At 48.5% G+C, this 68,997-nt stretch overlaps 3 protein-coding genes and 1 long non-coding RNA gene across 4 annotated transcripts; all 4 read right to left on the reverse strand.

The window, feature by feature from the left end:
* Nucleotides 1–3,087: 3,087 nt before the first annotated feature.
* On the reverse strand, nt 3,088–23,515 carry LOC133226216 (zinc finger protein 883-like). The gene is made up of 4 exons (XM_061379465.1): nt 23,213–23,515; nt 20,217–20,755; nt 19,364–20,132; nt 3,088–4,048 (listed from the first exon to the last, which is right to left on the reverse strand). The coding sequence occupies exons 1-4, from the start codon at nt 23,298–23,300 to the stop codon at nt 3,363–3,365; spliced, it is 2,082 nt and encodes a 693-aa protein (XP_061235449.1). The 5' UTR covers nt 23,301–23,515; the 3' UTR covers nt 3,088–3,362.
* Nucleotides 23,516–32,517: 9,002 nt separating this feature from the next.
* LOC133226219 (uncharacterized) lies at nt 32,518–60,414 on the reverse strand. Its single transcript, XR_009729445.1, has 3 exons — nt 59,682–60,414; nt 58,537–58,644; nt 32,518–32,619 (listed from the first exon to the last, which is right to left on the reverse strand). It is a non-coding gene; the product is annotated as an uncharacterized LOC133226219 (long non-coding RNA).
* LOC133226215 (zinc finger protein 3-like) lies at nt 39,449–44,035 on the reverse strand. The gene is made up of 3 exons (XM_061379464.1): nt 43,550–44,035; nt 40,826–40,879; nt 39,449–40,492 (listed from the first exon to the last, which is right to left on the reverse strand). Exons 1-3 carry the CDS (start codon nt 43,635–43,637, stop codon nt 39,765–39,767), a joined length of 870 nt encoding a protein of 289 aa, XP_061235448.1. The 5' UTR covers nt 43,638–44,035; the 3' UTR covers nt 39,449–39,764.
* A 2,857-nt stretch (nt 60,415–63,271) lies between the features above and the next one.
* LOC133226202 (zinc finger protein OZF-like) lies at nt 63,272–68,107 on the reverse strand (the record flags this gene model as incomplete). The annotated part of the gene is given in 3 exon segments (XM_061379426.1): nt 63,272–64,104; nt 64,189–65,231; nt 68,026–68,107. Coding segments are annotated over 3 exon segments (1,488 nt in total), but the record flags the coding sequence as incomplete, so codon positions are not given.
* Nucleotides 68,108–68,997: the final 890 nt, after the last annotated feature.

Here is a 68,997-nt window from a genome sequence, read left to right on the forward strand (position 1 = left end):
TAGAAGCACATCTAAGAGCTGTGAATTACTTTTCCAGCAGCAGTGTCTGCTGGTGAATGAAGGGGTTAGCACACAGACAGTCATTTAAGGACTTTGGTGCAGTCAGACTTGTATCTCCCACAGCTGTTTTTGCAGATCCTCCATCTGACATGATCACCTCTACAGCGCTAGCCAGGACAGTGACACCGCCAGTCCCTTGAGCCCAAAGTGAGGACACTACATACACAGGACAATATGGAAGCTGGGATTCTTCCCAGTATCATCCAGCATAGACATGATGAGCCGTGAATTCAGGAGACAAGTCAGGACAAATGAAACCCCTGTCCTTTTCAGTACTAGGGTATCACATGAGAACTCAGAGGAAGGGAAGTAAAAATCACTGTATCCTTTACCATTACACATCCCTTTTATTCAGAAAGTGGTAACTGAAAGCCCACAACATGGTCAATGCTCAGGGCCCTCATTTCTCGCAGTTTTGCTCCCCTGCCAGAGGCAGTTTCCTACTCACCAAGCAGGCGGCTCAAGCAGCTGCCCCCTTCCTCTGCAGAGGCTGGAATGTCATTTCATTTGCTTCATCAGCTCTGTTCATCAAGACCTGGCTGATGTTCAGGGTAAACACATACCTTCTCGGTGCCCTACCAGTAGCCTCCTGTGAGGAATCCAACAGCTACAAGAGGCAGGACAGTGGGGCTGGAGATTGGAGACAAGGCTTGGTACAAAACACCTCAGCACTCCAAACTTTTCTTTCCCAATAATAGTATTCAAGCCCTCTGAGAAAACATCCCTATCTCATCTAGCCAGCACTTAGTTTGCCCCTGACACATTTCCACAGTAAGTTTCACACTCAAGATGCACAGCCATTCTTCTCAGGGTAGGAAGACACTTAATCCCAACAATCCAGTGCCTTCTGAACAAAGTAGACACTGCTGTGGCAGGGAAGCAGGACTGAAGCCCTGGCTTCGCTCTGGCACCCTTGGGAGAAGCTCAGTAATTTGTAAACACCCAGGTGGTACAGAGTTCAAGTTTGCTCTTCAACCAGTTTACAACTTCAGGCTATTTCCACACATGCAGAACTTGCATCCTTGCTTAACAAGCAGCAGCAGAGCGTGGCTGCACCTACCCAAGAATCACAGCTGTGGAGACAAACCCCAGAACCCCAGGCCTAGCAGCTTGAAGAGCAATCACAAAGGTAACCTGGCACTCACATCAGAAGAGCTTCACACCTTCTCCTCCTCCCCTGGGGAGGTTTTGGGGGCTGTAAATGGCACCTCACAGAATAATTTTTACACTGCCTTACCCCAGGTAGGTTCAAAACTTCAACTGGACATAGCCTACATCTAGGAAATAATTCAAGTCTAAGGCACTTTAAGAGGTGCCCACGTAAACGCTACCTCTGTCCCCCACAGCCACAGTCCAGCACCTCAACAACGTGACCAAGGAAGGAAATTCCTGGTAAATTCACAGATCTTGTCCAGTTCTGCACTTGGGTAATCAGCCCTTGTGACAGGGACTGCATCCGGAATCTGTTTTCTCATACTGCCTGGGAGAACAGCACAAGGGGCACATCACTCGACCAGCTTTGCACCTGGGGAGACTAGCAATGGAGTGTGACAGGCACACATGAACTTACCAACAGCCTTTGCTGTGCGGAGAGCCAGTACCTGCCCTGCTCATCCCAGCATGCAGTCAGCTGTGCCTGGGATACTCCAAGCAGGGTCAGTGACAGGCACTTATAGCTGATGTATGTAAAGCAGTGCTGTGCTAGGCACTAAGAGGCTTGAAAAACATATCTGTTTCACCCAGCAAAGGAAAAGCTGGGGCAGCAATACACTTCATAGTCCTTTGTCCATCAAGCTCTTCATTGAGCTCAGCAGAATCAAGAATTATAGAACCACAGAATGGCTGGGGTTGGAAAGGACCGTAAAGCTCATCCAGATGCTAGCCCTGTTTCGAGCAGGGACACCTTCTACTAGCACAGGTTGCTCCAGGCCCCATCCAACCTGGCCTTGAGCACTGCCAGGGACGCAGAAGAGCCAAGTGCCCCCAGGACACCAGCAGAACCCGGCGCAGCTCCTGTCCTGAAACACTCAAACATCCTCCTAGAGGAGCTGTGTGCAGGAACCACTGCAGGGTATGAGGCAGCCGTTCTGGAACACTCTCCTCAGCTACTGTGTGGACGTTCGCCCGCAAGAGCCGAGGGAAGAGATGCGGGAGGCCTGACAAGCACTGGCCCGGCACAGCCGCACACAGCCCCGCTGCTCCCGAGCACACGGCTGGCAGACGCAGCACAGGACCCAGCACAGCTTGAGGCCCAGGCCACAGCCACGGGCCAGGAGCTGCTCCCGGGAGCGGCCGTCCAGGGCTCGCGGGGTAAAGGCACACGGACAACACCCTCACAAGTCCCGCACGGGTTTCCCCGCCAAGAATCCCCGGTACCGGGCCCACATGTCGCGGGAACCGGAAGGGGGGGGGCGAGCCCAGCGCAGCAGAGCCCTGCTGGAGGTGGGGGAGACCCGCGGGTAATCCCGAGGGCCTCAGCCCGGGGCCGCCCCGCAGCGTTGCCATGGACACGGGCGGCGCGCACTCACCCTCTGCCTCTGACGCAGCCCTCGCCACCCGCCCTCCGGCCCACGGCGTGAAATCAACGCCCGGCCCGGCCGCCCCGAATTTATCACCTACTGGGGGGAGGGGGCAGCGCAGCCAATCAGGAGCCACCTCCGGCACGCAACCGCGCCGCCGATTGGTGGAGGCGGCCGAGACACCGCACAGCGGCCCTAAGTCCCCGGCCCCGCCTCCTTTCACCTCCCCTCGGCCAATGGCGACTTCCGAGCGAAGCGTAAGCACCCGCGCAGGCGCAGTCGGGAAGGCAACGTGGCGGCGCTCAATGAACGTTTATTGCGCGGGGCCATTGCGAGCGGTACCAGCCATGGGAGCCGACCCTGGGGTTACCCGGTCCCAGCCCTGCTGGGGCAGGGGCACCCGAACGTCTCCAGGCAGGGCTTGGACGTGCCCAGAGATGGAGCCTCCACATCCCCCTGCACACCTTGTTCAGTGCTCTGCCACTGCAACGGAACAAGTTCTTCGTCGTGTCGAGGTTAAACCTCTTGTGTTTCAGTTCATGGCTACTGCTCCTCATCCTGGGGCTGCCCACCACTGAAGAGTCAGGCACCTTCCTCCTGACACCTGCCCCAAACCTCTAACTCGCTCCCTCCACCGGCTCTCCCCTTCTTTATCTCTGAGGGCTCACTCTCCTAGGAAGAAACTGCTTTCACCCTCCACAAGCAGGGTGGTCAATGGGAGTGGGAGACACCAGGCTTTGCTCACAGGGTATCAGACCTCACTGCTCCCTACACTCACCCCACCTAGGGCTCCCCACCCTTGTGGGTCTGCTGGTGCCGGGCGAGTGCCGAGCTCACTCTGAAGGCCTTCCCGCACTCGGCACAGACGTAGGGACGCTCCCCGGTGTGGATGCGTTGGTGCTGGATGAGGCGGGCACGCTGCCGAAAGCTGCCCCCGCAGTACACGCAGGAGTAGGGCTTCTCCCCGGTGTGGATCAGCCGGTGTTGCATGAGAGCAGAGCTGTGGCCGAAGCTCTTCCCACAGTCCGTACACTTGTAGGGTTTCTCCCCACTGTGGACCTGCTGGTGTCGTGCCAGGGTTGTGCTAATCCTGAAGGACGTCCCGCATGTCCTGCACTCGTAGGGTTTCTCCCCAGTGTGCACCCGCTGGTGCTGGACGAGCTTCTTGTTATCAGAGAAGCTCTTCCCACACTCTGAGCACTTGTAGGGCTTCTCCCCCGTGTGGACCCGCTGGTGTTGTGTCAGGGCTGCGCTGACGCTGAAGCTCTTCCCGCAGGTCCTGCACTCGTAGGGTTTCTCCCCAGTGTGCACCCGCCGGTGCCGGATGAGCTGTGTGTTGTCGGAGAAGCTCTTCCCACACTCGGAACACTTGTAGGGCTTCTCCCCAGTGTGGGTTACCTGGTGCCGCATCAGCTTCGAGCTCACAGTGAAGCTCTTCCCACACTCGAAACACTTGTAGGGCCGCTCTCCTGTGTGGATCCTCCGGTGAGGAGTAAGTTGTGACTGGTGCTTGAAACTCTTCCCACATTCAATGCAGGTGAAGCGTTTTTCTCCGGTGTGGATTCTCTGATGCTGGATGAGGTTGGAGCTCACCTGGAAGCTCTTGGATCTCTGAATCCTTTCTGAACTGTGTGGGAGAACAGGGTCCTGTGCAACACCCTGGGAACTGTTCTCCTTGGAGAGTCCTGAGCATAAACCCTTGGACTCCATTGGTCTGGAGCTGCCTTGATGGGCATTGTCTTCATTCATGCTCACAATCCCATCTTCAGCTGCAATAAAATGAAAATCCAGACAAGTCACAGGCAGGACTGGAAGCTTTGGACAGGGCAAATCCCAAGGGGCAACAGAACCACAGGATGTTTTACCTGGAATGGACCTTACAGATCACATCCAGTTCCAGCCTCCTGCCATGTGCAGGGAAACCTTGCACAAGACCAGGATGCTGCAAGCCCCATCCAACCTGGCCTTGAACACTACCAGGGATGGAGCAGCCACAGGACCTCTGGGCAACCTGTGCCAGAGCCTCAGCACCCTCACAAGGAACAACTTCTTTCACCTTTTCTACATCTCCCCTCTGTCAGTTTAAAGCCATTCCGCCTTCTCCTGTCCCTGCCTGCTCTTGTCAAAAGCCCCTCTCCACATTTCTTGTTGGGCCCTTTAGGTGCTGGAAGCTGCTCTAAGATCTCCCCAGAGCCTTCTCTTCTCCAGGCTGAACAAGCCCAGATCTCTCTGCTTGTCTGCATAGGATGTTACTAAAAGTTGTACTGGGAGTTAGAGGAAGGCCATAAACAACTGCCTTGTTCAGAACATTATTTGGGTTACAACAGTAATCTCCATGCTCTTGTGCTGCTGGTACTGCAGAGAAAGAGAAGATGTATAAGGCATGAGACACGGACACTGCCTGGAGCCTGGCTTATACCAGTCTTAGTGCTGAATCAAATTAACTGTATGCCACAGACAGGATGGAAAAAGGATGTTTCTGGCAGGACAGCATGAAGCTCTTGACCCATTCGTCAGACTTACGGAGTAGAGAGTGGAGCTAGCCAAGCTGTTCTGTTGCCACTGTGTCCAAAGAGATACTGACTTTGGCACTTACATAGAAGTTTGCTTCTTTAAATAGACCTTGAAAAAGCCTTCAGAACCATGTGACAATTAAGTTTTCTATGGTGTTCTATACTTTTGGGGGAAGATCAGGAGTGTCAAGATTCTTTTTACAATTATTGTCACGGCTCTAGCGCTTCTACAGTCATTTCTGCTACTTCTGAGCTACTAGGTACCTTCACTGGCACCTAGGACACGCTGTCTGTAAAGGCTTTGATAAAACCAAGACAGGAACTCACTGGAAGTATTTCAAGTGGAAGGAGAGCAAGGTCAATGATGAGGATTTAATACTAGAAGCATAAGGCTGAACTGGCAAAAGTGAATATGCAAGAGAGACACGAAGAATGTGGCTCTTCCTCAGCCCATGCCAATTTAGGTTGATGGCAAGACCTCTGATATGCCCAAGACTGCCAGTGATATAGCTACAAGGCAAGCTCCAGGTAAGCAGAGAAAAGGGACATGTGGGGTCCAGAGGCATTCTTGAAAGACATTCATCCTTCACCAAAACTGGTAAAGAAGCTAAGCTGCTGAGGCATGAATGAACCTGACAGCGTGGTAAGGAAGGGAAAAGAGAGGTGGAAACATCTGCTGACGATTTTGTGTTCCTCAGGGCTAAAAACACAAAGGCTGACTACAAACTGTGGCAGAGCCTTGAGATACTGACCAACCAGGTGACAGGGGACGTTCACTGCAGGTAAACAAAGACCTTCACAGGAGAACAGCCTCTACAGCTTGCACTTACACCAGGCTGGGCCTAGGATGTTCTTGATATCATTCAGGAATAGCACCTTGGAGTCTGAGCAGCTGGATGAAAACTGCAGCTCCTAGGCACACAACACAGCCAGTCAAGCATCAATGAGTGCTGGGGGGAAAACAACAGGGAAGAAAAGAGAAGGAAATTCTGCCTTGCAGCTCAAACCCCACATTCTGACTGTGTGCAAGGGGAAGGACGGATCCCCCATGTCAGAGACACTCTGACAGAGCTGAGGAAGACAGAGGCATGACAGGAACCATCAGAGGCACAGAACAGATCCTGTATAGGAGAGGAGTCAACTGCCCATTCTGCTGGGAAAAGGTACAGCTGATAGGGGTATCACAGAGGACTGTAAAAACACAAGTGGCCTGTGGGGGGGGTTGGCATCTATCCTGCACCATCTGTTCTAAATTAAGAACTCCTGCCAGCAGTAAAAGGCACTTTCAAAGCAAACTAAAGGAGGCAACAATTCATAAATCACCTAAATAAGCTGGGGAACTCCTTGCTGCAAGCTGCCATGGATGCTACAATGTGCGCAGCTTGAGAAGGCAAGAAGAGAGATCTTGAGACGTTATGTGCCTAGTTCAGGAGCTTCTGAAGCCACAGATGCCTCAGGCCTCTGAAAGGATACAGGGACACATCACTTTTCCCAGTGAGAACACCCAGCCATTGCAATAATCTCCCCAGGGAAAAGGTGCACTCCCCACTGTTGGATGCTTTAAAGACTCAGCTGGACAGGCCACTGGGACATCCAGTCCAGGTCATGCTTTGACTGGAAAAGTTGTACTGGATGATCCTTGAGATCCCTCCCAGCCTGGTGGCCTGTGGTGCTATGAATACCGTTGTCACAGGCAGCAGGTGAAGCTGGACAGGCCCTGCTCCAACCCAGCACCGCCGCCCTTGTACATTCTGGGGGCGCTGGTGCTCCCGCAGCACTCTTTCTCATGACGGGTTCACACTCATGGCCCTTACCTGAGGTGCCGCTCAGAGCACTCTTCCCTTCGCAGGAGCGGGGCCGGGACAACCGCAGTTCCTCCTTCTGATCCATGTGCATGAGCATCTCCGGCTCCGCTCCGGGGGCCTGCTCCGGGGAAAGAAACGAAGAGGGTCAGGCGAGCTGGCCTTTCACCGACCGCTACCAGCGGCGCGGCTCGGGAGCTAGCGGCTCCGCGCCGAGCAGGCACCCCGGCTCCAGGAGGCGTGCAGAGGAGAGCAAAGGGCCCCGCAGCACCCCCTGCCAGGGAAGCTCACGCGGCCGCGGTGGGCGGGCTTCCGGGCCAAGCCCTACCGGGTCAGGCCCCGCTCCCTGCGGCCCGGCCAGGCCCGCCCTCAGCGGCTGGACCGGCGCACCAGGGGGCGCTGCCCCGTGACGGCAGCGACCAACGGCGGGCGCTGCCTTCGCCTCCAAGGCCGGAGGAAGGTGGCGGCGCTGGGCTGCCGGTGGCGATGGTGCCGTCCTACGGCGAGGCTCCCCCCGCGGGCCTGTCGGTACCGAGGGATATAAGGAAAGCGAGTGCCTGGAAAACATAGGGTTAAAATACTTTTAGCTTAACTTAGGCCTAAGATGGAGAACAATGTTTGCGGTGTAAGTCTGTGGTGTCATAACAGAATTTAGTAGTCTTACTAACATGAGTGAACTATTTCTTACCATCCTTGTAGTTACCAGTTAGTTTGGGGACAGTGACTCCCGAACATCTGCTAGCTTAGGATACTCCTTGTCTGCCCATCCTGTTCTGCTTGCAATATTTCCTGCCCTTGCCTTCTTCAGGTATGAGAGGATACTGGACTGCCTGGAGGGGTGTCTGATTGGCAATCCCCACTTTCCTCCTGTGGTGGTTCCTGTCTCACAGGTGGTTTATTGTGATAAACACATAAATGTATTGGCTTTCGCAAATCATAGGTGTCGTTATGTGTGACCTTTGTGCAAAATCGATTGCCTCTCAAGCTAGCAGATGTTCCGGAGTCACTGTATCCAAACTGATACTTAGAAGGATGGTAAGAAATAATTCACTCATTACAGGGATGAAAGGAAACAATTCACTCTTGTTATTAAGACTACAAAATTCTATTATCACACCACAGACTGACAACACAAACGTTGTTTTCTTAGACCTAAACTGAAATTATTTTAACTCTTTTTTTTTTTTTTTTTTTTGTTTTCCTGCCTTTTCAGATCTTCAAGCAACTTTTTATCCTCTTTTGAATATCTAGGTTCAGATTTCTCAATTGTTAGTTTGCCGTCAGGGGTTAAGGAGATGATTTTAGATTTTTCAGCTGCTCGTTTGGCTTTAAAATCGGCCAAATTATTTCCAATTTTCTGATTAGGGTCACCTTGTTGATGTCCTCTACAATACATAATAGCTACTTCCTCAGGTAGCTGAACAGCAGTTTCTGTAGCATGTTTAGTCTGTTTCCCTTGTATGTTCAAAAGTCCTCGTTCTTTCCAGATAGCACCATGTGCATGGACCACACCAAATGCATATTTAGAACCAGTCCAAATATTTATCCTTTTATCTTTAGCCAGTTCCAGGGCTCTCATTAATGCTATTATTTGAAAAAAGAGGCTTATAAAAAGTGGAAGCAAGGACAGGCGGCCTGGGAAGTTTACAGGGATGCTGTCCGGGAAGCTAGGGAGCAGGTTAGGAAAGCTAAGCCCCAGTTAGAATTAAACTTGGCTAGGGATATTAAGGATAACAGGAAGGGATTCTACGGGTACGTAGCAAATAAAAAACAGACTAGGGACAACGTAGGCCCCCTCAGACTTGGCTAGGGATATTAAGGATAACAGGAAGGGATTCTACAGGTACGTAGCAAATAAAAAACAGACTAGGGAGAACGTAGGCCCCCTCAGGACGCTCTCAGGTGAACTAGCTACACAGGATTTTGAGCAGGCTGAGGTTCTGAATGACTTCTTTGCCTCGCTCTTCACTGGCAAAGGCTCTGACCGCACCACCCAAGTCTTGGAAGGCAGACGCGGGGACTGTGAGAATGAAGACCTTGGGCCCACTGTAGGCGAAGAACTGGTTCAAGACCATCTTAAAAATCTGAACGTGCACAAGTCCATGGGTCCTGATGAAATCCATCTGCAGGTCCTGAAGGAGCTGGTGAATGAAGTTGCTAAGCCGCTTGCCATCATATTTGAAAAATCATGGCAGTCAGGTGAAGATCCCGACGACTGGAAAAAGGGAAATATAACCCCCATTTTAAAGAAGGGAAAATGGATGACCCGAGGAACTACAGACCAGTCAGTCTCACCTCTGTTTCTGGCAAAATCCTGGAGCAGATTCTCCTGGAAGGCATGCTAAGGCACATGAAAAACAACAAGGTGCTTGGTGACAGCCAGCATGGCTTCACCAAAGGGAAATCCTGCCTGACGAATTTGGTGGCCTTCTATGATGGGGCTATGGAACTGATGGACAGGGGTAGAGCAGTTGATGTCATCTACCTGGACTTGTGTAAAGCATTCGACATTGTCCCACAAGACATCCTTGTCTCTAAATTGGAAAGACATCACTTTGGTAGGTGGACCACTCAGTGGATAAAGAACTGGCTGGATGGCCACACAAAGAGTTGTGGTCAATGGCTCAATGTCCAGCTGGAGACGAGTAACAAGTAGTGTCCCTTTTCTGTGTTGGACCGGTCTTGTTACACATCTTCATCGCTGATATGGACAGTGGGATTGAGTGCGCCCTCAGCAAGTTTGCTGATGACACCAAGCTGTGTGGTTCAGTTGATACGCTGGAGGGAAGGAATGCCATCCAGAATGACCTTGACATGCTTGTGAGGTGGGCTGATGCCAGCCTCATGAAGTTTAACCATGCCGAGTGCAAGGTCCTACAGCTGGGGCAGAGCAATTCCAGGCACAGCTAAAGGTTGGGCAGAGAAGAGATTCAGAGCAGCCCTGCGGAGAAGGACTTGGGGGTGCTGGTTGATGAGAAAATGAACATGAGCTGGCTTCAGTGTGTGCTTGCAGCCCAGAAAGAAACCGTATCCTGGGCTGCATCAAAAGGAGCATGACCAGCAGGTCAAAGGAGGTGATCCTGCCCCTCTACTCTGCTCTTGTAAGACCTCACCTGGAGTATTGTGTGCAGTTCTGCTGTTCTCAACATAAAAAGGACATGGAACTGTTGGACCAGGTCCAGAGAAGGGCCACGAGAATGATCAGGGGACTGGAGCACCTCCCATGTGAAGACAGGCTGAGAAAGTTGGGGCTGTTCAGCCTGGAGAAGAGAAGGCTGCGTGGAGACCTCATAGCAGCCTTCCAGTATCTGAAGGGGGGCCTATAGGTTGCTGGGGAGGGGCTCTTCATTAGGGACTGTAGTCATAGGACAAGGGGTAACAGGTTAAAACTTAAACAGGGGAAGTTTAGATTGGATATAAGGAGGAAATTCTTTCCTGTAAGGGTGGTGAGGCACTGGAATAGGTTGCCCAGGGACATTGTGAATGCTCCATCCTGGCAGTATTCAAGACCAGGTTGGACAAAGCCTTGGGTGATATGCTTTAGTGTGAGGTGTCCCTGCCTGTGGCAGGGGGGTTGGAACTTGATGATCTTAAGGTCCTTTCCAACCCTAACTATTCTATGATTCTATTTCTGCCTTTTGGGCAGAGGTGTTTGCAGGTAAAGGGTTAGCTTCTTTTACTTGTGAAGTGGTGGTAATGCCATATGCTGCTTTTCGTTCACCAGTTTTCATTTATCTACTATCATCAGTATACCAAGAATCAAATCTGGTCCTCTCGAATATACAGTCTCTACAGTGGCCAAGCAGTCATGTGTTAGTGGTTCTGTTGGTTGTTCCTGCAAAAAGGATGCTGGATTGATGATCTTAAGGTCCTTTCCAACCCTAACTATTCTATGATTCTATGATTCACAGCATTAGTGACCACAATTTCTGTATCTTCGTGTTCCATAAGGATGGCCTGGTATTTTAAAAAACGTGAAGGAGATAACCAGTGGGCTCCTTTCTGTTCCAGGAACTGCTGATACAACATGGGACACTAGTACAATAATCTTCTGTCCCAAGCTGAATATGCGAGCCTCTTCAGTATTCATGAGAACTGCCGCCACAGCTCTTAGGCATCCGGGCCATCCTTTGCTCGCTTCATCCAGCTGTTTTGAAAAAATATGCCACTGCCTTTTTGTAGGGTCCTAGTTTCTGAGCAAGGACCCCCAATGCTACTATTTGTTTTTCATGAGAATACAGCCAAACGGGTTCATTTACATCTGCAAGTCCCAGAGCTGGAGATCTCATTAGCTCTGGTTTTGAATTTCTAAAAGCCCCCTCTGCTGAATCAGTCCACTCCAAAGAGGGAGGGTTTCCTTTCAACAGTTCATAGAGTGGTCTTACCAGAACACCATAATAATTGGCCAATGGTAAGCAAAAGAAAGCGTCCTTTAAATCCAAGACAGCCCACCATTTCTGATCATTATTCAATTTAGTCAATCAGTCATACGAATTAGCTACTACTGGACAAATATCCTCTGCAATTTTGTTGATTGCTCCGAGATCTTGAGCCAATCTGAACTTTTCTCACCACATTCCTTTACTGTCCAGATAGGAGTATTATATTCCAATTCACATTCAATTAGTAATCTATATTTTAAGTTTTATCAATGATTTTTTTATTCCCTTTGATCTTCTAATTTTAAGGGATATTGTTTTATTCTAATTGGGCAACCCCTGCCCCCCCTTTTTATTTCCACTTTAACAGGCAAAGCATTTTTCGCCTTACCTGGAACTTCAGATGCCCATACTCCCAAATATACCTGATTCAGGTTTTCTTCTATTTCAGGGGGGCCCTCCTGCTTGCTTTTTGCTGAATTAAAGATAAACTTGAAACTGCAATTAATTGTTTTTAACTCTAAATTCCATCTTACCTTCTTTAAATGTTGCTTCTTGCTCTAATAAAGATTTTGAATAATTTGGCATGCATAAAAATTTCTGCATTCCTATTTGTTTTCCCAATTTGTACTTTAAAGGTTTCAGAAAGAAAGCCTCTTTTTTTTTTTTTCTTTCTCTTTTCCTTCATGGCCAGTAGCTCTCACATCTGTAACAAATTCTTTTCCTCTGATTTAACATCGAAAAAGTAATTCACTCTTGTTAGCAAGACTACTAACTTGTGTTATCACACCACAGGCTTACAATACAAACGTTCCCTATCTTAGACCTAAGTTAACTTAAAAGTATTTTAACCCTATGTTTTCCAGGCACTTGCTTTCCTTATATCACCAAGGTCAGCTCCCCCCGTGCTCGGACAACGGCGCGGCCTCCACCACCTGCTGCCGGAGCTCCTGAAGCTCTGTCTGCTCTCCTGGGCAGGGTGTCCAGTGTGGGATGTGGTGCCGGTGCTGCCAGAGGCTGTCCCTGCAGGCAAAGTTTCTCTCTCGGGGTACCTGTGGAAGGCTTCAGCTCTGCATGTGTGCTGGGAAGGCTCATCCGTGCCAGACCAACAGCAAATGCCCACCACAGGGGCAATGTAGACCCTTCATGGCAGGAGCTCGATGAACAAGACACGGCGGCAGCAGCCAGTGCTTTCTCAGGACAAGGCATTCAGAGGACACAAAGCAGAGCTCTGGAGCTTTGTAGGTGGACTGCCTGCCCTTCCAAGAGATGGGGACCCCGACAGGGCACTGCCAGGCTGCTGGAGTCTCCCAGGTCCCAAGAGTGGATGAAGGTTGAGCATAGGCACGAACTTAAACCTTCAGCAATCACTTAAATCCATAGGGAGAGAGCATTCCTGAGCCATTTAAGCTTACAAGACTGCATCGAGGCAGCTGGAGAGGCAGGGAACCTGAGCAGAGAAACACTGCTGGTATCTCTGAAGCCCCGTTCAGGTGGATGGCGGCGCAAACGTGGTTTTGTTCAAGGCTGCATCACCTCTCCCATGTGCTTTGTATTCCATTCCACAATGAGCAGCATATATGCAATGCCTCTGAAAGGAATTTTATGTGGGAATGATACTAAAACCATACAGGCACATTGGAAAGGCACTTCCAGAGCAGCTCCAGTCCCCTTGAAGAAGCACAGAAAGGATTGCTCTTGGATTTACCCCTTTGATACCTAAAAGCTGCCACTCCAAGTGTAATCTGGTAGAAAGGGAAGGCGCATAAGTCACAACTCTGCTTTACAGCATACCTCTATGGTGTAGATACACCAGCCCCTCCATGTGAGAAGGTACGTAAACATCTGCAGCACAGCTTTTCAGAATAAACCTACAGAGGCTATGTTTTCAGGCAGCACACAAATCAATGCGGTGGTAGCTGCAAAGGATGACCCATAGTGCCGCTGATCATTTCACTGTCACAGTGAATTTATAAGCAGTGTGTTCCAAAGTTCACTCAGGGCTCACATGGTGTATATTGGCAAGACAAGATTTGTACAATGCCAGTAACATACCTGCTCCTTTCTTTACCTTAAAAAGCAAATCAGTACCTTAGTTGAAAAGTTGGGTTTGGTTTGCTTCTTCTGCAGCCTTGGAAGTGTTAAACAGAAGTATCAAAATATTTCTGATAGCTGTTACTTCCCACTGGAAATAAAAATGAAAGCAATGCATTTTCCAAGACAAATGAGCCTGCATTAGGAAGGCAAGAAAACACATGAATGTATACAAACAGAACTGGCTGGCAACACGACATCACTGGCACATGGCAACCCCAGTGCAAGCTTGGGAAGGCTGCCTTTGATTACGGAGTAATGAAGCAGGGGATTGAATGACTTCTGTCAGGGAATTTGCAGTGCATGTCAGAAACGTCCTTGTGGTCTTAAGGCCGTAAAGGATTTTTAATCCTTTTCTCATCATCTGAGGAAAGTTTCAGAATTACAAGAGACATCTCATTTTGTCAATGGCAGCAACAAGGAAGCACCGAGCCAAGCCCCCACAAAGCAGTTACCTCCTAACCGTGACAGCACAGATGCAGTATTTAAGTCATCTTTCTGCATTAGGCAGAGACTGCCCTGGTGCAAATTTTAAGGATGACAAAGACAGCAGGATGAAGACACTTTCAGTGCCAAAAATTCACCGTTTTTTCATAACATACTAAACATTTTTTATGACACAGTGTTATTTGAATGACTGCAATTTACATCCACTGAACTGTGACACCGCATTAACTGAAGATGTAATAATTGATTACAAAAGCTTTAATTGTAAATGCAAGTCGTACCTAAAAGAGAGTTAAAAAGCTGGGAAGGGATCTTACTTATTTTCCCGTATTAAGACTGGTGAGTAGGACTGAAGTTTTTTTAGGGATAAAGTGTGTATTTGAGAGACAACTTCAGGCTATTTCCACACACGCAGAACTTGCATCCTTGCTTAACAAGCAGCAGCAGAACGTGGCTGCACCTACCCAAGCATCACTGCAGTGGAGACAAACCCCAGAACCCCAGGCCTAGCAGCTTGAAGAGCAATCGCAAAGGTAACCTGGTACTCACATCAGAAGAGCTTCACACCTTCTCCTCCTCCCCTGGGGAGGTTTTTGGGGCCTCACAGAATAATTTTTACACTGCCTTACCCCAGGTAGGTTCAAAACTTCAACTGGACATAGCATGCATCTAGGAATTAATTCAAGTCTAAGGCACTTTAAGAGGTGCCCACATAAACGCTACCTCTGTCCCCCACAGCCACAGTCCAGCACCTCAACAAAGTGCCCAAGGAGGGAAATTCCTGGTAAGTTCACAGATCTTGTCCAGTTCTGCACTTGGGTAATCAGCCCTTGTGACAGGGACTGCATCCGGAATCTGTTTTCTCATACTGCCTGGGAGAACAGCACAAGGGGCACATCACTCGACCAGCTTTGCACCTGGGGAGACTAGCAATGGAGTGTGACAGGCACACATGAACTTACCAACAGCCTTTGCTGTGCGGAGAGCCAGTACCTGCCCTGCCTATCCCAGCATGCAGTCAGCTGTGCCTGGGACACCCCAAGTGGGGCCAGTGACAGGCACTTATAGCTGATGTACGTAAAGCAGTGCTGTGCTAGGCACTAAGAGGCTTGAAAAACATACCTTTTTCACTCAACAAAGGAAAAGCTGGGGCAGCAGTAGGCTTCATAGGCCTTCATTCATCAAGCTCTTTATTGAGCTCAGCAGGATCAAGAATTATAGAACCACAGAATGGCTGGGGTTGGAAGGGACCGTAAAGCTCATCCAGTTTCCGGCCCTGCTACGGGCAGGGACAGCTTCCACTAGCACAGGTTGCTCCAAGCCCCGTCCAACCTAGCCTTGAACACTGCCAGGGACGCAGAAGAGCCAAGTGCCCCCAGGACACCAGCAGAACCCGGCGCAGCTCCTGTCCTGAAACACTCAGACATCCTCCTGGAGGAGCTGTGTCAGGAACCATTGCAGGGTATGAGGCAGCTGCTCTGACACTCCCTCAGCTGCTGTGCGGACGCTTGCCTGCAATACCCGAGGGAAGAGATGTGAGAGGCCTGACAAGCGTTGGCCTGGCACAGCCAGACAGAGCCCCGCTGCTTCCGAGCACACGGCTGGCAGACGACAGCACCTGATATGAAGGGTTAACTGATGTACAGGGGGGTTACGGTTAAGCCGCTTGCTGAACAATGTTACTGCTTAGTTATGCTTACTAAACATAAGCATGCTCAACACATTGTGCTAGCCAGAACAGAGTGGTAGGACCAAGGCTATTGATAAGAGGAAGTAACAGTAACTCCTGTTCTCTGGACCCCCACACTGGCTGAAATCAGCTTTGCGGTTTGGACAGTGACTAAATCACCAGGGAACATGCACAATGATGAGAGATGAGAAGTTCAGGGAAGACTTGTTTACTTCATCTTGAGACCCTTGTCCACCACCACCTGGAGGCACTACGCAAGCAGGGACCTTTTATCTCATAGTATGAAGTGGGGATAGTTCATGAATATGTATAGGTGTGTTGTGTAACCTCATGGATATGTAATAGTTTAGAGGATAAATATGAAGGAGAACAATGCTGAGGTGGGCATGCCTTTGGAGGAGTGATCCCACATGCGCCTCAGCGCTGAATAAAGTATACCTACTTTAACAAGTTGTGGAGTCTACCCACATATCAATTCGGTGAACCAGCCAGGAGACGTCTGTTTGGCTGCAGGATCGGCTGAGGGGCGGACATCCTAGGCGCTCCAAGACACTTGCCTGGAGGACCTCCACTTCTCGACTGCTCACTGCGGGGACAGACAACAACCTGTGCCAGCTGCAGAAAACCATATGCCTGTAATTTAGGGGGCCTGTAAGTGGTACGCTTGGCTGGGGTTGCTGGTAAGCCACAAAGAGGCATATGGGGCACAATGTAGTCCCCATACTGGGAAAGGCAGGGCTTGCAAGCAGTAAGCTGGGGACTCGTCAACTGATATAGCAGCCACTGGCGATCCTGGGGGTGGCTCAGGTGAGTACAAGGACTTGTCAGCTGATAGAGCAGCTGTGGACGAGGTGAGTCCAGGGTCTCTGCTGCATCCCAGGTTTTGGGAGCCAGGACGGACCTGCTAATGACTGTGTAGGAAGCACGAGAAGGGTAAGCGGAACCACTGTGTAGAGTGTGTCTGTGGGATCACATGTGGGATCCCATGTGGGGGTGAAAATCTTTTGTGTGGCTGAGACATGGCATAGCTATGAAGTGACTGTGGAGTCCTGATCCACGGTTCCATGTTCTCTGCAAGGAGAGCTGCCGGAGATGGACAAAGCATATTTGTTTTGTGTTGTGTCTAAGTGTTTTGTGAGACTGAGACATGGCATAGGTACCAACCGTGTTTGTCTTGTGTCTATTTGTTCATGTATATATGTCTGTTGTTAAAGATTACAGTGTTTAAGCAGTGGGGAAGGAGTAGACAAAAGTAAACCGTGGCCAATTGGGGGGGTTAGGAAGAGTTCCCTCTCTGCACCCCAGCAGCTGTATAAGAGAAGTATAACCCCTAATATTTGCGGTCCTATTCTTGATACCTGGACTTTACATTCAGAGAATTATAGCCTCACATATGGGTGCATAATAACTTCTGAATGGTGGAACCTGCCGTGGATACTAGGACAGTGTAAATTTTGCTGGAACCGAAACTCTGATCTAACAACAGGGGAGTTGATCTGCAGAACCCAGAGATACTATTTTACTGAACCCCCTGAGAGTATCATAAAACCTGTGTGTAGGTGCTCTCATATTATTTTTATAATTGCATCCAAGGAGCACTGGGAGAGAGAGGCTATAGAGATTTGTAAAAGATTGTTTGAAATTGGAGCTGGTCAAAGCAAGGGAATTCTGAAGAAAAGCCCATTGGGTTGCATTTTGGCACACTGTAAACAACTGGGAGGGTCTCCTGGGGATCAGTAAACAAGAAAATGTTGGTAAAATATTGTAACCAATGACGGCCTTTGTATACTTTGGAAGATCATGAAAAATGGCCTAAAAATGGAATTCTGAACTATAATACATTGTTACAATTAATGTTGTTTTGAGGCAGCAAGGAAAATGGGATGAAGTAATGTATGCAGATATGTTTTTCACTTTAAGAAACCACCTGGAGTGGCAGACTGAATGCAAAATTAATATAGCTCTACCAAATTCCTTGAATTTGGCTTTGGAAAAGGACAGGGAAAAACTAAAAGTTAAGGCAGAGAGATGTTGTTCAGCATGTGATATTGGGGGGAATGATGTTTAAAGTTAAAAAAACAGTAATCAGGAAGATAGGCAGGAAAATTGTGTATCACAAGTACCTCCAAGAGGAGCACCCTCTATATCTGTCCTATCAGGTATTGATAAGGAGGAGGAGATTGCTGTCACTGGCAACAAGTACCAGATTCACATTCAGAGTTAAGAAAGGGTTAAAGCAGAAGTGCTGTTGCCGAGCCAGGGCAACTGTGAGGAAAAAAGAATGAAAAAAAAAGAAAAAAAAAAAAAAAGAAAGGGAAAACCAAGGGCGAAAGGAAGTGAGCTCACGCAGCTCCTGTGTTTGAGCGTGGGATGGTGGCTGGCACAGGTGGACAGGTGGGAACAGACATGTTGAGAGACAGGACTGACGGCTTGCTGGATAAATGTGGACTGGAGCCGGGGAGGAAGCATGGAGAGCGTATAGGAATCAGGGACAGGTAAAAAAGAAACAGTTGGGTCACGCTATAGCCACGGCTGCAGTGCTTGCTTTGAAACTGGTGGAGGAGGAATGTCAGGTTCCTCAACAAATGCGTGCTCAACACTTACTGTGCTTGCCAGAACAGAGTGGGAGGACCAAGTAACTCCTGTTCTCTGGACCCCTACACCAGCTGAAATCAGCTTTATGGTTTGGACAGTGATTAAATCACCAGGAAACATGCACGACAACGACAGATGAGAACTTCAGGGAAGACTTGTTTACTTCATCTTGAGACCCTTGCCAATGACCACCAAGAGACACTACGTAAGCAGCGACCTTTTACCTCATTATAATATGAAGCGGGGATGGGTAATGAATATGTATAGGTGTGTTGTGTAACATCATGGATATGTAATATTTTAGAGGATAAATATGAAGGAAAACGCTGAGGTGCACATGACTTTCAAGAAGCAATCCCGCATGTGCCTCAGCGCTGAATAAAGCATACCTACTTTACAACTTCAACGAGTTGTAGAGTCTACCCACGTATCACACAGGACCCAGCACAGCTTGAGCCCAGGCCAGAGCCATGGGCCAGGCGCTGCTCCTGCGAGCAGCCAGCCAGGCCTCACGGGGCAAAGGCACATGGACGCCGCTCTCACATGGCCTATACGGGTTTCCCGGTCGACCACTGCCACTACCGGGCCCACATGTCCCTGGGAACCAGAAGAGGGGGCGCACCCAGGGGAGCAGAGCCCTGTCGGAGGTGGGGGAGACCCGCGGGTAACCCCGAGGGCCTCAGCCCGGGGCCAGACCACCGCGTCGCCATGGACGCACGCCGCGCGCACTCACCCTCTGCCTCTGACACAGCCCTCGCCACCCGCCCTCAACCCCGCGGCGTGAAATCAACGCCCGGCCCGGCCGCCCCGAATTTATCACCTACGGTGGGGACAGCGCAGCCAATCAGGAGCCGCCCGCGACCGCACTGCCGATCGGTGGAGGCGGCCGGGACACCGCACAGCGGCCCTAAGTCCCCGGCCTTGCCTCCTTTTGCTTCGCCTCAGCCAAGGGTGACCTCAAGTTCTTCCTTGTGTCGAGGTCAAACCTCTTGTGTTTCAGTTCATGGCCACTGCTCCTCATCCTGGGGCTGCCCACCACTGAAAGGAGTCGGGCACCTTCCTCCTGACACCTGCCCCAAACCTCCAATCAGCTCCGTCCACCAGCTCTCCCCTTCTTCAACTCCGAGGGCTCATTCTCCTAGGAAGAAACTGCTTTCACCCTCCACAAGCAGGGTGGTCAATGTGAGGGGGAGACACCGGGCTTTGCTCACAGGGTATCAGACCTCACTACTCCCCCACACTCACCCCACCTAGTGCCCCCCACCCCTGTGGGTCTGCTGGTGCCGGAAGAGCGCCGAGCTCACTCTGAAGCCCTTCCCGCACTCAGCACAGACGTAGGGACGCTCCCCAGTGTGGATGCGTTGGTGCTGGATGAGGTGGGCACTTTGCCGAAAGCTGTCCCCGCAGAACACGCAGGAGTAGGGCCTCTCCCCGGTGTGGATCAGCCGGTGTTTCATGAGAGCAGAGCTGTGCCCGAAGCTCTTCCCACAGTCCGTACACACATAGGGTTTCTCCCCGGTGTGGACCTGTTGGTGCCGCGCCAGAGCTGAGCTCAAGGTGAAGCTTGTTCCGCAGGTCCTGCACTCGTAAGGTTTCTCCCCAGTGTGCACCCGCTGGTGCTGGACAAGCTTCGAGTTCTCAGAGAAGCTCTTACCGCACTCAGCACATTTGTAGGGTTTCTCCCCGGTGTGGACCCGCTGGTGTCGTATCACGGATGAGCTCACGCTGAAGCTCTTCCCACACTTTGTACACTCATACGGTTTCTCCCCAGTGTGCACCCGCTGGTGCCGGATGAGCTGTGTGTTGCTGGAAAAAGTCTTCCCGCACTCAACACACTTGTAGGGATTCTCCCCAGTGTGGATTACCTGGTGCTGGATCAGGTTTGAGCTAATACTGAAGCTCTTCCCACAGGTCCTGCACTCGTAGGGTTTCTCACTGCTGTGGACCCATTGGTGTTGTGTCAGGGCTGAGCTCACACTGAAGCTCTTCCCGCATGTCCTGCACTCATAGGGTTTCTCCCCTGTGTGCACCCGCTGGTGCTGGACGATCTGCGTGTTGTTGGACAAGTTCTTCCCGCACTCAGCATACTTGTAGGCATTCTCCCCAGTGTGGATTACCTGGTGCTCGATTAGCTTCGAGCTCACACTGAAGCTCTTCCCACAGGTCCTGCACTTGTAGGGTTTCTCCCCAGTGTGCACCCACTGGTGCAGGACAAGCTGCGAGTTCCCAGAGAAGCTCTTCTCACACTCGGCACACTTGTAGGGCTTCTCCCCAGTGTGGGTTACCTGGTGCCGGATCAACTTCGAGCTCTCTCTGAAGCTCTTCCCGCACTCGGAGCACTCGTAGGGCCGCTCCCCTGTGTGGATCCTCTGGTGCTGAATAAGATGTGACCGGTGCTGGAAACTCTCCCCACATTCAGTGCAGGTGAAGTGTTCTTCTCCAGTGTGGATTCTCCGATGCTGGATGAGGTTGGAGCTCACCTGGAAGCTCTTGGATCTCTGAATCCTTTCTGAACTGTATGGGAGAACAGGGTTCTGTGCAGGACCCTGGGAACTGTTCTCCTCAGACAGTCCTGAGCATAAACCCTTGGATTCCACGGGCCTGGGGACACCTTGATGGTCATTGTCTTCATTCGTGCTCACAATCCCATCTTCAGCTACAATAAAATGAGAATCCAGACAAGTCACAGGCAGGACTGGAAGCTTTGGACAGGGCAAATCGCAATAGGCCAAATGCTAAAAATTCAGCAGATAGATTGACTTTAAGTATAAAACATTCTGGTACATCCTGCGTTCAGGACATGGTATTTCCCTCCAAACTACAAAGTCGAATTTTCAGAGTGTTCACAGGAGCAAATGCTGTAAATCGCTCAGCATGCTTCACCAGAACCTGAATCTACTGAAATCACTGGCATATTAGAGGCAAAAGTTTACTGCTTGAATGGGAAAGATGCTTGCTCTTCCAGGATGTTGTACCTGAAACTCATAGAACCACAGGATGTTTTACCTGGAATGGGCTTTACAGATCACATCCAGTTCCAGCCTCCTACCATGTGCAGGGACACCTTGCACAAGACCAGGATGCAGCAAGCCCCATCGAAGCCATCTGCTGGTACTGAAGAGCAAGAAGATGCACAAGGCAGGAGACATGGACACTGCCTGGAGCCTGCCTTGTGCCACTCCTGACGATTAAGTTTTCTATGGTGTTCTATACTTTTGGGGGAAGATCAGGAGTGTCAAGATTCTTTTTACAATTATTGTCACGGCTCTAGCGCTTCTACAGTCATTTCTGCTACTTCTGAGCTACTAGGTACCTTCACTGGCACCTAGGACACGCTGTCTGTAAAGGCTTTGATAAAAGCAAGACAGGAACTCACTGGAAGTATTTCAAGTGGAAGGAGAGCAAGGTCAATGATGAGGATTTAATACTAGAAGCATAAGGCTGAACTGGCAAAAATGAACATGCAAGAGAGACATGAAGAATGTGGCTCTCCCTCAGCCCACGCCAATTTAGGTTGATGGCAAGACCTCTGATATGCCCAAGACTGCCAGTGCTATAGCTACAAGGCAAGCTCCAGGTAAGCAGAGAAAAGGGACATGTGGGGTCCAGAGGCATTCCCGAAAGACATTCATCCTTCACCAAAACTGCTAAAGAAGCTAAGCTGCTGTGGCATGAATGAACCTGACAGGGTGGTAAGGAAGGGAAAAGGGAGGTGCAAACATTTGCTGATGACTTTGTGTTCCTCAGGGTTAAAGACACAAAGGCTGACTACAAACTGTGGCAGAGCCTTGAGATACTGACCAACCAGGTGACAGGGGACGGTCACTGCAGGTAAACAAAGACCTTCACAGGAGAACAGCCTCTACAGCTTGCACTTACACCAGGCTGGGCCTAGGATGTTCTTGATATCATTCAGGAATAGCACCTTGGAGTCTGAGCAGCTGGATGAAAACTGCAGCTCCTAGGCACACAACACAGCCAGTCAAGCATCAATGAGTGCTGGGGGGAAACAACAGGGAAGAAAAGAGAAGGAAATTCTGCCTTGCTGCTCAAACCCCACATTCTGACTGTGTGCAAGGGGGAGGACGGATCCCCCATGTCAGAGACACTCTGACAGAGCTGAGGAAGACAGAGGCATGACAGGAACCATCAGAGGCACAGAACAGATCCTGTATAGGAGAGGAGTCAACTGCCCATTCTGCTGGGAAAAGGTACAGCTGATAGGGGTATCACAGAGGACTATAAAAACACAAGTGGCCTGTGGGGGGGTTTGGCATCTATCCTGCACCATCTGTTCTAAATTAAGAACTCCTGCCAGCAGTAAAAGGCACTTTCAAAGCAAACTAAAGGAGGCAGCAATTCATAAATCACCTAAATAAGCTGGGGAACTCCTTGCTGCAAGCTGCCATGGATGCTACAATGTGCGCAGCTTGAGAAGGCAAGAAGAGAGATCTTGAGACGTTATGTGCCTAGTTCAGGAGCTTCTGAAGCCACAGATGCCTCAGGCCTGTGAAAGGATACAGGGACACATCACTGCTTGTCTGCCCTTCTCTGGGTCTTGATCAGGGGCTGGGCCTGCTGCCTGCTGTATGAGGAAAGGCCGAGAGAGGTGGGCTTGTTCTGCCCAGAGAACAGAAGGCTCAGGGGAGACCTGATCACCACAGTCCACTATTTAAGGGTGGCTATGAAGAAGACGGAGGCTCCCTTTTCACAAGGGGTCCCATGGAAAAGACGAGGGGTACAAGTTACTCCTGGGCAGATTCTGGTTGGACACAAGAGGAAAACTTTTCCCAGTGAGAACACCCAGCCATTGCAATAATCTCCCCAGGGAAGAGGTGCACTCCCCACTGTTGGATGCTTTAAAGACTCAGCTGGACAGGGCACTGGGACATCCAGTCCAGGTCATGCTTTGCCTGGAAAAGTTGTACTGGATGATCCTTGAGATCCCTCCCAGCCTGGTGGCCTGTGGTGCTATGAATACCGTTGTCACAGGCAGCAGGTGAAGCTGGACAGGCCCTGCTCCAACCCAGCACCGCCGCCCTTCTACATTCTGGGGGCGCTGGTGCTCCCGCAGCACTCTTTCTCATGACGGGTTCACACTCACGGCCCTTACCTGAGGTGCCGCTCAGAGCACTCTTCCCTTCGCAGGAGCGGGGACGGGACAACCGCAGTTCCTCCTTCTGATCCATGTGCATGAGCATCTCCGGCTCCGCTCCGGGGGCCTGCTCCGGGGAAAGAAACGAAGAGGGTCAGGCGAGCTGGCCTTTCACCGACCGCTACCAGCGGCGCGGCTCGGGAGCTAGCGGCTCCGCGCCGAGCAGGCACCCCGGCTCCAGGAGGCGTGCAGAGGAGAGCAAAGGGCCCCGCAGCACCCCCTGCCAGGGAAGCTCACGCGGCCGCGGTGGGCGGGCTTCCGGGCCAAGCCCTACCGGGTCAGGCCCCGCTCCCTGCGGCCCGGCCAGGCCCGCCCTCAGCGGCTGGACCGGCGCACCAGGGGGCGCTGCCCCGTGACGGCAGCGACCAACGGCGGGCGCTGCCTTCGCCTCCAAGGCCGGAGGAAGGTGGCGGCGCTGGGCTGCCGGTGGCGATGGTGCCGTCCTACGGCGAGGCTCCCCCCGCGGGCCTGTCGCTACCGAGGGATATAAGGAAAGGGAGTGCCTGGAAAACATAGGGTTAAAATACTTTTAGCTTAACTTAGGTCTAAGATGGAGAACAATGTTTGCGGTGTAAGTCTGTGGTGTCATAACAGAATTTAGTAGTCTTACTAACATGAGTGAACTATTTCTTACCATCCTTCTAGTTACCAGTTAGTTTGGGGACAGTGACTCCCGAACATCTGCTAGCTTAGGATACTCCTTGTCTGCCCATCCTGTTCTGCTTGCAGTATTTCCTGCCCTTGCCTTCTTCAGGTATGAGAGGATACTGGACTGCCTGGAGGGGTGTCTGATTGGCAATCCCCACTTTCCTCTTGTGGTGGTTCCTGTCTCACAGGCGGTTTATTGTGATAAACACATAAATGTATTGGCTTTCGCAAATCATAGGTGTCGTTATGTGTGACCTTCGTGCAAAATTGATTGCCTCTCAAGCTAGCAGATGTTCCGGAGTCACTGTATCCAAACTGATACTTAGAAGGATGGTAAGAAATAATTCACTCATTACAGGGATGAAAGGAAACAATTCACTCTTGTTATTAAGACTACAAAATTCTATTATCACACCACAGACTGACAACACAAACGTTGTTTTCTTAGACCTAAACTGAAAGTATTTTAAGACTGTTGTCCAGGCACTTGCTTTCCTTATGTCCAGTCCCCCTTTCTTTTACCTTTGCAAATTCTTTTGCTATGTATCATGTCACAAGTAATCAGTGTTAAAACAATTAGTATTAATATTTCTGCAAGCAGTTACCTCAAACAGGAGAGATTAGGTAACCATGAAGTTAACTTTTTCCATATTTCTTCAAAACCCCAAGAGGTATCATCCTTGGTCATCTCATGAAATACTGTGGTTTGTTTCCAAATTTCCTCCAGATCTCTGTCAATTCTGCCACTTTGTTCTATATAGGAACCATCGATTATGGAACAAACCCCTCCTCGTGAAGCCAATAACCTGTCTAGAGACATTTGGTTCTTGGAACAATTTTGCACTTAAGTGCAAGCCTTGGTCAGAAGAAATTGCTGCTGGTACTCCAAAATGAGGCATTATCTTGTTTAATGCTTCTGGCCAGCATGAAAAAGTATCCGTTAACACCAACAAATATCGCTAACCCCCTTTTCTCAGTAATTCAGAAAAATCTATTTGCCACTGCTGTCCCGGGTAACTTCCTCTCCCAAGTTCTCTTATGTTTCCCCTGAACTCGCTTCCACAGTTGATTATAGGGATTTACAATTTGCCCACCAGGTATCTGAACCCAACCCTCTTTGTTTTCCTGCCTTTTCAGATCTTCCATCAACTTTTTATCCTCTTTTGAATATCTAGGTTCAGATTTCTCAATTGTTAGTTTGCCGTCAGTCAGGGGTTAAGGACATGATTTTAGATTGTTCAGCTGCTCGTTCGGCTTCAAAATCGGCCAAATTATTTCCAATTTTCTGATTAGGGTCACCTTGTTGATGTCCTCTACAATACATAATAGCTACTTCCTCAGGTAGCTGAACAACAGTTTCTGTAGCATGTTTAGTCTGTTTCCCTTGTATGTTCAAAAGTCCTCGTTCTTTCCAGATAGCACCATGTGCATGGACCACACCAAATGCATATTTAGAACCAGTCCAAATATTTATCCTTTTATCTTTAGCCAGTTCCAGGGCTCTCATTAATGCTATTATTTGAAAAAAAGGCTTATAAAAAGTGGAAGCAAGGACAGGCGGCCTGGGAAGAGTACAGGGATGTTGTCCGGGAAGCTAGGGACCAGGTTAGGAAAGCTAAGGCCCAGTTAGAATTAAACTTGGCTAGGGATATTAAGGATAACAGGAAGGGATTCTACAGGTACATAGCAAATAAAAAACAGACTAGGGACAACGTAGGCCCCCTCAGGAAGCTCTCAGGTGAACTAGCTACACAGGATTTGGAGCAGGCTGAGGTTCTGAATGACTTCTTTGCCTCGGTCTTCACTGGCAAAGGCTCTGACCACACCACCCAAGTCTTGGAAGGCAGACGCAGGGACTGTGAGAATGAAGACCTTGGGCCCACTGTAGGAGAGGAACTGGTTTGAGACCATCTTAAAAATCTGAACGTGCACAAGTCCATGGGTCCTGATGAAATCCATCCGCAGGTCCTGAAGGAGCTGGTGAATGAAGTTGCTAAGCCGCTGGCCATCATATTTGAGAAATCATGGCAGTCAGGTGAAGTTCCTGATGACTGGAAAAAGGGAAATATAACCCCCATTTTCAAGAAGGGGAAAATGGATGACCCGGGGAATTACAGACCAGTCAGTCTCACCTCTGTGCCTGGCAAAATCCTGGAGCAGATTCTCCTGGAAGGCATGCTAAGGCACATGAAAAACAACAAGGTGCTTGGTGACAGCCAGCATGGCTTCACCAAAGGGAAATCTTGCCTGACCAATTTGGTGGCCTTCTATGATGGGGCTATGGAACTGATGGACAGGGGTAGAGCAGTTGATGTCATCTACCTGGACTTGTGTAAAGCATTCGACACTGTCCCACACGACATCCTTGTCTCTAAATTGGAGAGACATCAGTTTGATAGGTGGACCACTCGGTGGATAAAGAACTGGCTGGATGGCCACACAAAGAGTTGTGGTCAATGGCTCAATGTCTAGCTGGAGACCAGTAACGAGTGGTGTCCCTTTTCGGTGTTGGACCGGTCTTGTTACACATCTTCATCGCTGATATGGACAGTGGGATTGAGTGCGCCCTCAGCAAGTTTGCTGATGACACCAAGCTGTGTGGTTCGGTTGATACGCTGGAGGGAAGGAATGCCATCCAGAATGACCTTGACATGCTTGTGAGGTGGGCTGATGCCAGCCTCATGAAGTTTAACCATGCCGAGTGCAAGGTCCTACACCTGGGTCAGAGCAATTCCAGGCACAGCTACAGGCTGGGCAGAGAAGAGATTCAATGCACCTCTGCAGAAAAGGACTTGGGGGTGCTGGTCAATGAGAAAATGAACATGAGCCGGCTTCAGTGTGCGCTTCCAGCCCAGAAAGAAACCGTATCCTGGGCTGCATCAAAAGGAGCATGACCAGCAGGTCGAAGGAGGTGATCCTGCCCCTCTACTCTGCTCTTGTGAGACCTCACCTGGAGTATTGTGTGCAGTTCTGCTGTTCTCAACATAAAAAGGACATGGAACTGTTGGACCAGGTCCAGAGAAGGGCCACGAGAATGATCAGGGGACTGGAGCACCTCCCATGTGAAGACAGGCTGAGAAAGTTGGGGCTGTTCAGCCTGGAGAAGAGAAGGCTGCGTGGAGACCTCATAGCAGCCTTCCAGTATCTGAAGGGGGGCCTATAGGTTGCTGGGGAGGGGCTCTTCATTAGGGACTGTAGTCATAGGACAAGGGGTAACAGGTTAAAACTTAAACAGGGGAAGTTTAGATTGGATATAAGGAGGAAATTCTTTCCTGTAAGGGTGGTGAGGCACTGGAATAGGTTGCCCAGGGACATTGTGAATGCTCCATCCTGGCAGTATTCAAGACCAGGTTGGACAAAGCCTTGGGTGATATGCTTTAGTGTGAGGTGTCCCTGCCTGTGGCAGGGGGGTTGGAACTTGATGATCTTAAGGTCCTTTCCAACCCTAACTATTCTATGATTCTATTTCTGCCTTTTGGGCAGAGGTGTTTGCAGGTAAAGGGTTAGCTTCTTTTACTTGTGAAGTGGTGGTAATGCCATATGCTGCTTTTCGTTCACCAGTTTTTATTTATCTCCTATCATCAGTATACCAAGAATCAAATCTGGTCCTCTCAAATATACAGTCTCTACAGTGGCCAAGCAGTCATGTGTTAGTGGTCCTGTTGGTTGTTCCTGCAAAAAGGATGCTGGATTGATGATCTTAATGTCCTTTCCAACCCTAACTATTCTATGATTCTATGATTCACAGCATTAGTGACCACAATTTCTATATCTTCGTGTTCCATAAGGATGGCCTGGTATTTTAAAAAACGTGAAGGAGATAACCAGTGGGCTCCTTTCTGTTCCAGGAACTGCTGATACAACATGGGACACTAGTACAATAATCTTCTGTCCCAAGCTGAATATGCGAGCCTCTTCAGTATTCATGAGAACTGCCGCCACAGCTCTTAGGCATCCGGGCCATCCTTTGCTCGCTTCATCCAGCTGTTTTGAAAAAATATGCCACTGCCTTTTTGTAGGGTCCTAGTTTCTGAGCAAGGACCCCCAATGCTACTATTTGTTTTTCATGAGAATACAGCCAAATGGGTTCATTTACATCTGCAAGTCCCAGAGCTGGAGATCTCATTAGCTCTGGTTTTGAATTTCTAAAAGCCCCCTCTGCTGAATCAGTCCACTCCAAAGAGGGAGGGTTTCCTTTCAACAGTTCATAGAGTGGTCTTACCAGAACACCATAATAATTGGCCAATGGTAAGCAAAAGAAAGCGTCCTTTAAATCCAAGACAGCCCACCATTTCTGATCATTATTCAATTTAGTCAATCAGTCATATGAATTAGCTACTACTGGACAAATATCCTCTGCAATTTTGTTGATTGCTCTGAGATCTTGAGCCAATCTGAACTTTTCCCACCACATTTCTTTACTGTCCAGATAGGAGTATTATATTCCAATTCACATTCAGTTAGTAATCTATACTTTAAGTTTTATCAATGATTTTTTGATTCCCTTTGATCTTCTAATTTTAAGGGATATTGTTTTATTCTAATTGGGCAACCCCTCCCCCCCCTTTTTATTTCCACTTTAACAGGCAAAGCATTTTTCGCCTTACCTGGAACTTCAGATGCCCATACTCCCAAATATACCTGATTCAGGTTTTCTTCTATTTCAGGGGGCTCCTCCTGTTTGCTTTTTGCTGAATTAAAGATAAACTCGAAACTGCAATTAATTGTTTTTAACTCTAAATTCCATCTTACCTTCTTTAAATGTTGCTTCTTGCTCTAATAAAGATTTTGAATAATTTGGCATGCATAAAAATTTCTGCATTCCTATTTGTTTTCCCAATTTGTACTTTAAAGGTTTCAGAAAGAAAGTCTCTTTTTTTTTTTTTCTTTCTCTTTTCCTTCATGGCCAGTAGCTCTCACATCTGTAACAAATTCTTTTCCTCTGATTTAACATCAAAAAAGTAATTCACTCTTGTTAGCAAGACTACTAACTTGTGTTATCACACCACAGGCTTACAATACAAACGTTCTCTATCTTAGACCTAAGTTAACTTAAAAGTATTTTAACCCTATGTTTTCCAGGCACTTGCTTTCCTTATATCACCAAGGTCAGCTCCCCCCGTGCTCGGACAACGGCGCGGCCTCCACCACCTGCTGCCGGAGCTCCTGAAGCTCTGTCTGCTCTCCTGGGCAGGGTGTCCAGTGTGGGATGTGGTGCCGGTGCTGCCAGAGGCTGTCCCTGCAGGCGAAGGGTCTCTCTCGGGGTACCTGTGGAAGGCTTCAGCTCTGCGTGTGTGCTGGGAAGGCTCATCCGTGCCAGACCAACAGCAAATGCCCACCACAGGGGCAATGTAGACCCTTCATGGCAGGAGGTCGATGAACAAGACATGGCAGCAGCCAGTGCTTTCTAAGGAGAAAGCATCCAGAGGAAACAAAGCAGAGCTCTGGAGCTTTGTAGGTGGACTGCCTGCCCTTCCAAGAGATGGGGACCCCGACAGGGCACTGCCAGGCTGCTGGAGTCTCCCAGGTCCCAAGAGTGGATGAAGGTTGAGCTTAGGCACGAACTTAAACCCTCAGCAATCACTTAAATCCATAGGGAGAGAGCATTCCTGAGCCATCTAAGATTACAAGACTGCATCGGGGCACCTGGAGAGGGAGGGAACCTCAGCAGAGAAACACTGCTGGTACCTCTGAACCCCTGTTCAGGTGGACAGCGGCTCAAACGTGGTTTTGTTCAAGGCTGCATCACCTCTCCCATGTGCTTTGTATTCCATTCCACAATGAGCAGCATATATGCAATGCCTCTGAAAGGAATTTTATGTGGGAATGATACTAAAACCATACAGGCACATTGGAAAGGCACTTCCAGAGCAGCTCCAGTCCCCTTGAAGAAGCACAGAAAGGATTGCTCTTGGATTTACCCCTTTGATACCTAAAAGCTGCCACTCCAAGTGTAATCTGGTAGAAAGGAAAGGCGCATAAGTCACAACTCTGCTTTACAGCATACCTCTATGGTGTAGATACACCAGCCCCTCCATGCGAGAAGGTACGTAAACATCTGCAGCACAGCTTTTCAGAATAAACCTATACAGGCTATGTTTTCAGGCAGCACACAAATGAACGCGGTGGTAGCTGCAAAGGATGACCCATAGTGCCACTGATCATTTCACTGTCACAGTGAATTTATAAGCAGTGTGTTCCAAAGGTCACTCAGGGCTCACATGGTGTATATTGGCAAGACAAGATTTGTACAATGCCAGTAACATACCTGCTCCTTTCTTTCGCTTAAAAAGCAAATCAGTACCTTAGTTGAAAAGTTGGGTTTGGTTTGCTTCTTCTGCAGCCTTGGAAGTGTTAAACAGAAGTATCAAAATATTTCTGATAGCTGTTACTACCCACTGGAAATAAAAATGAAAGCAATGCATTTTCCAAGACAAATGAGCCTGCATTAGGAAGGCAAGAAAACACATGAATGTATACAAACATAACTGGCTGGCAATACGACATCACTGGCACATGGCAACCCCAGTGCAAGCTTGGGAAGGCTGCCTTTGATTACGGAGGTGGTCTTAAGGCCGTAAAGGATTTTTAATCCTTTTCTCATCATCTGAGGAAAGTTTCAGAATTACAAGAGACATCTCAGTTTGTCAATGGCAGCAACAAGGAAGCACCGAGCCAAGCCCCCGCAAAGCAGTTACCTCCTAACCGTGACAGCACAGGTGTGGTATTTAAGTCATCTTTCTGCATTAGGCAGAGACTGCCCTGGTGCAAGCTTTAAGGATGACAAAGACAGGAGGATGGAGACACTTTCAGTGCCAAAAATTCACCGTTTTTTCATAACATACTAAACATTTTTTATGACACAGTGTTATTTGAATGACTGCAATTTACATCCACTGAACTGTGACACCGCATTAACTGAAGATGTAATAATTGATTACAAAAGCTTTGATTGTAAATGCAAGTTGTACCTAAAAGAGAGTTAAAAAGCTGGGAAGGGATCTTACTTATTTTCCCGTATTAAGACTGGTGAGTAGGACTGAAGTTTTTTCAGGGATAAAGTGTGTATTTGAGAGAGAAATACACGGTACACTGAGGGTAACAACATTTACTAGAATGTCAATTAAGGCGAGCCCTGTCCTTTTCACATAACAAAGTTGGCTCTTGCACAAGAAGGCGGGTGAGGAAAAGCGATGTGAAAGCCAGGCAAGAAAACTATGCCAAGTTCCTGACAATTCAGCACGTGGCAGAAGGCTTTGCTAGGATGTTCCCATACACACACTATACCTGCAATAGACCTGACAGAGAAGAGCTTCATCAGTGGCCACCCCTTTCCCCCCACCAGGAGCCCTCCCTCTGAGGCCAGACCAGACCCTTCCCACAGCCCATTCTCCCAGCAGATACCCCCCCTTTTCCCTAGTTCTCTCTTACCTTGGCGCTGCACAGCCTACATGAACTGGGCTCTCTCCCTGACTGATCTCTCCCACCTCTCCTCCCTGCAGGGTGTCCATGTCAACTCGTCTCCCTCCAGTTCTCTGACTGGGGTTTCAGTTAGTAGAGGCACAGACTCTACTGCTCTCCACTAGACCCAGTTTTGCTGCTTAGAATGCACCCCCGACCTGTCATAAGACATTACTTATAATTTATCATTAGTATCTTACACATTGTTTATTGTATGCCATATAAATCAAATAAACTCAAAGATATATGGTATCAAAAATAAAAATATTGACGTGTTCCAAATATATAAATACTTTTAGAAATTCAGCTTCTTATTTTGAGGTCTTGAGTCCACTTTGTTCAGTAAGACTCTGCAGACTCAGAACTGCAAGAATGACAAAAGTCAGAAGACGCTGTGAAAATAAATACATAAAAGATGACAGTTTAGGGTCCAAGACTTCCCCAAGAGTCCCAGACAGTTTACAGCCTAAGATAAGTCAACTTTGGAAATGACACTGACCAGGTTTTCTGACTAGTCTGCAACATATTGCTGCAAGAGACACACTCCAGGCTGACCGAGTGGGCATGCAGCCAGGCAGCATGAAACTGAAGTCAACCAGCACAGAATACCTAGGTATCCTGGGAAGCACCCTGCTCACTCTTCCCAAGTCTGAAGCCTCGATTTTCAGAGCGTGTGTGTGAATTCATTGTTTAAACTAACCTCCAAGACAACAGTCTTGCCTAAGCCGGTGGGCATTCTGCAAAGGCAAGAGAGGCAGCTCACTGGAGCATAGTTCACCTCAAGGTTCATCTTTCTAACTGAGAAGCTGCCATCACATGAGTCTGCCCAGCAAATCATGGAAAACTGGCTCGCCTTGGCCAGGAAGGCACAAACACAACTGCCAAATGGTCAAAGCATTTCTGAACGGCAAGTAATAGGAGAGACTAAAAAACACCAACAGCTTGCTGCCAGCTTTAGCCAGATTGCTCCTTTCCATCACTGCTGGTACACTTTGATTAAACAGATTTACTGCACATATATATTTGATTAATCAGCTGTTGGAGTCCCCCACCCCTTTTCTAATGAGGAGAAACATCACACCCCTTGAGCTGGAAGGTCCCGTGCCTTACCCAATACTGTCTGTTCCACATTGTGTGACAGGACTCATCTGACATTATCAGCTGATGTTTCCCCATAGAGCAACATCTCCCTTTCTCGCCTCTCTGCGCTCTCCATTGCAGGTGGTATTGCTGGTTAGTGCTGGAGATGAGACAACCTGAAAGGCAAAACCAGAGAGGGGTTTTAGAGGGAAGCTGCCTTCATGAAGGGACGGGTCTGAAATGCTGAGCCATACAGCAAGCAGCCTCTGAGCTGCTCCACCAGGCACGGTGGTGAGGAGCAGCCACTGGCCATTTCCACAGCACAGCAGGCACTTTCAAGGAAGCAATCTTGTTTGTTCAGTTCAATTACCCCAGTGAACCTCAGCACTAACAGCACCCAGCTCACCAAATGTTAGCCTCAGAGGAGACCTACAACACAGCACACAGCATTTGGTTTCCCACTTCAGGATGGCTCCTGACTGAAAATGATCAGAGACCTCCACATTAGCTATCTGGACCAAAATTGTGAGCAAGCTGCTTTCCACTGGTGCTACCAAACATTTCATCCAATGCCAGACTCTGAGCAGAGATACTTCTTTTGCACAGTGGTACAGAGCTTTCCCTAGAGGAAAGCAGTGGTGAATTAGGGCAGGAGTCAGGCAGCTCACAGCGAGACAAACACCTTCACTGCAATGGAGTATACACAGAGGAACTTCCAAAGCAGGGACAGATTTCACTGCTCTGCCTTTTCTGGGCTGTGCTGCATGTGAGGAGTCAGAATGGATGCTGCAGATGGCTCCTGCTACCACTCACACTCTCCTCTCCTGCCTAGCAGGGTTTACTTCAAACCCCAGAAGTAACTGAGTTCTCCCTCCTCTTCTGCAAAAGGAAACAAACAAAAAAATCTCCATGGATGTAGCAGGACACCCAAAGACCTACCCAGAAGCAGGAGTGAGACACCGGGCTTATAGCCCAGTTTCCTCTTCAGCAGAAATCCACCCACCTCATTTACAAAATAGACCTGTAATCAGCTTTGTGCAGAGCAGCACCATCACCTTACAGGCAGCCTTGCCAGATCAACAAGGAACTAAGCTGCTTCCTGGCTCTTGGAAAGCACTCACTGTAAGAGAGCCAGCCCTCACACTCTCCCATTTGAGGTCAGCCCCCTCAGGGCTAGAAGAGCAGGCAGGCAGCTGCAAGTTCACCAACCTCAGCACAGGGCCAGCACCAGCACACCAACTGCTGGCTCCCAGCTCACATGGAGCACCCCAGCTATACATTAACTGCCCTCTGGCTCACTGGACAGCAAGCACCACACCAGTTCTGCAAACTTGTCACAGCTCCAAACATCCACCATGGGGAAGGGAAACTGAAGCACAGAGGCAGAACCTGCCCAGGCTGAGCCAGGAGCTGGTTGTGGGCCCAGAGGAACAGCCTGCCTGCCTCACAGCACAGCCAGCCTCCTGCCAGCACAGCTGCACAAGTCCTGGCAGCATCCTGGCTTCCTGCGCAGCTGGCTTCAAGTCAGGCACTCCTCAAGAAATGCAGATCCCAAAAGTAAACTAGAGAAAGTGGTTCCAATTTATCTTATACTTCGAGACAGGCAGAGTCCTGCAGGTAGATGCCATGGGGTATCTGCTGGGCTCTCAGAAGCATTTACCCAAAGGTGTAACAACCGTTGCAGAAGCACAATTCAGAGCTGTGAATTACTTTTCCAGCAGCAGTGTCTGCTGCTGGAAGAAGGGGTTAGCACACAAACAGTCATTTAAGAACTTTGGTGCAGTCAGACTTGTATCTCCCACAACTGTTTTTGCAGATCCTCCATCTGACATGATCACCTCTACAGTGATAGCCAGGACAGTGACACCACCAGTCCCTTCAGCCCAAGGTGAGGACACTACATACACAGGACAACATGGAAGCTGAGATTTTTCCCAGTGCCATCCAGCATAGACATGATGAGCCATGAATTCAGGAGACAAGTCAGCACAAATCAAACCCCTGTCCTTTTCAGTACTAGGGTATCACATGAGAACTCAGAGGAAGCGTAGTAAAAATCACGGTATCCCTTACCATTACACATCCCTTTTATTCAGAAACTGGTAGCTGAAAGCCCACAACATGGTCACTGCTCAGGGCCCTCATTTCTCATGGTTTTGCTCCCCTGGAAGAGGCCGTGTCCTACTCACTGAAGAATGGGGTTGATTGAAGAATAGGGTTGTAAACAAGTAACCTTACAGATATGAGGCTTTATTAGCAACTATAGAGAAAAGGAAATTATTAAGATAAGCTTTGCCAGAACCGCCTGGTGGTTACTGATGACTGATATGACAAGGATCCTAAAAGAAAGTGATGAAGAAATAACCACCAGGAGTCTGAAACCACAGTACCACATTTTGTAGGCATACAGGAGGCATTCTCTCAAAGTATGATGTAATGTATGTAATCTAAGGAATATGCATGTTTAAGGACAATATAATCACAGCCTGGTTGATGCTTGGTAGAGACACACTTGGAGGAGCTATCCCTCGTGTCTCCCGGTGCCGCAATAAAAATACCTGCTTGTCAGGTTGAAAACTTTGTTGGGAAGTTCCTGGAGGTTTTTCCGAATCAATATCGCACCTCAGATGTGACCCTCTGTGCTCGGCTGCAAGACCCACTGAGGACAGGGCTCCCTAGGGCCTTCAGGGGTTTTTCCTGGAAGGACCCCTTGACTCATTTGGATCACTGTGGGAGCAGACAAGGACCATCTTCATAAAGGGTATTCTTTTCTTTTGTATAGTCTGTAAGGTGCAGGGGGCATCTTGCATAAAGACTAAATTGGTAATTGGGTAGGGTTGGTGAGCGTACGCAAGGTTTGGAAGCCTTCTGTAAATCGAGATAGGAAATCTCACAGATAAAGGCATATACATGGCTGCTAGCTTCCGTTTGGTATGCACCCACAAGAAGCAGGGGACATCTTGTGGTTTGGGTCCTACAAGACGCAGTGGGTGTCTTGTGGGAACGGTTTATGGATTTTACTGGTATTTGACTTATATTGTGGCTTCTTATAGTTATGATTTTGGTCTTGTGATTTTGGTATTGGTGAGAGGCTGTTATAACTGCATTACTAATTGTTATCTGTTTCAAATGTTGTAACTGTGTGGAGTGTGTCTGTTTTGTGGCTTGTTACAGTGATGATATTGGTCTTGTGATTTTGGTATTGGTGGCAGGATGTTATAACTGTTAATTGTTGCTGTTCGATACAATTTTAGTCTCTGTCTCAAGTGTTGTAACTGTGTGGAGTTTGCCTGTGGGATCGTGCGTGTGTGTGTGTGTGTGTGAATGCAAGATTGATAATGGGAAATCTGCAGAGTGAAGAGATCTTGAAAAAGAGTCCTTTAGGGTGCATTTTGGCACACTGGAAAGAACTGGGAGGGTTTCCTGGGGGCTCAGTAAATAAGAAAATACTGATGAAATATTGTAACCGATGGTGGCCGTTGTATACCCTGGAGGATCAGGAGAAATGGCCAAAAAACAGAACTCTGAATTATAAAACATTGTTGCAATTAACGTTATTTTTAAGGCAACAAGGAAAATGGGATGAAGTGATGTATGCAGATATGTTTTTTACGTTAAGAAACCACCCAGAGTGGCAGACAGAATGTGAAATTAATATAGCTCTGCCAGATCCCTAATTTTGGCTTTAGAAAAGGACGGGGAAAACAGAAAGCTAAGCTGGAGAGATGTTGTTCAGCCTGGGATATTGGGGGAATGATGTTTAAAGTTAAAAAAAAAGAAAACAGAAACAAGACAGAGTAATCGGGAAGATAGGTTGGGGGATTACGTATCACAGGTACCTCCGAGAGGAGCACTCTCGGCACTTGCCCCATCTGTTATTGATAAGGAGGAAGAGGTTGCTGTCACTGGCAACAGAGCAGGAGGATGTGAGAATGTTAAAAAAGCATGGAGAGTGTACAGGAATCGGGAACAGATAGAGAAGAGAGAGCTGACTTGTGCTATAAGCATGGCTACAGTGGCTGCTTTGGGACAAGTAGAAACTGGTGGAGGAACTAATGCAAGAGGACGAGGCAGAGGTAGAGGAGGAATGTCAGGCAGAGGTGAGAGAAAGAATTCTCCTGTGGGATGGAACCAGTGTGCATACTGTAAGGACTTTGGCCATTGTAAGTGAGACCGCCCTGGGGGAAGCTCCATGGTGTGGCTCTGGTGACTGAATTGGAACTAGACTGGCAGGCACCTAGGGAATCTACCCTAGCAGATCCACACACTAAATTAAAACTAGGGACTAGAGGAAATAAAGTGGAATTTTTAAGTGAATACAGGAGCAACCTTTTAGACGTTAAATCAGAGGAAAAGAATTTGTTACAGATGTGGGAGACACTGGTCACCAAAAACCCAAAACAACATAAAACAACAAGCACAAAAAAAACAACCTCAAAAAACCAACCCACATTCTTTCTGAAAGCTTTAGAGTATAAACTGGGAAAACAAATAGACATGCATAAATTTTTATGCGTGCCAAATTCTCTGAAAATCTTTATTAGGGCAAGAAGCAACATTTAAAGAAGGCAAAATGGAATTAAGAGTCAAAACCAATCAATTAATTGGAGTTTTGGGTTTATCTTTAATTCAACAGAAAAGCAAACAGGAGGACCTCCCTGAAATAGAAGAAATCCTTAATCAGGTATATCTGGGAGTATGGGCATCTGAAGTTCCAGGCAAGTTGAAAAATGCTTTGCCTGTTAAAGTGGAAATAAAAGGGGGGATGCCCAGCTAAACAATATCCCTTAAAATTGGAGGATCAAAAGGGAATCAAAGAAATCATTAAAAAAAATATGGATTATTAATTGAATGTGAATCAGAATATAATACCCCTATCTTGCCAGTAAAGAAATCCAATAGAAAAAGTTAGAGATTAGTTCAAGATCTCAGAGCAATCAACAAAATTGTGCAGGATATTCATCCAGTAGTAGCTAATCTAAATTGAATACTAATCAGGAGTTGTTTACTGTTCTGGACTTAAAGGATGCATTTTCCTGTCTTCCCCTGGCCAAAGAAAGTCAGAATTTATTTGCTTTTGAATGGGAAAACCCTGAAACAGGAAGAAGGACACAGCTCACTTGGACAGTGTTACCTCAGGGATTTAAAAACAGTCCAACACTTTGGGAAATCAATTGGCACGAGAATTAGAATCCTGGGAAGCACCCACCTAGACAGGAACTTCACTACAGTATGTGGACGACCTGTTAATTGCTACCAAAACTGAGAGAAAATGTGTTCAGGGGACTGTCAAATTGTTAAACTTTCTGGGGCTAAATGGATACCCGGTATCTAAATCGAAGGCTCAACTAATTCAAACTCGAGTATCTTATTTAGGATGCAAAATTAACAGGAAGACAACCAGAACTTGGAGCAGCTTGGAAGGAAGCAATCTCTCAAACACCGTGACCTTCCACAGTTAAAGATATTCGGACATTTCTGGGAATGACAGGATGGTGTCAGCCCTGGATCCATGATTGTGGTGTTCTGGTTAGACCCTTATATGAGCTGCTAAAAGAAAATTCAATCTTTATAAAATGGACAGATCAAGCTGAAGAAACGTTTAAAAGTTTAAAGACAGAACTCATGAGTGCTCTAGCTCTGGGGATCCTGGACATAACTAAACACTTTTGGCTATATTCCTACAAGAAACAGGGTGGGGTTTCTCAGCCTTGGGGGTTCTGCAGGAATGCAGGTATGACTGATAAGACAACGATCCTAAAACAATGGGATGAAGAAATAACCACCAGGGGTCCAAAACCCCACTACCACATTTTTGTAGGCATACAGGAGGCATTCTCAAGAAGTATGATGTAATGTATGTAATCTAAGGAACATGTATGTTTAAGGACAATATAATCACAGCCTGGTTGATGCTCACCAGAGAGACGCTTGGAGGAGCTATCCCCCGTGTCTCCCTGTGCTGCAATAAAGAATACCTGCTTGTCAGCTTGAAAACATTGTTGGCGAGTTCCTGGAGGTCTCTTTGAATCATCAACAAGAAGGAGGCTCGAGCAGCTGCCCACTTCCACTGCAGAGGCTGGAATGTCATTTCATTTGGTGCATGAGCTCTGCTCATCAAAACCTGGCTGAATGTTCAGGGTAAACACATACCTTCCTGGTGCCCTACCAGTAGCCTCCTGGGAGGAATTCAACAGCTACAAGAGGCAGGACAGTGGGGCTTGAGACTGGAGACAAGGCTTGGTACAAAACATCTCAGCACTCCAGACATTTATTTCCCAAAAACAGTGTTCAAACCCTCTGAGAAAACATCCCTATCTCATCTAGCCAGCACTTAGTTTGCCCCTGACACATTTCCACAGTAAGTTTCACACTCAAGATGCACAGCCATCCTTCTCAGGGTAGGAAGACACTTAATCCCAACAATCCAGTGCCTTTTGAACAAAGTAGAAACTGCTGTGGCAGGGAAACAGGACTGAAGCCCTGGCTTTGCTTTGGCACCCTTGAGAGAAGGTCAGTAATCTGCAAACACCCAGGTGATAGAGAGTTCAAGTTTGCTGTTCAATCAGTTTAAAACTTCAGGCTATTTCCCTACATGCAGAACGTGCATCCTTGCTTTAACAAGCAGCAGAACGTGGCTGCACCTACTGAAGCATAACCTACCCAAGCATAACTGCAGTGGAGACAAACCCCAGAACCACAGTCCTAGCAGCTTGAAGAGCCATCACAAAGGTAACCTGGCACTCACATAAGAAGAGCTTCACACCTTCTCCTCCTCCCCTGGGGAGGTTGTTGGGGCTGGAAATGGGGCCTCACAGAGTAAGTATTACACGGCATGAACCCACACACAGTCGGGGAAGACAACGTGGCGGAGCTCAACAAACACCTATTGCGCAGGGTCATTGTGAGCGGCACCAGCCATGGGAGCTGACCCTGGAGGTGACCCAGTTCCAGCCCTGCTGGGGCAGGGGCACCCGAACATGTCCAGGCAGGGCTTGGATATGCCCAGAGATGGAGCATATGATGCGCAGCCTGCTCAGTGCTCTGCCACTGCAACGGAACAAGTTCTTCCTTGTGTGGAGGTCAAACCTCTTCTGTTTCAGTTCATGGCCACTGCTCCTCATCCTGGGGCTGCCCACCACTGAAAGGAGTTGGGCACCTTCCTCCTGGCACCTGCCCCAAAACCTCCAATCAGCTCCCTCCACCAGCTCTCCCCTTCTTCATCTCTGAGGGCTCACTCTCCTAGGAAGAAACTGCTTCTGCCCTCCACAAGCAGGATGGTCAAAGGGAGGGGGAGACACCAGGGTTTGCTCACAGGGTATCAGACCCCACTGCTCCCCACACTCACCCCACCTAGGGCTCCCCAATCCTTGTGGATCTGCTGGTGCCGGAAGAGCGTTGAGCTCACTCTGAAGCCCTTTCCGCACTCAGCACAGACGTAGGGACGCTCCCCGGTGTGGATGCGTTGGTGCCGGATGAGGTGGGCACTCTGCCGAAAGCTGTCCCCGCAGTACGTGCAGATGTAGGGTCTCTCCCCAGTGTGGATCAGCCGGTGTTTCATGAGCGTGGAGCTGTGGCCGAAGCTCTTCCCACAATCCATACACCCATAGGGTTTGTCCCCAGTGTGGATCCGTTGGTGTCGTCTCAGGGCTGAAGTCGAGCTGAAGGTCGTCCCACAGGTCCTACACTCATCGGGTTTCTTCGCAGTGTGCACCCACTGGTGCTGGACAAGGTTCAAGTACTCAGAGAAGCTCTTCCCGCACTCAGCACACTTGTGGGGATTCTCCCTGGTGTGGGTTACCTGGTGCCGGATAAGACTTGAACTCACGCAGAAGCTCTTCCCGCAGGTCCTGCATTCGTACGGTTTTTCCCCAGTGTGCACCCACTGGTGCTGGACGAGCTTTGAGTTCTCGGAGAAGCTCTTCCCACACTCAGCACACTTGTAGGGCTTCTCCCCAGTGTGGGTTACCTGGTGCCGGATCAGCTTCGAGGTCTCTCTGAAGCTCTTCCTGCACTCGGAGCACTCGTAGGGCCGCTCCCCTGTGTGGATCCTCTGGTGAAGGATGAGATATGACCGGTACTGGAAACTCTCCCCGCATTCGGAGCAGGTCAACGCTTTTTCGCCGGTGTGGATTCTCTGATGCTGGATGCTCTTCCCACAGTCCCCATCTATCGTCAGTCTCCCCATGGAAGGGTTTCTCTGCTGGATAACATCCGGCAGCCTCCTGAAGCTTTTTCCACACAGTGTCACTTGGTTTTGCCTCTTCCCCAGAGATCGCTGAATCCTTTCTGACCTGCGTGGGAGAACAGGGTTCTGTGCAGGACTCCGGGAACTGTTCTCCTCAGAGAGTACTGAACATAAATCCTTGGACTCCACTGGCCTGGGGATGCCTTGATGGTCATTCTCTTCATTTGTGCTCACAATCCCATCTTCAGCTGCAATAAAATGAGAATCAAGAGAAGTCACAGGCAGGACTGGAAGCTTTGGACAGGGCAAATCCCAAGTGGCCAAATGCTAAAAATTCAGCAGATAGATTGACTTTAAGTATAAAACATTCTGGTATATCCTGCGTTCAGGACATGGTATTTCCCTCCAAACTACACCGTGGAATTTTCAGAGTGTTCCCAGGATCAAATGCTGTAAATCACCCAGCATGCTTCACGTGACCTGAGTCTAGTGAAATCACTGGCGTATTGGAGGCAAAAGTTTACTGCTTGAATGGGAAAGATGCTAGCTCTTCCAGGATGTTGTACCTGAAAATCATAAAACCACAGGATAGTTTTAGCTGGAATGGACCTTAGAGATCACATCCAGTTCAAGCCTCCTGCCACGTGCAGGGACACCTTGCACAAGACCAGATTGCTGCAAGCCCCTTCCAACCTGGCCTTGAACACTGCCAGGGATGGGGCAGCCACAGCTCCTCTGGGCAGCCAGTGCAATAAAGGAAGAAGAGTCTAGAAGTTCGACCACAGACTGATATATGTACATATTTCATTATCCTCTTACAAGGAAGCAAAAGAAAACATCACAATATGATTTCACAGTGAACTCCTAAGATACCTTCTGTGGCAACTTGCTGTGGTAGTGATGCCATTTCTTACCTCACATGGTTTTCATTAAAACCATCCCTTGAGAGGAACAGAAACTGCAATTTTACTGTTTACCATGAAGGTATTTCCATTTGCCTGTAGCTACTCCAGCCAGGCCTGGAGGAAAAGAGCAAGGTGATAGCCACAGACAGGATGGAAAGAAGATGTTTCTGGCAGGACAGCATAAAGCTATTGACCTGTTCGTCAGACTTACTGAGTAGACAGTGGAGCTAGCAAAGTTGTTCTGTTGCCGTTGTGCCCAAAGAGATGCTAACTTTGGCACTTACACAGAAGTTTGGTTCTTTACACAGACCTTGAAAAAGCCTTCAGAAGTACATGACAATTAAGTTTTCTATGGTGTTCTGTACTTTTGGGGGAAGATCAGGAGTGTCAAGATTCTTTTTACAATTATTGTCATGGCTCTAGCGCTTCTACAATCATTTCTGTTACTTCTCAGCTACTATGTACTTTCACTGGCATCTAGGACATGCTGTCGCTAAAAGGTTTGATCAAAACCAAAACAGGAGCTTACTGCAAGTATTTCAAGTGGAAGAAGAGCAAGGTCACAATGATGAGGATTTAATATTAGAAGCATAAGGCTGAACTGGCAAAAATGAATAAGCAAGAGAGACATGAAGAATGTGGTTCTTCCTCAGCCCATGCCAATTTAGGTTGATGGCAAGACCTCTGATATGCCCAAGACTGCCAGTGCTATAGCTACAAGGCAAGATCCAGGTAAGCAGAGAAAAGGGATATATGGGGTCCAGAAGCATTCCCGAAAGACATTCATCCTTCACCAAAACTGGTAAAGAAGCTAAGCTGCTGAGGCATGAATGAACCTGACAGGGTGGAAAGGAAGGGAAAAGGGAGGTGGAAACATTTGCTGACGATTTTGTGTTCCTCAGGGCTAAAAACACACAGGCTGACTACAAACCGTGGCAGAGCCTTGAGATACTGACCAACCAGGTGACAGGGGACGGTCACTGCAGCTAAACAAAGACCTTCAGAGGAGAACAGCCTCTACAGCATGCACTTACACCAGGCTGGGCCTAGGATGTTCTTGATATCATTCAGGAATAGCACCTTGGAGTCTGAGCAGCTGGATGAAAACTGCAGCTCCTAGGCACACAACACAGCCAGTCAAGCATCAATGAGTGCTGGGGGGAAAACAATAGGGAAGAGAAGGTAATTCTGCCTTGCAGCTCAAACCCCACATTCTGACTGTGTGCAAGGGGGAGGACGGATCCCCCATGTCAGAGACACTCTGACAGAGCTGAGGAAGACAGAGGCATGACAGGAACCATCAGAGGCACAGAACAGATCCTGTATAGGAGAGGAGTCAACTGCCCATTCTGCTGGGAAAAGGTACAGCTGATAGGGGTATCACAGAGGACTGTAAAAACACAAGTGGCCTGTGGGGGGGTTTGGCATCTATCCTGCACCATCTGTTCTAAATTAAGAACTCCTGCCAGCAGTAAAAGGCACTTTCAAAGCAAACTAAAGGAGGCAGCAATTCATAAATCACCTAAATAAGCTGGGGAACTCCTTGCTGCAAGCTGCCATGGATGCTACAATGTGCGCAGCTTGAGAAGGCAAGAAGAGAGATCTTGAGACGTTATGTGCCTAGTTCAGGAGCTTCTGAAGCCACAGATGCCTCAGGCCTGTGAAAGGATACAGGGACACATCACTTTTCCCAGTGAGAACACCCAGCCATTGCAATAATCTCCCCAGGGAAAAGGTGCACTCCCCACTGTTGGATGCTTTAAAGACTCAGCTGGACAGGGCACTGGGACATCCAGTCCAGGTCATGCTTTGCCTGGAAAAGTTGTACTGGATGATCCTTGAGATCCCTCCCAGCCTGGTGGCCTGTGGTGCTATGAATACCGTTGTCACAGGCAGCAGGTGAAGCTGGACAGGCCCTGCTCCAACCCAGCACCGCCGCCCTTGTACATTCTGGGGGCGCTGGTGCTCCCGCAGCACTCTTTCTCATGACGGGTTCACACTCATGGCCCTTACCTGAGGTGCCGCTCAGAGCACTCTTCCCTTCGCAGGAGCGGGGCCGGGACAACCGCAGTTCCTCCTTCTGATCCATGTGCATGAGCATCTCCGGCTCCGCTCCGGGGGCCTGCTCCGGGGAAAGAAACGAAGAGGGTCAGGCGAGCTGGCCTTTCACCGACCGCTACCAGCGGCGCGGCTCGGGAGCTAGCGGCTCCGCGCCGAGCAGGCACCCCGGCTCCAGGAGGCGTGCAGAGGAGAGCAAAGGGCCCCGCAGCACCCCCTGCCAGGGAAGCTCACGCGGCCGCGGTGGGCGGGCTTCCGGGCCAAGCCCTACCGGGTCAGGCCCCGCTCCCTGCGGCCCGGCCAGGCCCGCCCTCAGCGGCTGGACCGGCGCACCAGGGGGCGCTGCCCCGTGACGGCAGCGACCAACGGCGGGCGCTGCCTTCGCCTCCAAGGCCGGAGGAAGGTGGCGGCGCTGGGCTGCCGGTGGCGATGGTGCCGTCCTACGGCTTCAACAGAGAGTTGAAGTACTTTTTAGTTTAACTTAGGTCGTAGAAAGAGAACAATGTTTATGTTGTAAGTCTGTGGAATGTAGTGGCCCCACTTAACATGAGTTAATTGTTTCACACTAGTCTTCTAAAGTATCTTTATCTTTAAAGAACAATGTTTGTGTTATAAGTCTGTGGCGAAATAACAGGATTTAGTAGCCCCACTAAATATAAATGAGTTATTTCACACCATCCTTCTACTTACCAGTTAGTTTAGAGACAGAGCCTCCCAAACCTCTGCTAGCTTGGGATACTCCTTGTCTGCCCATCCTGCAATAAATTTTGCAGGAAGGTCACACTGTTTTAAATCCTTGGTAGCTATCAGAAGAATCACAGATATGGCTGGTTTCAGGTAGTTGTGTGATTCCTGGGACGTCCAACTGTGCCAAAGGTGAAAAGTGCACTGTGAGGAACACTGCTTACTGCATCCTGAAGACCCCTACTCACAAGAGGAAGACTGCTTACTTCACCATCAAGACCCCTGCCCACAATCATTGCAGAGCAGTGTGCAGACACCAAGAGGAGGAGACTTAGGATAATAAGTTCCTGGAGCTAGTTATAATATTCCCCGCCTATACGCAGGCATTATGAATATGTATATGGCTAATGCAGTAGCGAAAGTATATAAACCCATAACAAATACTAATCACTTGCGCCTCTGGCTACGGTCATGCGCCCAGTGCTGTTGCTTTTGCTTTATTGACTTTGTCCCTCAATAAAACCTTGTTATCTTGTTTAGAGGAGTGAGTTTGTAATTCACATTTATAATATTCTGGTAAATCCCCCCTCCAGGGTCCCCTGCCTTTCCCAGTCTGGTACATCTCTGCTCTATACTACGTGCCGATCAACATCTCTTTCTTTAACTTCTCTTTTCCTTCCTTCCTATTACCCATCTCCAGAGCCAACACCATTGGTATTGCGGAGCCTCCAGCCCACATTCCGTCTGCCATTCAGGACGGTTCTGGAGGGTAAAGGACATCTCAGCATATGAAACTTCATCCCATTTTCCTTCTCATCTCAAAAATAATATTAATTGTAATAAGGTATTATAATTCAAAATTCCATTGAAGGGCCACTTTTCCCCATCTTCCAATTTATATGAAGGCCACCACTGATTACAATATTTAATCAAGGTTTTTTTATTCACACTTCCTCCCGGTGGACCACCTGTATCTTTCTAATGAGTTAAAATGCAACCTAAAGGGCTCTTTTGAGAATTCCCCCACTCTGCTGTCCTCCCATTGTAAGCCTTTAAAGATATACGACACGGTTAGCCCTACAACAATAATATCTTAGCCACAGTAAAAGGTATAATGGAGTGCTGCACCCACAACGGATACACCCTAATTCCAAACAGTTCTGTAAATAAACCGCTTGTCTACCACCAAAAGAGATAATATATTTTGAACAAGCAGGACACAATATTTGTATTTGTTGTTATTTTGTATTTGTACTTTGTTGTTTGTATTTGGAAATCCAAACAACAGCGATGACAGATAGGGCAAGGGCTGGTTCCAGCCCTGCGCCTGGGAGCTTGATCACTACTCTGACAGTTAACCCCAATATTGCTCTACTGGTTCCTCAGTTCTCCCAGGTTTCCACAAACTACTCGTACTAACTCACCCGAACGTTCAATCCAGTGCCAATCAGACCAATTTCCCAGGCAATTAACACACCAAAAATCCTGACTAAATTTCACTGATACTTTATCCTCACAAACAAACCATTCAAAGATGAAAACTGGATCACACACAATATCACGATGGATAGGACACCAAAACTCAACAATAGGTTCAATTTCATGAGACATACACGTTTCCTCCCTCTCTGGCCACTCTCCTTGCAGTGAACACGGAACTGTGGATTAGGACTCCACACTTGCTTCGTAGCTATGGCAGGTCTCACTCACACAAAACACTCATTCACACAAAGGACCGCCTCTCAATCACCCACTTCACATGGAATGTTGTCTAAGCCAGTAATTGGTAACACATAAATTTTATGCCAGTGTTTACCCACCAAAGGTTTGTGAAGCCGTTAGCACAGTGATCCTTGTATCCATACCCTAAAAAACCAATGCAACCCAACCCAACCCTTGGGGTGAGCACCTGCCCTCTTTACCTCACATAGGACATCTCCTCACAACTTACAGGCATACCCTTGACCTAGTTCAAACATAGCTGATGATTCACTAGTGATGGTCCTTGTCTGCCCCTGCGGTGATCTGAGTGAGTGGGGGAGTCCCCCCAGAAAATCTCGGGGGTGCCCAGAAGAGTCCCATCCTCAGCAGGTCCCACAGCCGGACAGAGATTGTCCCATCTGGGGTGCAAAACTGAAGCATGGAATCAAACTCCATAACTCAAGAGTTATGAAGCAGGTATGTTTATTACAGCGCTGGGTGAAAGGAGGAATGCTCCTCCTAACTTGCACACTGAGGGCTTAAGCAAGCAGATATGTATTACAAACAAACATGCATTTTCATTAGGTTCCCAAGAGTTTGGTGGGGATATTACAATTACGTTAAGAACTCATTATGATAAGTATCCTCCCTTTTGGTGCTTGCGCAGTGCCCTCCAATGGTCGTCTTCAAGATGCAGTAAGTGGTCTTCCTCATGGTGCACTTTTCACCTTTGGCAGAGTGGGATGCCCCGGCAATCACTAAATTAGCTGAAACCAGCGTATCTGTAAGTTTCTGACTGCTGGCCAGGATTTAGACCAGTGTGACCTTTGTACAAAATTTATGGCAAGCAGAACAGGATGAGCAGACAAGGAATATCCTAAGCTGGCAGGTGTTCAGCAGTCACTGTCTTCAATCTAAATGATAATTAGAAGGATGGTAAGAAATAATTCACTCATTAGAAGGATGGAAAGAAGTAATTCACTCTTGTTAGCAAGACTACTGAATTCTGTCATCACACCACAGGCATACAACACAAACATTGTTATCTATGTTAGAACTAAGTTAACTTAAAAGTATTTTAACCCTATGTTTTCCAGGCACTTGCTTTCCTTATATCACCAAGGGCAGCTCCCCCCGTGCTCAGACAACGGCACAGCCTCCCCCACCTGCTGCCGGAGCTCCTGAAGCTCTGTCTGCTCTCCTGGGCAGGGATGTGGTGCTGGTGCTGCCGGAGGCTGTCCCCGCAGGTGAAGGGTCTCTCTCGGAGTACCTGTGGAAGGCTTCAGCTCTGCATGCATGCTGGGAAGGCTCATCCGTGCCAGACCAACAGCAAATGCCCACCTCAGGGGCAATGTAGACCCTTCATGGCAGGAGCTCGATGAACAGCACATGGCAGCAGCCAGCGCTTTCTAAGGAGAAAGCATCCAAAGGACACAAAGCAGAGCTCTGGAGCTTTGTAGGTGGACTGCGTGCTGTGAAATAGGAGCTCACTCCTCTAAATGAGGTAACAGGGTTTTATTGAGGGACAAAGTCAATAAAGCAAAAGCAACAGCGCTGGGCGTGTGATGGTAGCCAGGGGTGCACTGATTAACGTTTGTTACAGGTTTATATACTTTCACTATTGCATTAGCGATATTCATAATGCCCGTGTATACCTGGCACATTTGTTAAATCCCCCATTATTCTGACCTGTGATATGGTGTGTAGGATTCACGGGTATGCCACATGTTATAAAGGTTCAAGTGACTTCCAGTCAGACTAATCTTACTGAAATAATGCTGCCTGGAGTAGTGGGTGGTTATGTTAATTACAGAGGTCAAGTAGTGATAGAGAAGGCACACCAAATTGTTAAAAAAACCCACCAAAACGCAACAAACTTTTAGTAAAAGAAAAATGGGGGAATGACAGGGGAGACCCCAAATGCATGAATCAATAAAGCATTGTTTGTCTTAAATTTTCTATATTATACAGTTATGATTTACAGATGGGCACAAATGTCCCCCCAGTGATTAGGCATTTTTCTGCAATAACCCATGTAGGCTCAGATCTGATACCAGGGGAAGAACCCTTTATAGTAACCATAATGTCTTTGGAAAATCATAACTGGGAAGGTCCTTATAAGTTAATAACTTGGGGAAGAGGCTATGCTTGTGTTCTCCACAGGTCGACGAGCCTGATGGATCCCCACGTGATGTACCCGTCCATTCATACAAACAACGGCTGCAAATGAAGATAGATCCCGATTCATTGCTGGTTTGAAGTTAACCCGTGGGAACTGTACAAAGTTAACCAGTCTCTTTTTGGAGAACCAGTCAACGGAGAACGCATCTGTGCGCGCGCATATCACAACTGGACTTTCCTGCCACTAGTAATAGAGTGGGAACATTTAAGCCTGGAAAGGGTACCACTGGATAACAGGGTTGCTTTGAGACAGTGATTCTATGAGGCACGCCTCACTATGGAACAGAAATGCTGTTGATTTTTATTGTTAGCTCAAGACCATGGGTGTGAAGATTTTGATGGTATGTGCTGCATGAATCTATCAGATCATCCATAAAAGCATTCTGGACTTAATAACAAGGACAGCACACCTTCAGGAAGATAAGGGACTGAATTGGTTGAACAAAGCGTTTTCTGGCTTGAGCATTACAGGATGGCTTTCCCCTATCTTAATCATTTTGTTAGTCTTTTTAGGTATCCTAATCTGTGTGCCTTGTTTGGGTTATTTTGTTAAATCTTTTTAGGTATGCTAATCTGTGTGCCTTGTTTGCTACAACAGTTAATGGAGAATATAGAAACTTTGGCAAAAGTACATCATAAATCTATAAAAGCTGTCTTTTTGTAAAACAGAAAGGGGGAGATGTGGGTGACGGAGAGAAATAGTTAACAAAATGGATCCAGGCCCTGGTCTGGCTTAAGCCTTGGGAGTGGTAAAGAAAATACCAGGTGTCAATGCCCTGGTCAGGCCTAACCCTTGGGAACTGCAAAGAGATCAATGACAAGTAAAGATAGGTTAACAAAACAAAGCAGGTGATTTGCAAGATAAAGCAGGATGTGCATTTCAAAGACAGACCAAACAGTGTGAATATTTGTAACCCTTAGTAGTTTTGCTAAATCGGAATGATAAGGGACTAAAAGAGTAAAAAGTTACTACTTATCACTTAGTAGACAATAAAAGGGATGTGAGATGGGAAATAAAGGTCTTCAGATTTCACCAGAACTGGAGTTCGTCTTTGATATGCCACAGCCGTATACATATTCGTAATTCCCACCTATAGGTGGGGAATATTAAAACTAACTCCAGGAAGGTATTACCATAAATCTCCTCCTCTTGGTGTCTGCACACTGCTCTGCGGTGACTGTGGGCAGGGGTCTTGAGAATGAAGTAAGCAGTCTTCCTCATGTGGGCAGGGGTCTTCAAGATGCAGTAAGCAGTGTTCCTCATGGTGCACTTTTCACCTTTGGCACAGTTGGATGCCCCAGTAATAACAAAACTAGCTGAAACCAGCCACATCTGTGACTTTTCTGACAGCTGGCAAAGATTTAGACCAGTGTGACCTTCGCACAAAATTTATTGCAGGATTGGCAGACAAGGAATATCCCAAGCTCACAGATGTTTGGGAGGCACTGTCTCCAATCGAACTGGTAAGTAGGATGGTGTGAAGTAATTCACTCAGGTTTAGTGGGGCCACTAAATTCTGCTATCTCACCATAGACTTACAACACAAATATTGTTCTTCAAAAGAAGTTAAGCTAAAAGAACTTTGACCCTATATTTTCCAGGCACTAGCTTTCCTCATATCAAGCTCCCCCCCCCTTTTCTTTTACCTTTACAAATTCTTTTGCTATGTGACTCCATTTTGCTCAAGAGTTCTGGCCATTTTCAACTTGTTGTCTGATCTTGTGTCTTTAGCGAGCTTTGCAAACTCATACAGTTATATCCACATAGCAACGCCTATGGTACATTTATGTGTTTATCACAATTCCCCCCTTTTTCTTAATCTGTTTGGCTTGAGCCATGATTTCCATGTCTGGCTTTTCTCATTCGCTCATTTTTTTCGAAGATCAGTCTTGCCTCCTCAAATGGATCATCACAAGACCGAATTTTTAACATTCTAATTTTTTATTCTGTTCCCTCAAGAGTTAATTATTTCAAACCGTAATTGCCCCATGGTCCTATGGACCATTCTACTCATCAAGGGAACAACGCAAGGTACAGCGAGTATAACAGTTACTAATAAAAGAAAACCCAGCAGGATTCCTCTTAGCCCCCCAAAGTTCCACCAGTTATCGTTCCACCATTTTTGTATATCCAAGTTAAACCCTTTCCAGGTTTGAACGGAACATGTGCGACTTTTTTCATTTCAGTCATTATCTTTTCGATAGCTTTTCCTTCGTCATCTACCTGTAAACAACAGTTGGATAGATTGAATTTCCCACACACCCCCCTTCCTGGGCTGAAAGGTAATCCAGGGCTAAGCAATTTTGATACTGCTGTGCAAATTCTGCTGTTCTGTTTGGCTAAGATGGTTAATGCACCACCAGTTTTGTTAGTCACAATTTCTAGGACTGCTTGAAACCTAATTATGCAATTTAGCATATATATGTATACAGGAGGCCAGTATCCCGAGGATCCATCCTCAGCCCGGGAGGCGGGATCGTAGTATGCAATAATTCGCTCCAGGGGCCACTGATCATCTTTCCAGTTTCCAATCTGTAGGTCCCTTTTTACCTGGGATATTTCAGATACATCCCAATAGACTGGCACCCCTAATCGTTCCCCCCTGCATATTGCTAATAAAAAGAAACTTGGCCAGATGGTTCCCAAAACACATGTTCCGGTCCAATTCCCAGGTAATTCAGAGTATGCACATTTACCACAGATCCAATATAGTCCTTCTGGAGCTTCCCACTTATCCCCAGGATTTTTATTTGAAGTCCCAATTTTTCCCTCCACCTGCAATATCTGAAGGATGGCCACAAGTTGTCCATTTTCTTGCTGGTTTCATTCCGAATTCTATTGTTTTCACAAGTTAAATCCCCCACTGGCTTTATCCCTTGTCTCCCAGGGGGCTTTTGCCAACAGTTTTGACCAATGATACTCCTCTGTGGCACCCACTGTTTTGCTCTCTGGACTTTGCTTGAGTTCCATATATTATTGTCAGTAATACTAATTTCCTTCGACTCCCGAGGCCATTGTTCCCCCATATTGGTACCCCCACAAACATAACAATTACTTATATTGAGAACTTTTTCTCTATTTTCTACCAAGTTCGCAAATAAATTTCTGGCAATCGTAGGAATTTCATATTTGGCCCCAGTTTCCATTTCATGATAGAAAGAACAGTCATTCCTCCTCCTTGTTGAGTGTACAGCTTCCTAGATCTTAATACAGATTAGAGTTCCTGGGTCTGACCCAGTGCTCTCAATCTGCAGGCCAAAAGTGTGTTCGGTCATTTTCCAATCCTCATTCCAGGTTCTGGGTTTATTTATGGTTAAGTTCAGTGGGTTACACTGGTCTCTCCTGCACTTGTTTGGGGCTGTCAGCCTCTCTAGCTTAACTACCCAATGTCCTCACTCCTGTCGTCTCTGGGTATACTTTCCTGGGGTATAATCTGTGGACCAAATAGCACAGGTCCAAGAAGTACACTAATTCCAGTTCCTTGTACAATCAGAACTTGCCATTTGTATTTGTACCTCCAAGAGGAGCACATATATTTTCGATCATGGGAGTAGGTTCACACCCATTCCATACTTCCACATCCTCCTACCCACTTGCCACTGTCTATTGCTTCACAAGCATCAAAGATTACACTTGCTGGGCTATTTACGCTGGTAATTTCAGCTCGCCCTACTACTATTCCGTCTTTCCCCAGGGACTGCACTTCCAACCACCATTCCTTTACTTTCGCTTTAGGATCGTAACATATTATCTTGCCTTCAACATTACATCTAGCATACTCTGTATTGTTATGGGTGCGCATCTCGAGTGGGGTTCCACTGCATTGATAATGGGTGTGATAGATTAAAGTTTGCATGGTCAAGTGGCCACTCAAAGCAGTCTTTATACATTCTGTGCAATCAGAGGAGGCTCGTACTTGTGACAGGGATAGGAGCCATAAGACTATCAGAGGTCCAGTATGACATATACCTCCACCCCTTAGGCCTGTGGGGTTGCTGCCCACAGCCAAGGCATGTTTGTGCTTCTCGGTGGCAGGCATAGAGGCCAACCTGGGCTTGCCCTCGGCCATCTTATTTTCTCCTATTCAACTTTCACGCAGACTTTATTCACAGCCCCTTATAGTGGATTCCCACCTATCTTCGGTTACCTCCCACTCTAATGGTACCAGTAACTCTCAGCCACAGAGGAGAGTAAGTACGTCAGCATCCCGTAATGGCTGTCTATATTCAATCTGGGGTGAATTTTTACAACACAGCTTACAAAGCAGGTATCTATTATGGGAGCTGCAATATCACTTCTGTTTACAAGTCTTAAACTGACAGAACACCCAACTAGTGTGTCTTGTATTGGGGTGTCTTAGACACAATATATACATACCTTGGTGAAGGCTCTCGTTCCTCTATTACAGCATCACAAGCCAGAGCCAGTTCCTCTTGTTTATCTGAATAATGTAATTCAGATCCCTCAAACTGGGGAATATTACCTCCCCAGGAAGAAAACCGGAGTTTCCTCTAAGTATCCCACGAAGGAATTTGAAATCAGTCATAAACTCGCCCTTAACCTTTTGCCTCCCTGTATTCGCGAGTTATCACCTATATATTACTACATAGTCCTCTTCTTGAGAATCAGTTTGGTGTCACCTGGCACAGATACAACAGTCCACTCCACAGGTTCTGCCACAGGTCCTTTAATCCTGCTGGCATCGGTCCATCTTCTTTTTCTGGTCCATCCACAGCTTCCGTTGTCAGCAATACCTGAAAGGGACTTTCCCATCGTGGAGTTAAAGGTTGCTCTCTCCAGGTCTTAATCAATAGCCACTCCCCAGGGTTAATGTTACGAATTTTAAAGTCTAAAGACATTATCTGAGGAATCCATCCTTTTGATCTTAAACGTTGCAGTCTGAGCTACTGTGGTGATGTGTCTTCTGATACTCGCCTCTCCTCCTTCATAAGTAGCGGTCTCCTTTTGGATTGTCATAAAAGCGAATCCAAACATCATTTCGTAAGGAGATACCCCTAAACGCAATCTGGGTTGTGTTCAAACCCGTAACAATGCTCAAGGCAAACACTTTACCCAGGAGATTTGCGTCTCAATCATTAGTTAAAGTTTGTTTCAAGGCTTGATTCATCCTTTCACCTTCCGGGAGGGCCTCTTCCATTAAAACCTCCTGAATCTTGGTATGGTATTGTATAACTTCTAAACAGTTATGGGTTAAACCTTCTTTTGGCTCCCCACATAAGAACCGAGTGAGGTTCAGGCTTTTGTCTACCATTAATGTTAAATCATTGTGATTAATTAATATTGCTTTATACAAATCACAGAATCATATAATAGTTAGGGCTGGAAAGGACCTTATGATCATCTAGTTCCAACCCCCCTGCCATTGGCAGGGACACCTCACATTAAGCCATGCCACCCAAGGTTCTGTCCAACCTGGCCTTTAACACCGCCAGGAATGGAGCATTCACAGCTCCCCTAGGCAACCCATTCCAGTGCCTCACCACCCTTACAGGAAAGAACTTCTTCCTTATATCCAATCTAAACTTCCCCTGGTTAAGTTTTAACCTGTTACCGCTTGTCCTGTCACTACAGTCCCTAATGAAGAGTCCCTCCTCAGCATCCCTATAGACCCCCTTCAGATACTGGAAGGCTGCTATGAGGTCTCCACGCAGCCTTCTCTTCTCCAGGCTGAACAGCCCCAACTTTCTCAGACTACCTTCATATGGGAGGTGCTCCAGCCCCTGATCATCCTCGTGGTCCTCCTCTGGACTTGTTCCAACAGTTCCATGTCCTTTTTATGTTGAGAACACCAGAACTGCACACAATACTCCAAGTGAGGTCTCACAAGAGCAGAGTAGAGGGGCAGGATCACCTCCTCCGACCTGCTGGTCATGTTCCTTTTGATGCAGCCCAGGATACGGTTGGCTTTCTGGGCTGCGAGCCACACTGAAGCCGGCTCATTTTCTCATCGACCATCACCCCCAGGTCCTTCTCCTCAGGGCTGCTTTGAATCTCTTCTCTGCCCAACCTGTAGCTGTGCCTGGAATTGCTCCGACACAGGTGCAGGACTTTGCACTTGGCATGGTTAAACTTCATGAGGCTGGCATCAGCCCACCTCACAAGCGTGTCAAGGTCCCTCTGCATGGCATTCCTTCCCTCCAGTGTATCAGCCGAACCACACAGCTTGGTGTCATCGGCAAACTTGCTGGGGGCGCACTCAATCCCACTGTCCATGTCACCGACAAAGACATTGAACAAGACCAGCCCCAACACCAATCCCTGAGGGACACCACTCATTACTGGTCTCCAGCCAGACATTGAACCATTGACCACAACTCTTTGCATGCAGCCATCCTGCCAGTTCTTTATCCACCGAGTCGTCCAGCTATCAAACTGATGTCTCTCCAATTTAGAGAAGGATGTCACACAGGACAGTGTCAAACGCTTTGCACAAGTCCAGGTAGATGACATCAGCTGCTCTACCCCTGTCCAACAGTTCCGTAGCCCCGTCATAGAAGGCCACCAAATTGGTCAGGCAGGATTTCCCCTTAGTGAAGCCATGCTGGCTGTCACCAAGCACCTTGTTTTTTTCATGTGCCTTAGCATGCCTTCCAGGAGAATCTGCTCCAGGATTTTGCCAGGCACAGAGGTGAGACTGACTGGTCTGTAATTCCCTAGGTCATCCATTTTCCCCTTCTTGAAAATGGGGGTTATATTTCCCTTTTTCCAGTTGTCAGGAACTTCACCTGACTGCCATGATTTTTCAAATATGACGGACAGTGACTTAGCAACTTCATTCGCCAGCTCCTTCAGGACCCAGTAATGGATTTCATCAGGTCCCATGGACTTGTGTAGGTTCAGGTTCTTAAGATGGTCTCAGACCAGATCCTCTCCTACAGTGGGCCCAAGGTCTCCATTCTCCCAGTCCCAGCGTCTGCCCCCCTGCCCTCTAGGGCTACATCCCATGGAACCTTACTAAGCAGGTTCCTGAAAAGGCCAAAGTCTGCTCCCTTGAAGTCTAGGGCAGTGAGCTTGCTGCAAGCTCTTCTCGCTGTCCTGAGGATCTCAAATTCGACCTTCTCATGATCGCTGCATCCAAGGCTGCCCTGGAGCGTCACGCTTCCAACGAGCCCTTCCCTGTTGGTGAGCACGAGGTCAAGCATGGCACTTCCCCTTGTGGGCTCCTCTATTACTTGCAGAAGGAAGTTGTCTTCCACACAGTCAAGGAACCTCCTGGATTGCTTGTGCCAGGCCATACCGTCCCTCCCAACAGATATCAGGGTGGTTGAAGTCCCCCATGAGAACAAGGGCCTGCGAGCATGAGGCTGTTCCTATCTGTCTGTAGAGTGCTGCATCTGCAGATTCCTCTTGAACAGGCGGTATGCAACAGATCCCCACAGTAATGTCTCACATCACTGTTCTCCCTTTAATCCTGACCCACAAACTCTCTGTTAACTGCTTACCTGTCCCCAGACAGAGTTCCATACCCTCCAGCCTTTCCCTAACTTAAATAGCAACTCCCCCTCCCCCCCGTGCCAGGCCTGTCTTTTGTAAAGAGCCTGTAACCTTCCATTCCAACACTCCGGTCATAGGAGCCATCCCACCATGTTTATTTGATGCGTATTATATTATACCCCGGTAGATATGCACACATCTGTAATTCCTCTTGTTTCTTCCCCGTGCTACAGGCGTTTGCATAGAGGCATAAAATGGTTTGTCCAGTGAGGGTCCAGCAAGCCCTCAGTCGCCTCTGTCAGCATGTCTCTTCCCACTTGCCTGCCTGCCCCGGCACCAATCCCACTCTCAAACACGGGAGCTGCTCAAGCTCCCCTGCTTTCCCCCTTAGTTTTCCCTTTTTTTTCCCCACACAGTTTCCCACACCGATATGCAGCAGCTCCAGATGCCTGCCAATGAAAAAGCACTTCTGCTTTAACCCATTTGTGAAATAGGAGGTCACTCATCTAAATGACCTAACAGGGTTTTAATGAGGGAAAAAGTCAATAAAGCAAAAGCAACAGCGCTGGGCACATGACCATAGCCAGAGGTGCGCTGATAACCATTTGTTACAGGTTCATATACTTTCACTACTGCATTAGCCATGCATCACACCCACTCAAGACATAGCATTAAGACAAGGAATATGTTCCGAAATACGTGTATGCACGGAACTGTGCCTGTGTAAGAAAACAGCTCTCTTTTCAGATGCAAGATGCGAGAAGGTACGTAAACATCTGCAGCACAGCTTTTCAGAATAAACCTACAGAGGCTATGTTTTCAGGCAGCACACAAATCAATGCGGTGGTAGCTGCAAAGGATGACCCATAGTGCTGCTGATCATTTCACTGTCACAGTGAATTTATAAGCAGTGTGTTCTGAAGCTCAATCAGGGATCACATGATGTATATTGGCAAGACAAGATTTGTACAACGCCAGTAACATACCTGCTCCTTTCTTTACCTTAAAAAGCAAATCAGTACCTTAGTTGAAAAGTTGGGTTTGGTTTGCTTCTTCTGCAGCTTTGGAAGTGTTTCTCATAGCTGTTACTACCCACGGGAAATAAAAATGAAAGCAATGCGTTTTCCAAGACAAATGAGCCTGCATTAGGAAGGCAAGAAAACACATGAATGTATACAAACAGAACTGGCTGGCAACACGACATCACCGGCACACAGCAGCACCGGTGCAAGCTTGGGAAGGCTGCCTTTGATTACGGAGTAATGAAGCAGGGGATTGAATGACTTCTGTCAGGGAATTACAGTGAATGTCAGAAATATCCTTGTGGTCTGGAAGGCCATAAAAGATTTTTAATCCTTTTCTCATCATCTGAGGAAAGTTTCAGAATTACAAGAGACATCTCAGTTTGTCAATGGCAGCAACAAGGAAGTGCCAAGCCCCCACAAAGCAGTTACCTTCAAACCCTGAGAGCACAGATGCAGTATTTATGTCATCTTTCTGCATTACGCAGAGACTGCCCTGGTGCAAACTTTAAGGATGACAAAGACAGGAGGATGGAGACACTTTCAGTGCCTAAAATTCACCGTGTTTAAATACTAAACAGTTATTTACGACACAGTGTTATTTGAATGACTGCAATTTACATCCACTGAACTGTGACACCGCATTAACTGAAGATGTAATAATTGATTACAAAAGCTTTGACTGTAAATGCAAGTCGTACCTAAAAGAGAGTTAAAAAGCTGGGAAGGGATCTTACTTATTTTCCCATATTAAGACTGGTGAGTAGGACTGAAGTTTTTTCAGGGATGAAGTGTGTATTTGAGAGACAAATACACGGTACGCTGAGGGTAAAAACATTTACTAAAAAGGCAATTAAGGCGAGCCCTGTCCTTTTCACATAACAAAGTCGGCTCTTGCACAAGAAGGTGGGTGAGGAAAAATGATGTGAAAGCCAGGCAAGAAAACTATGCCACGTTCCTGACAATTCACCACATGTGGCAGAAGGCTTTGCTAGGAGGTCCCCATACACACACAGTACCTGCAATAGACCTGACAGAGAAGAGCTTCATCAGTGGTCACCTCCTTCCCATCCACCAGGATCCCTCCTTCTGAGGCCAGACCAGACCCTTCCCACAGCCCATCCTCCCAGCAGATACCCCCCCTTTTCCCCAGGTCTGATGACAGTTTAGGGTCAAAGACTTCCACAAGAGTCCCAGACAGTTTACAGCCTAAGATCAGTCCACTCTGGAAATGACACTGACCAGGTTTTCTGACTAGTCTGTTACAGATAGCTGCAAGAGACACAGACACTCCAGAGCCACCAGTGGCCAGGCAGCCAGGCAGGCATGAAACTGAAGTCAACCAGCACAGAATACCTAGGTATTCTGGGAAGCATCCTGCTCACTCTTCCCAAGTCTGAAGCCTCGACTTTCAGAGCATGTGTGTGTGAATTCATTGCTTAAACTAACCTCCAAGACAACAGTCTCGCCTAAACCAGTGGGCATTCTGCAAAGGCAAGAGGGGCAGCTCACTGGAGCATAGTTCACCTCTAGGGTCATCTTTCAAACCAAGAACCTGCCATCACATGAGTCTGCCCAGCAAATCATGGAAAACTGGCTCGCCTTGGCCAGCAAGGCACAAACACAACTGCCAAATGGTCAAAGCATTTCTGAGCGCCAAGTAATAGGAGAGACTAAAAAAACACCAACAGCTTGCTGCCAGCTTTAGCCAGATTGCTCCTTCCCATCACTGCTGAAAAACTTTGATTAAACAAATTTACAGCACATATATATTTGATTAATCAGCTGTTGGAGTCCCCCACCCCTTTTCTCATGAGGAGAAAGATCACACCCCCTAACCTGGAAGGTCCCCTGCCTTACCCAATACTGTCTGTGCCACATTGTGGGACAGGACTCACCTGACATCATCATCTTCTGTTTCCCCATAGAGCAACATGTCCCCTTCTCCCCGCTCTGCGCTCTCCATTGCAGATGGTATTGCTGGTTAGTGCTGGAGATGAGACAACCTGAAAGGCAAAACCACAGAGGAGTTTTAGAGGGAAGCTGCCTTCATGAAGGGATGGGTCTGAAATGCTGAGCCATACAGCAAGCAGCCTCTGAGCTGCTCCACCAGGCACAGTGGTGAGAAGCAGCCACTGGCCATTTCCACAGCACAGCAGGCATTTTCAAGGAAGCAATCTTGCAGATGGCTCCTGCTACCACTCACACTCTCCTCTCCTGCCTAGCAGCGTTTACTTCAAACCCCAGAAGTAACTGAGTTCTCCCTCCTGTTTCATGAAAGGAAACTAACAAAAAAATCTCCATGGATGTAGCAGGGCACCCAAAGACCTACCCAGAAGCAGGAGTGAGACAACAGATTTATAGCTGAGGTTCCTCTTAAGCAGAAATCCACCCACCTCATTTACAAAATAGACCTGTAATCAGCTTTGTGCAGAGCAGCACCATCACCTTACAGGCAGCCTTGCCAGATCAACAAGGAACTAAGCTGCATCCAGGCTCGTGGAAAGCACTCACTGTAAGAGAGCCAGCCCTCAGACTCTCCCATTCGAGGTCAGCCCCCTCAGGGCTAGAAGACCAGGCAGACAGCTGCTCAGCACAGGGCCAGCACCAGCACATCAGCTGCTGGCTCCCAGCTCACATGGAGCACCCCAGCTATACATTAACTGCCCTCTGGCTCCTCACCCTCAGTTTCTGAAGCCCTGTTCTACAGCCACTTCCACTGCTCTCCGTACTCCAGCACAGGACTCGGCCAGGAGCACTGGGAGCTGGGTCTGAGCACCCAGTTTGGAGGACACATCACCAGGGTGATGGTTTCCCCTGTGATCACACAGTCCTTGGGCTCACTGGGACAGAGCCTTCCCCAAGGAGAGGGCTGACCACAGTACAGTACTCTGTGATGCCCACTGCAGGAACAGAAGTCACAAGGGAAGCAGCCCCACATCTCCAGGGTCCTGCAGCACAAGATAGGACACAGCACAGCCTCCCCAGTTGGAGGGTAGAGGAAGCCAGGTTCAAGGGCGCTATTTTCATTTTGATCACTCACTGGACAGCAAGCACCACACCAGGTCAGCAAACTTGTCACAGCTCCAAACATCCACCATGGGGAAGGGAAACTGAAGCACAGAGGCAGAACCTGCCCAGGCTGAGCCAGGAGCTGGTTGCGGGCCCAGAGGAACAGCCTGCCTGCCTCACAGCACAGCCAGCCTCCTGCCAGCACAGCTGCACAAGTCCTGGCGGCATCCTGGCTTCCTGCGCAGCTGGCTTCAAGTCAGGCACTCCTCAAGAAATGCAGATCCCAAAATTAAACTAGAGAAAGTGGTTCCAATTTATCTTATACTTCCAGACAGGCAGAGTCCTGCAGGTAGGGTGTGCTGCCTCTGCATGCTGACAGGCCTGCAGCAAACGGCACAGAGGAGCAGGTGAGAGCAGAGCTACAAAGAGCACTTCAGCACCACCCTGCAGACAGCAAGAGGCCTGGAGGTGGCTTGACATTCCATCCAACCCAAAGGAAGCCACCAGATCAAGCCTCAGACATGACTAGTTAAGAGCAGCAGCAATGGCTCAAAGCTCCCAATGGCCAGACATACACAGCGTGACCCCAGAGATCATCATTCTACAAGACACATCTGCTAACTCACTTGACAGAGCCTCTGCACCCATCTCGTGCAAAACACTCATGTTAAGCAGCACTCACCAGCTCTGCGACTTTGCTCTCCATGCCATGGAGCATCTGATTGGCTCTAAGAAGCCTTTACCCAAACCTGTAACTACTGTTGTAGAAGTGTCTGCTGCTGGAAGAAGGGGTTAGCACACAAACAGACATTTAAGGACTTTGGTGCAGTCAGACTTGTATCTCCCACAACTCTTTTTGCAGATCCTCCATCTGACATGATCACCTCTACAGTGATAGCCAGGACAGTGACAACACCAGTCCCTTCAGCCGAAAGTGAGGACACTACATACACAGGACAACATGGAAGCTGAGATTTTTCCCTGTACCATCCAGCATAGACATGATGAGCCGTGAATTCAGGAGACAAGTCAGCACAAATCAAACCCCTGTCCTTTTCAGTACTAGGGTATCACATGAGAACTCAGAGGAAGGGAAGTAAAAATCACTGTATCCCTTACCATTACACATCCCTTTTATTTAGAAACTGGTAGCTGAAAGCCCACAACATGGTCAATGCTCAGGGCCCTCATTTCTCATGGTTTTGCTGGCCTGCAAAACTCACCAAGCAGGCGTCTCAAGCACCTGCCCACTTCCACTGCAGAGGCTGGAATGTCATTTCATTTGCTGCATGAGTTCTGCTCATCAAGACATGGCTGATGGGTAAACACATACCTTCTCGGTGCCCTACCAGCAGCCTCCTGGGAGGAATCCAACAGCTACAAGAGGCAGGAGAGTGGGGCTGGAGATTGGAGACAAGGCTTGGTACAAAACACCTCAGCACTCCAAACACTTCTTTCACAATAACAGTGTTCAAACCCTCTGAGAAAACATCCCTATCTCATCTAGCCAGCACTTAGTTTGCCCCTGACACATTTCCACAGCAAGTTTCACACTCAAGATACACAGCCATTCTTCTCACTTCTCTGATTAAGACACTTAATCCCAACAGTCCAGTGCCTTTTTAACAAAGTAGACACTGCTGTGGCAAGGACACAGAACTGAAGCCCTGACTGTGCTTTGGCACCCTTGGGAGAAGCTCAGTAATTTGCAAACACCCAGGTGGTACAGAGTTCAAGTTTGCTCTTCAACCAGTTTACAGCTTCAGGCTATTTGCCCACATGCAGAACTTGCATCCTTGCTTTAACAAGCAGCAGCAGAACGTGGCTGCACCTACCCAAGCATCACTGCAGTGGAGACAAACCCCAGAACCCCAGGCCTAGCAGCTTGAAGAGCCATCACAAAGGTAACCTGGCACTCACATCAGAAGAGCTTCACACCTTCTCCTCCCCTGGGGAGGTTTTGGGGGCTGGAAATGGCACCTCACAGAATAATTTTTACACTGCCTTATCCCAGTTCAAGACTTCACCTGAATATAGAGTACATCTAGGAAATAATTCAAGTCTAAGGCACTTTAAGAGATGCCCATGTAAACGCTACCTCTGTCCCCCACAGCCACAGTCCAGCACCTCAACAAAGTGACCAAGGAAGGAAATTCCTGGTAAATTCACAGATCTTGGCCAGTTCTGCACTTGGGTAATCAGCCCTTGTGACAGGGACTGCATCCAGAATCTGTTTTCTCATATTGCCTGGGAGAACAGCACAGGGGGCACATCACTCGACCAGCTTTGCACCTGGGGAGACTAGCAATGGAGTGTGACAGGCACACATGAACTTGCCAACAGCCTTTGCTGTGTGGAGAGCCAGTACTTGCCCTGCCCCTCCTAGCATGGGGTCAGCTATGCCTGGGACACCCCAAGTGGGGCCAGTGACAGGCACTTATAGCTGATGTACGTAAAGCAGTGCTGTGCTAGGCACTAAGAGGCTTGAAAAACATACCTGTTTCACTCAACAAAGGAAAAGCTAGGGCAGCAGTAGGCTTCATAGGCCTTCATTCATCAAGCTCTTCATTGAGCTCAGCAGGATCAAGAATTATAGAACCACAGAATGGCTGGGGTTGGAAGGGACCTTAAAGCTCATCCGGTTCCCAGCCCTGTTACGAGCAGGGACAGCTTCCACTAGCACAGGTTGCTCCAGGCCCCATCCAACCTGGCCTTGAGCACTGCCAGTGATGCAGAAGAGACAAGTGTCCCCAGGGCACCAGCAGAACCCGGCGCAGCTCCTGTCCTGAAACACTCAAACATCCTCCTAGAGGAGCTGTGTGCAGGAACCACTGCAGGGTATGAGGCAGCCATTCTGGCACGCTCCCTCAGCTGCTGTGTGGACGCTTGCCCACAGGAGTCGAGGGAAGAGATGCGGGAGGCCTGACAAGCACTGGCCCGGCACAGCCGCACACAGCCCCGCTGCTCCCGAGCACACGGCTGGCAGACGCAGCACAGGACCCAGCACAGCTTGAGGCCCAGGCCACAGCCACGGGCCAGGTGCTGCTCCCGGGAGCGGCCGTCCAGGGCTCGCGGGGTAAAGGCACACGGACAACACCCTCACAAGTCCCGCACAGGTTTCCCCGCCAAGCATCGCCGGTACCGGTCCCACATGTCCCGAGAACCGGAAGGAGGGGCGGGCCCAGCACAGCAGAGGCCTGCGGGAGGTGGGGGAGACCCGCGGGTAATCCCGAGGGCCTCAGCCAGGGGCCGCCCCGCAGCATTGCCATGGACACGCGCGGCGCGCAGTCACCCTCTGCCTCTGACGCAGCCCTCGCCACCCGCCCTCCGCCCTGCGGCGTGAAATCAACGCCCGGCCCGGCCGCCCCGAATTTATCACCTACGGTGGGGACAGCGCAGCCAATCAGGAGTCGCCCGCGACACGCGACCACGCCGCCGATCGGTGGAGGCAGCCGGGACGTCACTCAGCGGCCCTAAGTCCCCGGCCCCGCCTCCTTTCGCCTCGCCTCGGCCAATGGCGACCTCCGAGCGAGGCGTGAGGACCCGCCCCGCAGACGGTGGCGCAAGCCCCACGCAGGCGCACTCGGGGAAGGCAACGCGGCGACGCTCAACGAACGTTTATTGCGCGTGGCCATTGCGAGCGGCACCAGCCATGGGAGCCGACCCTGGGGGTCACCCGGTCCCAGCCCTGCCGAGGCAGGGGCACCCGAACGTGTCCAGGTAAGGCTTGGATGTGCCCAGAGATGGAGCCTCCACATCCCCCTGCACACCTTGTTCAGTGCTCTGCCACTGCAATGGAACAAGTTCTTCCTCGTGTGGAGGTCAAACCTCTTCTGTTTCAGTTCATGGCCACTGCTCCTCATCCTGGGGCTGCCCACCACTGAAAAGAGTCGGGCACCTTCTTGCTGGCACCTGCCCCAAACCTCCAATCAGCTCCTTCCACCGGCTCTCCCCTTCTTTATCTCTGAGGGCTCACTCTCCTGGGAAGAAACTGCTTTCAACCTCCACAAGCAGGGTGGTCAATGGGAGGGGGAGACACCAGGGTTTACTCTCAGGGTATCAGACCTCACTGCTCCCCACACTCACCCCACCTAGGGGTCCCCACCTCTGTGGGTCTGGTGGTGACGGAAGAGGTCTGAGCTCTCTTTGAAGCCCTTCCCGCACTCGGCACAGACATAGGGATGCACCCCAGTGTGGATGTGCTGGTGCCGGATGAGGTTGGTACTCTGCCGAAAGCTGTCCCCGCAGTAGGTGCAGACGTAGGGCCTCTCTCCGGTGTGAACACGTTGATGCCGGAGCAGGGTTGACCTCCACAGGAATCTCTTCCCACACTCGGTGCACTTAAAGGGGCGCTCTCCAGTGTGGACCCGCTCGTGTCGTGTCAGGGCTGACCCCACACTGAAGCTCTTCCCACACTCTGTACACTTGTAGGGCTTCTCCCCACCGTGCACCTGCTGGTGCTGGAGAAGCTGAATGTTCTCGTAGAAGCTCTTCCCACACTCGGCACACATGTAAGGCTTCTCCCTGGTGTGGGTTACCTGGTGCTGGATAAGATTCGAGCTACTGCTGAAGCTCTTCCCGCAGGTGCTGCACTCAAACGGTTTCTCCCCAGTGTGTACCCGCTGGTGTTGTGTCACTGCTGATCTCATGCTGAAGTTCTTCCCACAGGTCCCACACTTGTAGGGTTTCTCCCCGGTGTGCACCCGCTGGTGAAGGACGAGCTTCGAGTTCTCGGAGAACGTCTTCCCGCACTTGGAACACTTGTAAGGCTTCTCCCCAGTGTGGGTTACCTGGTGCTGGATGAGCTTCGAGCTCACACTGAAGCTCTTTCCGCAATCGGAGCACTCATAGGGTTTCTCACCGGTGTGCACCCGCTGGTGCAGGACAAGCTGTGAGGTGTTGGAGAAGCTCTTCCCGCACTCAGAACACTTGTAGGACTTCTCCCCAGTGTGGGTTACCTGGTGCTGGATCAGTTTTGAGCTCACGCTGAAGCTCTTCCCGCAGGTCCTGCACTCGTAGGGTTTCTCCCCAGTGTGCACCCGCTTGTGTCGCATCAGGGATGAGGTCACGCTGAAGCTCTTCCCACAGGTCCTGCACTCGTAGGGTTTCTCCCCAGTGTGGACCCGCTGGTGCAGGATAAGCTGAGAGTTCTTAGAGAAGCCCTTCCCGCACTGGGCACACATGTGGGGCTTCTCCCTGACGTGGGTTACCTGGTGCTGGATTAGCTTCGAGCTCACGGTGAAGCTCTTCCCACACTCAGAACACTCATAGAGTTGCTCCCCTGTGTGCACCCGCTGGTGCTGGATGAGATGTGACCGGTCCTAGAAACTCTCCCCACATTTGTTGCAGGTGAAGGGTTTTTCTCTGGTGTGGAAACTCCAATGCTGGATGACGTTGGATCTCACTTGGAAGCTCTTGGATCTCTGAATCCTTTCTGACCTGCGTGAGAGAACAGGGTCCTGTGCAGGTCCCTGGGAACTGTTCTCCTTGGAAAGTCCTGAACATAAACCTTTGGGCTGCACTGGACTGAAGATGCCTTGATGGGCACTGTCTTCATTTGTGCTCACAATCCCATCTTCAGCTGCAATAAAATGAGAATCAAGAGAAGTCACAGGCAGGACTGGAAGCTTTGGACAGGGCAAATCCCAAGTGGCCAAATGCTAAAAATTCAACAGATAGATTGACTTTAAGTATAAAACATTCTGGTATATCCTGCGTTCAGGACATGGTATTTCCCTCCAAACTACACCGTGGAATTTTCAGAGTGTTCACAGGAGCAAATGCTGTAAATTACCCTGCATGCTTCACCAGAACCTGAAACTACTGAAATCACTGGCATATTAGAGGCAAAAGTTTACTGCTTGAATAGGAAAGATGCTTGCTCTTCCAGGATGTTGTACCTGAAAATCATACAACTACAGGATGGTTTTAGCTGGAATGGACCTTACAGATCACATCCAGTTCAAGCCTCCTGCCACGTGCAGGGACACCTTGCACTAAATCAGGTTGCTGCAAGCCCCTTCCAACCTGGCCTTGAACACTGCCAGGAATGGGGCAGCCACACCTCCTCTGGGCAACCTGTGCCAGAGCCTCAGCACCCTCGCAGGGAAGAACTTCTTTCACCTTATCTATGTCTCCCCTCTGTCAGTTTAAACCCATTCCACCTTCTCCTGTCTCTACTTGCTCTTGTCAAAAGCCCCTCTCCACATTTCTTGTTGGGCCCTTTAGGTGCTGGAAGCTGCTCTAAGATCTCCCCAGAGCCTTCTCTTCTCCAGGCTGAACAAGCCCAGATCTCTCTGCTTGTCTGCATAGGATGTTACTAAAAGTTGAACTGGGAGTTAGAGGAAGGCCATAAACAACTGCCTTGATCTGCAGAACATTACTTGGGTTGCAACATTATCTCTGTGCTCTTGTGCTGCTGGTACTGCAGAGAAAGAGAAGATGCACAAGGCAGGAGACATGGACACTGCCTGGAGCCTGGCTTATGCCACTCTTTGAGCAGAAGCAAATTAACTTTATGCTTTCACTGGTGCAGAAGAAATTTGTTGTGTGTGCAAGTGGTGGGTGACCTGAATATCCCCCATGGCTGGTTCCAGATCATGCACTGAGGAAATCCAATACATGTAGAAGATGAAGATAGGTAAAAGTCAAATACTAGCTGAACAGTTACGAATGGCTCCTGGGACACAGGCAATGAGCAGATCCCTGCCCTCTCATGTACATAAAGTCTTGCAGAAGCATTACTGGTATGAATGTTCACTGCACAGACCCAAGGTCACCTGAAAACCTGTTCAAGACAAAAGGCTTTTGCTGATTTCTAGAGTGTTCACAGAGAGCAGCGACTCCTTCCAGCTCACTGCTCTGAATGTTGTCTGGTGAGCATGTAGCAGGTTCAGAAGCATGTGCCAACAATGCTCTGCCTTTTGCTGTCCACAGGAAACATAACTCTTTGCAGGCTAAATGAGCAAGGCAGGACCTGTGTGACATGCACACAAAGCACATCTCCAGATCTGCTTAAAGATTCAACACATATATTCTGGTTCTTTGAATACTCTTATGAAATAGACCAGTAACATATCGGTCACATGGGATTGCTGTACAAACCACTGGCACCTCCTGTGGTCTGGCAGAGCTGTGAGAAGGAAGTGCAGGCCATGGAAGAGGTGAGGTGCTACTGAACCGTAAGTGTGCAATAAAGGAAGGACAGTCTAGAAGTTCGACCACAGACTGATATATGTACATATTTCATTATCCTCTTACAAGGAAGCAAAAGAAAACATCACAATATGATTTCCCAGTGAACTCCTAAGATACCTTCTGTGGCAGCTTGCTGTGGTAGTGAAGCCACTTCTTCCCTCACATGGTTTTCATTAAAACAATCCCTTGAGAGGAACAGAAACTGCAATTTTACTGTTTACCATGAAGGCATTTCCATTTGTCTGCAGCTACTCCAGCCAGGCCTGGAGGAAAAGAGCAAGGTGATAGCCACAGACAGGATGGAAAAAAGATGTTTCTGGCAGGACAGCATGAAGCTATTGACCTGTTCGTCAGACTTACTGAGTAGACAGTGGAACTAGCAAAGTTGTTCTGTTGCCATTGTGTCCAAAGAGATACTGACTTTGGCACTTATACAGAAGTTTGGTTCTTTACACAGACCTTGAAAAAGCCTTCAGAAGTACATGACAATTAAGTTTTCTATGGTGTTCTATACTTTTGGGGGAAGATCAGGAGTGTCAAGATTCTTTTTACAATTATTGTCATGGATCTAGCGCCTCTACAATCCATTCTGTTACTTCTGAGCTACTAGGTACCTTCACTGGCATCTAGGACATGCTGTCTGTAAAGGCCTTAATCAAAATCAAGAACTCACTGGAAGTATTCCAAGTGGAAGGAGAGCAAGGTCACAATGATGAGAATTTTATACTAGAAGCATAAGGCTGAACTGGCAAAAGTGAATATGCAAGAGAGACATGAAGAATGTGGCTCTTCCTCAGCCCTTGCCAATTTAGGTTGATGGCAAGACCTCTGGTATGCCCAAGACTGCCAGTGCTATAGCTACAAGGCAAGCTCCAGGTAAGCAGAGAAAAGGGACATGTGGGGTCCAGAGGCATTCTCGAAAGACATTCATCCTTCACCAAAACTGGTAAAGAAGCTAAGCTGCTGTGGCATGAATGAACCTGACAGGGTGGTAAGGAAGGGAAAAGGGAGGTGCAAACATTTGCTGACGATTTTGTGTTCCTCAGGGCTAAAAACACACAGGCTGACTACAAACTGTGGCACAGCCTTGAGATACTGACCAACCAGGTGACAGGGGACGGTCACTGCAGGTAAACAAAGACCTTCAGAGGAGAACAGCCTCTACAGCATGCACTTACACCAGGCTGGGCCTAGGATGTTCTTGATATCATTCAGGAATAGCACCTTGGAGTCTGAGCAGCTGGATGAAAACTGCAGCGCCTAGGCACACAACACAGCCAGTCAAGCATCAATGAGTACTGGGAGGGAAAGAATATGGAAGAAAAGAGAATGTAATTCTGTCTCGCAGCTCAAACCGCACATTCTGACTGTGTGCAAGGGGGAGGACGGATCCCCCATGTCAGAGACACTCTGACAGAGCTGAGGAAGACAGAGGCATGACAGGAACCATCAGAGGCACAGAACAGATCCTGTATAGGAGAGGAGTCAACTGCCCATTCTGTTGGGAAAAGGTACAGCTGATAGGGGTATCACAGAGGACTATAAAAACACAAGTGGCCTGTGGGGGGGTTTGGCATCTATCCTGCACCATCTGTTCTAAATTAAGAACTCCTGCCAGCAGTAAAAGGCACTTTCAAAGCAAACTAAAGGAGGCAGCAATTCATAAATCACCTAAATAAGCTGGGGAACTCCTTGCTGCAAGCTGCCATGGATGCTACAATGTGCGCAGCTTGAGAAGGCAAGAAGAGAGATCTTGAGACGTTATGTGCCTAGTTCAGGAGCTTCTGAAGCCACAGACGCCTCAGGCCTGTGAAAGGATACAGGGACACATCACTGCTTGTCTGCCTTTCTCTGGGTCTTGATCAAGGGCTGGGCCTGCTGTCTGCTGTCTGAGGAATGGCCGAGAGAGCTGGGCTTGTTCTGCCTAGAGAACAGAAGGCTCAGGGGAGACCTGATCACCACAGTCCACTATTTAAGGGTGGCTATGAAGAAGATGGAGGCTCCCTTTTCACAAGGGGTCCCATGGAAAAGACGAGGGGTACAAGTTACTCCTGGGCAGATTCTGGTTGGACACAAGAGGAAAACTTTTCCCAGTGAGAACACCCAGCCATTGCAATAATCTCCCCAGGGAAGAGGTGCACTCCCCACTG

Source organism: Neopsephotus bourkii, unplaced genomic scaffold (genome assembly GCF_033783945.1).
Source record: "Neopsephotus bourkii isolate Nb327-2 ecotype Australia unplaced genomic scaffold, CSIRO-AGI_Nbou_v1 NB_1770, whole genome shotgun sequence".
Classification (NCBI taxonomy): domain Eukaryota; kingdom Metazoa; phylum Chordata; class Aves; order Psittaciformes; family Psittacidae; genus Neopsephotus; species Neopsephotus bourkii.

What these genes read in the sequence shown, in the direction of transcription:
- LOC133226216 (XM_061379465.1), bottom strand. Translation starts at nt 23,300, where the DNA reads ATGCTCATGCACATGGATCAGAAGGAGGAACTGCGGTTGTCCCGTCCC. An exon ending in TGCTCTGAGCGGCACCTCAG is followed by an intron (nt 20,756 to 23,212) that starts GTAAGGGCCGTG and finishes ATTTTATTGTAG; the next exon opens with CTGAAGATGGGATTGTGAGC. An exon ending in CGAAGCTAATCGAGCACCAG is followed by an intron (nt 20,133 to 20,216) that starts GTAATCCACACT and finishes GTCCAGCACCAG; the next exon opens with CGGGTGCACACAGGGGAGAA.
- LOC133226215 (XM_061379464.1), bottom strand. Translation starts at nt 43,637, where the DNA reads ATGCTCATGCACATGGATCAGAAGGAGGAACTGCGGTTGTCCCGGCCC. An exon ending in TGCTCTGAGCGGCACCTCAG is followed by an intron (nt 40,880 to 43,549) that starts GTAAGGGCCATG and finishes ATTTTATTGCAG; the next exon opens with CTGAAGATGGGATTGTGAGC. An exon ending in TGACCATCAAGGCATCCCCA is followed by an intron (nt 40,493 to 40,825) that starts GGCCAGTGGAGT and finishes TTCACCAGAGGA; the next exon opens with TCCACACAGGGGAGCGGCCC.